At 47.1% G+C, this 71861-nt stretch overlaps 3 protein-coding genes and 1 pseudogene across 3 annotated transcripts; 2 read left to right on the top strand and 2 right to left on the bottom strand.

Moving 5' to 3' along the window:
- Positions 1–53457: 53457 nt before the first annotated feature.
- LOC123149180 (GDSL esterase/lipase At1g28600) lies at positions 53458–55101 on the bottom strand. The gene is made up of 4 exons (XM_044568738.1): positions 54811–55101; positions 54458–54670; positions 54208–54356; positions 53458–54123 (listed from the first exon to the last, which is right to left on the bottom strand). Exons 1-4 carry the CDS (start codon positions 55046–55048, stop codon positions 53611–53613), a joined length of 1113 nt encoding a protein of 370 aa, XP_044424673.1. The 5' UTR covers positions 55049–55101; the 3' UTR covers positions 53458–53610.
- A 1847-nt stretch (positions 55102–56948) lies between these two features.
- Positions 56949–59516, top strand: LOC123149182 (14 kDa zinc-binding protein). The gene is made up of 6 exons (XM_044568739.1): positions 56949–57177; positions 57270–57329; positions 58557–58643; positions 58730–58877; positions 59074–59191; positions 59299–59516. Exons 1-6 carry the CDS (start codon positions 57107–57109, stop codon positions 59364–59366), a joined length of 552 nt encoding a protein of 183 aa, XP_044424674.1. The 5' UTR covers positions 56949–57106; the 3' UTR covers positions 59367–59516.
- Positions 59517–59778: 262 nt separating this feature from the next.
- LOC123149181 (BTB/POZ and MATH domain-containing protein 1-like) lies at positions 59779–61337 on the top strand (annotated as a pseudogene).
- Positions 61338–64828: 3491 nt separating this feature from the next.
- LOC123154562 (peroxidase 2) lies at positions 64829–66273 on the bottom strand. Its single transcript, XM_044573260.1, has 2 exons — positions 65862–66273; positions 64829–65699 (listed from the first exon to the last, which is right to left on the bottom strand). The coding sequence occupies exons 1-2, from the start codon at positions 66213–66215 to the stop codon at positions 64959–64961; spliced, it is 1095 nt and encodes a 364-aa protein (XP_044429195.1). The 5' UTR covers positions 66216–66273; the 3' UTR covers positions 64829–64958.
- Between the last annotated feature and the right edge of the window lie 5588 nt (positions 66274–71861).

The raw sequence follows: 71861 nt of genomic DNA, 5'->3' as shown, positions 1-71861 counted from the left end.
GGGTTCCACCTTTAAGGGGTCCAACCATGTCAAGCCCCCAGACTGCAAAGGGCCATGTAATGGGGATTGTTCGGAGGGCGGTGGGTGGCATATGGCTTTGATTTGCAAAGAGCTAGCAACCGGCGCAACGCTGGACTAAGTCCTGTGCATCTGCCCGGGCCGTTGACCAATAGAATCCTGTATGGAAGGCCTTACTCACAAGAGCCCGGGCTGCAGCGTGATGACCGCCGAGTCCGGCATGAATTTCTGCCAAAAGGTTCCATCCTTCCTCTTCAGAGATGCACCATTGAAGGACTCCGGTAGCGTTTTTTTTGTACAATTCTCCCTCGTGGACCCTGTAGGCCTTTGATCGCCGCACTATGCACCGTGCCTCATTTTGGTCCTCCGGGAGTTCCTGTCTAGTTAAGTAGGCTAGGAATGGTTCTGTCCACGGGGCAATAATGGCCATTATTTCGTGGGCTGATTGTGTTATTTAGGTGGCGGAGCCTCCGATTGTGTCAGGGAGTTCAGTATCGGGTATTTTGGCCGGGTCCGGACTGTTGTTACCGGTGTCCCCTTCCCATGCTACGGATGGCTTGAAAATCCTTTCCAGAAAAATGTTGGGAGGGACTGCATCGCGTTTGGCGCCAATGCGGGCGAGGATATCCGCCGCCTGATTGTTTTCCCGAGCTACATGGTGAAATTCGAGCCCTTCGAACCGAGCTGACATTTTTAGGACGGCATTGCGATAAGCGGCCATTTTTGGATCCTTGGCATCAAAGTCTCCATATATTTGGGATATCGCGGGGTTTGAATCCCCGCGCACCTCTACGCATTGAATGCCCATGGATACTGCCATCCGGAGACCATGGAGGAGGGCCTCATATTCGGTTGCGTTGTTGGAGTCTGTATACATTATCTGCAGTACGTATTGAATGGTGTCTCCTGTTGGGGACGTCAAAACGACGCCAGCCCCCAGACCAGCCAACATTTTGGAGCCGTCGAAGTGCATGATCCAGTTTGAATATGTGCCGTACTCTTTAGGGAGTTCGACTTCCGTCCATTCAGCGACGAAGTCAGCCAAAACTTGCGATTTAATAGCTCGCCGTGGTTTGTAAGTTATGTCGAATGGGAGGAGCTGAATGGCCCATTTGGCAATCCGGCCCGTGGTGTCGTGGTTGTTTATAATATCATTAAGTGGCACTTCCGAGGCTACTGTAATCGAACACTCTTGAAAGTAGTGTCGCAGCTTCCAGGATGCCATGAATACCGCATAGGCTATCTTTTGATAATGTGGGTACTGTGACTTGCATGGAGTGAGGATAGTGGATACATAATATTGTTGGGTTTCGTAGTAATTTCAAAAAATTTCCTACGCACACGCAAGATCATGTGATGCATAGCAACGAGAGGGGAGAGTGTTGTCTACGTACCCAACACAGACCGACTGCGGAAGCGCTGACACGACGTAGAGGAAGTAGTCGTACGTCTTCACGATCCAACCGATCAAGCACCGAAACTATGGCACCTCCGAGTTCGAGCACACGTTCAGCTCGATGACGATCCCCGGACTCCGATCCAGCAAAGTGTCGGGGAAGAGTTCCGTCAGCACGACGGCGTGGTGACGATCTTGATGTACTACAGCAGCAGGGCTTCGCCTAAACTCCGCTACAGTATTATCGAGGAATATGGTGGCTGGGGGCACCGCACACGGCTAAGGAATAGATCACGTGGATCAACTTGTGTGTGTCTGGGGTGCCTCTGCCTCAGTATATAAAGGAGCCAAGGGGGAGGGGGGCGCCGGCCAGGAGGAGGGCGCAGGAGGAGTCCTACTCCTTCCGGGAGTAGGACTCCCCCCCCCAATCCTAGTTGGACTAGGATTCCCCGAGGGGGAAAGAGGGAGAGGGGGGCCGGCCACCTCTCCTAGTCCTAATAGGACTAGGGCAGGGGGGAGGCGCGCAGCCACCTTGGGCTGCCCCTTTCTCCTTTCCACTAAAGCCCATTAAGGCCCATATGGCTCCCGGGGGGTTCCGGTAACCTCCCGGTACTCCGGTAAAATCCCGATTTCACCCGGAACACTTCCGATATCCAAACATAGGCTTCCAATATATCAATCTTTACATCTCGACCATTTCGAGACTCCTCGTCATGTCCGTGATCACATCCGGGACTCCGAACAACCTTCGGTACATCAAAATGCATAAACTCATAATATAACTGTCATCGTAACCTTAAGCGTGCGGACCCTACGGGTTCGAGAACAATGTAGACATGACCGAGACACATCTCCGGTCAATAACCAATAGCGGGACCTGGATGCCCATATTGGCTCCTACATATTCTACGAAGATCTTTATCGGTCAGACCGCATAACAACATACGTTGTTCCCTTTGTCATCGGTATGTTACTTGCCCGAGATTCGATCGTCGGTATCCAATACCTAGTTCAATCTCGTTACCGGCAAGTCTCTTTACTCGTTCCGTAATACATCATCTCACAACTAACATATTAGTTGTAATGCTTGCAAGGCTTATGTGATGTGCATTACCGAGAGGGCCCAGAGATACCTCTCCGACAATCGGAGTGACAAATCCTAATCTCGAAATACGCCAACCCAACATGTACCTTTGGAGACACGTGTAGTACTCCTTTATAATCACCCAGTTACGTTGTGACGTTTGGTAGCACCCAAAGTGTTCCTCCGGCAAACGGGAGTTGCATAATCTCATAGTTATAGGAACATGTATATTTCATGAAGAAAGCAATAGCAACATACTAAACGATCGGGTGCTAAGCTAATGGAATGGGTCATGTCAATCAGATCATTCAACTAATGATGTGACCTTGTTAATCAAATAACAAATCATTGTTCATGGTCAGGAAACATAACCATCTTTGATTAACGAGCTAGTCAAGTAGAGGCATACTAGTGACACTTTGTTTGTCTATGTATTCACACATGTATTATGTTTCCGGTTAATACAATTCTAGCATGAATAATAAACATTTATCATGATTATAAGGAAATAAATAATAACTTTATTATTGCCTCTAGGGCATATTTCCTTCAGTCTCCCACTTGCACTAGAGTCAATAATCTAGATTACACTGTAATGATTCTAACACCCATGGAGCCTTGGTGCTGATCATGTTTTGCTCGTGGAAGAGGCTTAGTCAACGGGTCTGCAACATTCAGATCCGTATGTATCTTGCAAATCTCTATGTCTCCCACCTGGACTAGATCCCGGATGGAGTTGAAGCGTCTCTTGATGTGTTTGGTCCTTTTGTGAAATCTGGATTCCTTTGCCAAGGCAATTGCACCAGTATTGTCACAAAAGATTTTCATTGGACCCGATGCACTAGGTATGACACCTAGATCGGATATGAACTCCTTCATCCAGAATCCTTCGTTCGCTGCTTCCGAAGCAGCTATGTACTCCGCTTCACATGTAGATCCCGCTACGACGCTTTGTTTAGAACTGCACCAACTGACAGCTCCACCGTTTAATGTAAACACATATCCGGTTTGCGATTTAGAATCGTCCGGATCAGTGTCAAAGCTTGCATCAACGTAACCTTTTACGGTGAGCTCTTTGTCACCTCCATATACGAGAAACATATCCTTAGTCCTTTTCAGGTATTTCAGGATGTTCTTGACCGCTGTCCAGTGATCCACTCCTGGATTACTTTGGTACCTCCCTGCTAAACTTATAGCAAGGCACACATCAGGTCTGGTACACAGCATTGCATACATGATAGAGCCTATGGCTGAAGCATAGGGAACATCTTTCATTTTCTCTCTATCTTCTGCAGTGGTCGGGCATTGAGTCTTACTCAACTTCACACCTTGTAACACAGGCAAGAACCCTTTCTTTGCTTGATCCATTTTGAACTTCTTCAAAACTTTGTCAAGGTATGTGCTTTGTGAAAGTCCAATTAAGCGTCTTGATCTATCTCTACAGATCTTAATGCCTAATATGTAAGCAGCTTCACCGAGGTCTTTCATTGAAAAACTCTTATTCAAGTATCCCTTTATGCTATCCAGAAATTCCATATCATTTCCAATTAGTAATATGTCATCCACATATAATATCAGAAATGCTACAGAGCTCCCACTCACTTTCTTGTAAATACAGGCTTCTCCGAAAGTCTGTATAAAACCAAATGCTTTGATCACACTATCAAAGCGTTTATTCCAACTCCGAGAGGCTTGCACCAGTCCATAAATGGATCGCTGGAGCTTGCACACTTTGTTAGCTCCCTTTGGATCGACAAAACCTTCCGGTTGCATCATATACAACTCTTCTTCCAGAAACCCATTCAGGAATGCAGTTTTGACATCCATCTGCCAAATTTCATAATCATAAAATGCGGCAATCGCTAACATGATTTGGACAGACTTAAGCATCGCTACAAGTGAGAAAGTCTCATCGTAGTCAATCCCTTGAACTTGTCGAAAACCTTTCGCGATAAGTCGAGCTTTGTAGACAGTAACATTACCATCAGCGTCAGTCTTCTTCTTGAAGATCCATTTATTCTCAATTGCTTGCCGATCATCGGGCAAGTCAACCAAAGTCCATACTTTGTTCTCATACATGGATCCCATCTTAGATTTCATGGCTTCAAGCCACTTTGCGGAATCTGGGCTCACCATCGCTTCTTCATAGTTTGTAGGTTCATCATGATCTAGTAGCATGACTTCCAGAACAGGATTATCGTACCACTCTGGTGTGGATCTTACTCTGGTTGATCTACGAGGTTCAGTAGTATCTTGATCTGAAGTTTCATGATCATTATCATTAGCTTCCTCACTAACTGGTGTAGGTGTCACCGAAACAGTTTTCTGTGATGTACTACTTTCCAGTAAGGGAGCAGGTACAGTTACCTCGTCAAGTTCTACTTTCCTCCCACTCACTTCTTTCGAGAGAAACTCCTTCTCTAGAAAGGATCCATTCTTAGCAACGAATGTCTTGCCTTCGGATCTGTGATAGAAGGTGTACCCAACAGTCTCCTTTGGGTATCCTATGAAGACACATTTCTCCGATTTGGGTTCGAGCTTATCAGGTTGAAGCTTTTTCACATAAGCATCGCAGCCCCAAACTTTAAGAAACGACAACTTTGGTTTCTTGCCAAACCATAGTTCATAAGGTGTCGTCTCAATGGATTTTGATGGTGCCCTATTTAACGTGAATGCGACCGTCTAAAGCATAACCCCAAAATGATAGCGGTAAATCTGTAAGAGACATCATAGATCACACCATATCTAGTAAAGTACGATTACGACGTTCGGACACACCATTACGCTGTGGTGTTCCGGGTGGCGTGAGTTGCGAAACTATTCCATAGTTTTTCAAATGTACACCAAACTCGTAACTCAAATATTCTCCTCCATGATCAGATCGTAGAAACTTTATTTTCTTGTTATGATGATTTTCAACTTCACTCTGAAATTCTTTGAACTTTTCAAATGTTTCAGACTTATGTTTCATTAAGTAGATATACCCATATCTGCTTAAATCATCTGTGAAGGTGAGAAAATAACGATATCCGCCACGAGCCTCAATATTCATCGAACCACATACATCGGTATGTATGATTTCCAACAAATCTGTTGCTCTCTCCATAGTACCGGAGAACGGTGTTTTAGTCATCTTGCCCATGAGGCACGGTTCGCAAGTACCAAGTGATTCATAATCAAGTGGTTCCAAAAGTCCATCAGTATGGAGTTTCTTCATGCGCTTTACACCGATATGACCAAAACGACAGTGCCACAAATAGGTTGCACTTTCATTATCAACTCTGCATCTTTTGGCTTCAACGTTATGAATATGTGTATTACTACTATCGAGATTCAATAAGAATAGACCACTCTTCAAGGGTGCATGACCATAAAAGATATTACTCATATAAATAGAACAACCATTATTCTCTGATTTAAATGAATAACCGTCTCGCATCAAACAAGATCCAGATATAATGTTCATGCTCAAAGCTGGCACCAAATAACAATTATTTAGGTCTAATATTAATCCTGAAGGTAGATGTAGAGGTAGCATGCCGACCGCGATCACATCGACTTTGGAACCGTTTCCCACGTGCATCGTCACCTCGTCCTTTGCCAGTGCCCGCTTATTCCGTAGTCCCTGTTTCGAGTTGCAAATATTAGCAACAGAACCAGTATCAAATACCCAGGTGCTACTGCGAGCTCTAGTAAGGTACACATAAATAACATGTATATCACATATACCTTTGTTCACCTTGCCATCCTTCTTATCCGCCAAATACTTGGGGCAGTTCCGCTTCCAGTGACCAGTCTGCTTGTAGTAGAAGCACTCAGTTTCAGGCTTAGGTCCAGACTTGGGTTTCTTCTCTTGAGTAGCAACTTGCTTGCCGTTCTTCTTGAAGTTCCCATTCTTCTTCCCTTTGCCCTTTTTCTTGAAACTAGTGGTCTTATTAACCATCAACACTTGATGCTCCTTCTTGATTTCTACCTCCGCAGCTTTCAGCATTGCGAAGAGCTCGGGAATAGTCTTGTTCATCCCTTGCATATTATAGTTCATCACGAAGCTCTTGTAGCTTGGTGGCAGTGATTGGAGAATTCTGTCAATGACGCAATCATCCAGAAGATTAACTCCCAATTGAATCAAGTGATTATTATACCCAGACATTTTGAGTATATGCTCACTGACAGAACTGTTCTCCTCCATCTTGCAGCTATAGAAATTATTGGAGACTTCATATCTCTCAATCCGGGCATTTGCTTGAAATATTAACTTCAACTCCTGGAAAATCTCATATGCTCCATGACGTTCAAAACGTCGTTGAAGTCCCGATTCTAAGCCGTAAAGCATGGCACACTGAACTATCGAGTATTCATCAGCTTTTCTCTACCAGACGTTCATAACATCTGGTGTTGCTCCAGCAGCAGGCCTGGCACCCAGCGGTGCTTCCAGGACGTAATTCTTCTGTGCAGCAATGAGGATAATCCTCAAGTTACGGACCCAGTCCGTATAATTGCTACCATCATTTTTCAACTTTGCTTTCTCAAGGAACGCATTAAAATTCAACGGAACAACAGCACGAGCCATCTATCTACAATCAACATAAACAAGCAAGATACTATCAGGTACTAAGTTCATGATAAGTTTAAGTTCAATTAATCATATTACTTAAGAACTCCCACTTAGATAGACATCCCTCTAATTCTCTAAGTGATCACGTGATCCAAATCAACTAAACCATAACCGATCATCACGTGAGATGGAGTAGTTTTCAATGGTGAACATCGTTATGTTGATCATATATACTATATGATTCACGCTCGACCTTTCGGTCTCCGTGTTCCGAGGCCATATCTGCATATGCTAGGCTCGTCAAGTTTAACCTGAGTATTCTGCGTGTGCAAAACTGGCTTGCACCCGTTGTAGATGGACGTAGAGCTTATCACACCCGATCATCATGTGGTGTCTGGGCACGACGAACTTTGGCAACGGTGCATACTCAGGGAGAACACTTCTTGATAATTTAGTGAGAGATCATCTTATAATGCTACCGTCAATCAAAGCAAGATAAGATGCATAAAAAGATAAACATCACATGCAATCAATATAAGTGATATGATATGGCCATCATCATCTTGTGCTTGTGATCTCCATCTCCGAAGCACCATCATGATCACCATCGTCACCGGCGCGACACCTTGATCTCCATCGTAGCATCGTTGTCGTCTCGCCAATCTTATGCTTCCACGACTATCACTACCGTTTAGTAATAAAGTAAAGCATTACATCGCGATTGCATTGCATACAATAAAGCGACAACCATATGGATCCTGCCAGTTGCCGATAACTCGGTTACAAAACATGATCATCTCATACAATAAAATTGAGCATCATGCCTTGACCATATCACATCACAACATGCCCTGCAAAAACAAGTTAGACGTCCTCTACTTTGTTGTTGCAAGTTTTACGTGGCTGCTACGGGCTTAAGCAAGAACCAATCTCACCTACAAATCAAAACCACAACGATAGTTTATCAAATAGACTATGTTTTAACCTTCGCAAGGACCGGGCGTAGCCACACTTGGTTCAACTAAAGTTGGAGAGACAGTCGCCCGCAAGCCACCTATGTGCAAAGCACATCGGGGGAACCGGTCTCGCGTAAGCGTATGCGTAATGTTGGTCCGGGTCGTCTTGTCCAACAATGCCGCCGAACCAAAGTATGACATACTGGTAGGCAGTATGACTTATATCGCCCATAACTCACTTGTGTTCTACTCGTGCATATAACATCAACATAAATAACCTAGGCTCGGATGCCACTGTTGGGTTTCGTAGTAATTTCAAAAAAATTCCTACGCACACGCAAGATCATGTGATGCATAGCAACGAGAGGGGAGAGTGTTGTCTACGTACCCAACGCAGACCGACTGCGGAAGCGCTGACACGACGTAGAGGAAGTAGTCGTACGTCTTCACGATCCAACCGATCAAGCACCGAAACTACGGCACCTCCGAGTTCGAGCACACGTTCAGCTCGATGACGATCCTCGGACTCCGATCCAGCAAAGTGTCGGGGAAGAGTTCCGCCAGCACGACGGTGTGGTGACGATCTTGATGTACTACAGCAGCAGGGCTTCGCCTAAACTCCGCTACAGTATTATCGAGGAATATGGTGGCTGGGGGCACCACACACGGCTAAGGAATAGATCACGTGGATCAACTTGTGTGTTTCTGGGGTGCCTCTGCCTCAGTATATAAAGGAGCCAAGAGGGAGGGGGGCGCCGGCCAGGAGGAGGGCACAGGAGGAGTCCTACTCCTTCCGGGAGTAGGACTCCCCCCCCAATCCTAGTTGGACTAGGATTACCCGAGGGGGAAAGAGGGAGAGAGGGGCCGGCCACCTCTCCTAGTCCTAATAGGACTAGGGGAGGGGGGAGGCGTGCAGCCACCTTGGGCTGCCCCTTTCTCCTTTCCACTAAAGCCCATTAAGGCCCATATGGCTCCCGGGGGGTTCCGGTAACCTCCCGGTACTCTGGTAAAATCCCGATTTCACCCGGAACATTTCCGATATCCAAACATAGGCTTCCAATATATCAATCTTTACGTCTCGACCATTTCGAGACTCCTCGTCATGTCCGTGATCACATCCGGGACTCCGAACAACCTTCGGTACATCAAAATGCATAAACTCATAATATAACTGTCATCGTAACCTTAAGCGTGCGGACCCTACGGGTTCGAGAACAATGTAGACATGACCGAGACACGTCTCCGGTCAATAACCAATAGCGGGACCTGGATGCCCATATTGGCTCCTACATATTCTACGAAGATCTTTATCGGTCAGACCTCATAACAACATACGTTGTTCCCTTTGTCATCGGTATGTTACTTGCCCGAGATTCGATCGTCGGTATCCAATACCTAGTTCAATCACGTTACCGGCAAGTGTCTTTACTCGTTCCGTAATACATCATCTCACAACTAACATATTAGTTGTAATGCTTGCAAGGCTTATGTGATGTGCATTACCGAGAGGGCCCAGAGATACCTCTCCGACAATCGGAGTGACAAATCCTAATCTCGAAATACGCCAACCCAACATGTACCTTTGGAGACACCTGTAGTACTCCTTTATAATCACCCAGTTACATTGTGACGTTTGGTAGCACCCAAAGTGTTCCTCCGGCAAACGGGAGTTGCATAATCTCATAGTTATAGGAACATGTATAAGTCATGAAGAAAGCAATAGCAACATACTAAACGACCGGGTGCTAAGCTAATGGAATGGGTCATGTCAATCAGATCATTCAACTAATGATGTGACCTCGTTAATCAAATAACAACTCATTGTTCATGGTCAGGAAATATAACCATCTTTGATTAACGAGCTAGTCAAGTAGAGGCATACTAGTGACACTTTGTTTGTCTATGTATTCACACATGTATTATGTTTCCGGTTAATACAATTCTAGCATGAATAATAAACATTTATCATGATTATAAGGAAATAAATAATAACTTTATTATTGCCTCTAGGGCATATTTCCTTCAAATATACCGGCTTTTGAAGAAGGAATTTATGTCCGTCCGCTTCTCGTTCGACGACGAGCACTGCGCTTACAACCTGATGAGTTGCCGCAATGTATAACCTGATGAGTTACAATCTTCACCTCCGGACCATTCCGGAACTCCCCGTGACGTCCGGGATCTCATCCGGGACTCCGAACAACCACATACAATTTCCCATAACAGCTCTAGCATCACCGAACCTTAACTGTGTAGAACCTACGGGTTCGGGAACCATGCAGACATGACCGAGACGTTCTCCGGCCAATAACCAACAGCGGGATCTGGATACCCATGTTGGCTCCCACATGCTCCACGATGATCTCATCGGATGAACCACGATGTCGGGGATTCAATCAATCCCGTATACAATTCCCTTTGTTCACCGGTATGTTACTTGCCCGAGATTCGATCATCGGTATCCCAATACCTCGTTCAATCTCGTTACCGGCAAGTCTCTTTACTCGTTCCGTAATGCATGATCCCGTGGCTAACTCATTAGTCACATTGAGCTCATTACGATGATGCATTACCGAGTGGGCCCAGAGATACCTCTTCGTCATACGGAGTGACAAATCCCAGTCTCGATTCGTGCCAACCCAACAGACACTTTCAGAGATACCTGTAGTGCACCTTTATAGCCACCCAGTTATGTTGTGACGTTTGGTACACCCAAAGCATTCCTACGGTATCCGGGAGTTGCACAATCAAATGGTCTAAGGAAACGATACTTGACTTTAGAAAAGCTCTAGCAAAACGAACTACATGATCTTGTGCTATGCTTAGGATTGGGTCTTGTCCATCACATCATTTTCCTAATGATGTGATCCCGTTATCAATGCCATCCAATGTCCATGGTCAGGAAACCATAACCATCTATTGATCAATGAGCTAGTCAACTAGAGGCTTACTAGGGACATGTTGTGGTCTATGTATTCACACATGTATTACGGTTGCCAGTTAATACAATTATAGCATGAACAATAGACAATTATCATGAACAATGAATACAATAATAACCATTTTATTATTGCCTCTAGGGCATATTTCCAACAGTCTCCCACTTGCACTAGAGTCAATAATCTAGTTCACATCACTATGTGATTGTAATGAATCCAACATGCAGGGGGTTTGTTCATATCTCGCTTGTGAGAGAGGTTATTAGTCAATGGGTCTGAACCTTTCAGATCCGTGTGTGCTTTACAAATCTCTATGTCATCTTGTAGATGCAGCTACCACGCGCTACTTGGAGCTATTCCAAATAACTGATCTACTATATGAATCCAGTTTACTACTCAGAGTCATCTGGATTAGTGTCAAAGGTTGGATTGACGTAACCCTTTACGACGAACTCTTTTACCACCTCCATAATCGAGAAAATCCCTTAGTCCACTAGTTACTAAGGATAAGTTCGACCGTTATCATGTGATCCATTCCTGGATCACTTTTGTACCCCTTGACTAACTCATGGCAAGGCACACTTCAGGTGCGGTACACAGCATAGCATACTGTAGAGCCTACATATAAAGCATAGGGGACGACCTTCGTCCTTTCTCCCTCTTCTGCCGTGGTCAGGTCTTGAGTCTTACTCAATACTCACACCTTGTAACACAGCCAAGAACTCCTTCTTTGCTGATCTATTTTGAACTCCTTCAAAATCTTGTCACGGTATGTATTCATTTGAAAGTACTATTAAGCGGTTTTTGATCTGTCCTTATAGATCTTGATGCTCAATGTTCAAGTAGCTTAATCCAGGTTTTCCATTGAAAAACACTTTCCAAATTACCCTGTATGATTTCCAACAATTCTACATCATTTCTGATCAATAATATGTTAACAACATATACTCATCAAAAATTCTATAGTGCTCCCACTCACTTCTTTGGAAATACAAGTTTCTCATAAACTTTGTATAAACCCAAAATCTTTGATCATCTCATCAAAGCGTACATTCCAACTCTGAGATGCTTACTCCAGTCCTTAGAAGGATTGCTGGAGCTTTGCATACCTGTTAGCATCTTTTAGGATTGACAAAACCTTCTGGTTGTATCACATACAACCTTTCCTCAAGAAAATCATCGAGAAAACAATGTTTTGACATCCTGTCTGCAAGATTTCATAAATAATGCAGTAACTGCTAACATAATTCCAACAGACTCTTAGCATCACTACGAGTGAGAAAGTCTCATCATAGTCAACTCCTTGAACTTGTCGGAAAACATCTTAACGATAAGTCGAGCTTTCTTAATGGTGAAACTTAACATCATTGTCCGTCTTCCTTTTAAAATCCATCTGCACCCAACAGCCTTACGACCATCAAGTAGTTCTTCCAAAGTCTATACTTTGTTTTAGACATGGATCCTCTCTTGGATTTTATGGCCTCGAGCCATTCGTCGGAATCCGGGCCCACCATCGCTTCTCCAGAGCTCGTAGGTTCATTGTTGTCTAGCAACACGACTTCCCAGATAGGATTACCGTACCACTCTGAAGTAGTACGCATCCTTGTCGACCTACGAGGTTTGGCAGTGACTTGATCCGAAGTTTCATGATCACTATCATCAGCTTCCACTTCAATTGGTGTAGGCGCCACAGGAACAACTTCCCGTGCCCTGCTACACACTAGTTGAAGTGACGGTTCAACAACCTCATCAAGTCTCCACCACCCTCCCACTCAATTCTTTCGAGAGAAACTTTTCCTCGAGAAAGGATTCATTTCTAGAAACAATCACTTTTGCTTCCGGATCTAAAATAAGAGGTATACCCAACTGTTTTGGGTATTCTATGAAGATGCATTTATCCGCTTTGGGTTCGAGCTTATCAGCCTAAAACTTTTTCACATAAGCGTCGCAGCCCCAAACTTTTAAGAAACGACAGCTTAGGTTTTTCTAAACCATAGTTCACACAGTGTCGTCTAAACTGAATTGCGTGGTGCCCTATTTAAAGTGAATGCGGTTGTCTCTAATGCCTAACCCATAAAAGATAGTGGTAATTCGATAAGAGACATCATGGTATGCACCATATCCAATAGGGTGAAGTTATGATGTTCGGACACACCATTACACTATGGTGTTCTAGGCGGTATTAGTTGTGAAACAATTTCCACAATGTCTTAATTGTGTGCCAAACTCATAACTCAGATATTCATCTCTATGATCATATCATAGACATTTTATCCTCTTGTCATGACGATCTTCAACTTCACTCTGAAATTACTTAAACCTCTCAATAATTCAGACTTGTGTTTCATCAAGTAAATATACCTAGCATCTACTCAAATCATCTGTGAAGTAAGAACATAACGATATCCACTGCGTGCCTCAGCACTCATTGGACTGCACACATCAAAATTTATTACTTCCAACAAGTTGCTTTCTTGTTCCATCTTACTGAAAACGAGGCCTTTCAATCATCTTGCCCATGTGGTATGATTTTCATGTCTCAAGTGATTCAAAAATCAAGTGAGTCCAAACGATCCATCTGTATGGAGTTTCTTCATGCATATCTACCAATAGACATGGTTCACATGTCTCAATCTTTTCAAAAACGAGTGAGTCCAAAGATCCATCAACATGGAGCTTCTTCATGCGTTTTATACCAATATGACTCAAATGGCAGTGCCACAAGTATGTGGTACTATCATTACTATCTTATATCTTTTGGCATGAACATGTGTATCACTACGATTGAGATTCAATAAACCATTCATTTTAGGTGCAAGACCATTGAAGGTATTATTCAAATAAACAGAGTAACCATTATTCTCCTTAAATGAATAACCATATTGTGATAAACATAATCCAATCATGTCTATGCTCAACGCAAACACCAAATAACAATTATTTAGGTTCAACACCAATCTCGATGGTAGAGGGAGCATGCGATGCTTGATCACATCAACCTTGGAAACACTTCCAACACATATCGTCATCTCACCTTCAGCTAGTCTCTGTTAATTTCGTAGCCTTTTATTTCAAGTTACTAACACTTAGAAACCGAACCGGTATTTTAATACCCTGGTGCTGCTAGGAGTACTAGTAAAGTACACATTATAATGTATATCCAATATACTTCTGTCGACCTTGCCAGCCTTCTCATCTACCGAGTATCTAGGGTAGTTCTGATTCAGTGACTGTTCCCCTTATTTCAGAAGCACTTAGTCTCAGGTTTGGGTTCAACCTTGGGTTTCTTCACTAGAGCAGCAACTGATTTGCCGTTTCATGAAGTATCCCTTCTTTCCCTTGCCCTTCTTGAAACTAGTGGTTTAACCATCAACAATTGATGCTCCTACTTGATTTCTACTTTCACGGTGTCAAACATCACGAGTTGCTCAAGGATCATCCTGTCTATCCCTGATATGTTATAGTTCATCACGAAGCTCTAATAGATTGGTGGCAGTGACTATGGAGAACCATCACTATCTCATCTGGAAGATTAACTCCCACTCAATTCAAGCGATTGTAGTACTCAGACAATCTGAGCACATGCTCAACGATTGAGCTTTTCTCCCTTAGTTTGCAGGCTTAAGAAACTTGTCAGAGGTCTCATACCTCTTGACGTGGGCACTAGTCTGAAATCCCAATTTCAGTCTTTGGAACATCTCATATGTTCTGCGACGTTTCAAAAAATGTCTTTGGTGCCACAATTCTAAACCATTAGCATTACGCACTGAACTATCACGTAGTCATCAAAATGTGTATGTCAGATGTTTCCCAACATCTACAGATGACACTCGAGGTTCAGCACACCGAGCGGTGCATTAAGGACATAAGCCTTCTGCGCAGCAATGAGGATAATCCTCAGTTGACGGACCCAATCCGCATAATTTCTACTATCAACTTTCAACTAAATTTTCTCTAGGAACATATCTTAAACTGTAGAACTAAAGTGTAAGCTACGACATAATTTGCAAAGAACTTTTGACCATGTTCATGATAATTAAGTTCATCTGATTATTTAATGAACTCCCACTTAGATAGACATCCCTCTAGTCATCTAAGTTATACATGATCCGAGTCAACTAGGCCGTGTCCGATCATCACGTGAGATGGACTAGTCATCATCGGTGAACATCATCATGTTGGGGAACGTAGCAATAATTCAAAAATTTCCTATGTGTTACCAAGTTCAATCTAGGAGATACTAGTGATGAGAGAGAGGGAGTGCATCTTCATACCCTTGAAGATTGCTAAGCGGAAGCGTTACAAGAACACGGTTGATGTAGTCGCACTCGCGGCGATTCAAATCGCGGAAGATCCGATCTAGCGCCGAACGGACGGCGCCTCCGGGTTCAACACACGTACAGCCCGGGGACGTCTCCTCCTTCTTGATCCAACAAGAGGAGAGGAGAAGTTGAGGGAGAACTCCAGCAGCACGACGGCGTGGTGGTGGAGTTTGTGGTATTCCTGCAGGGCTTCGCCAAGCTCTACGGAGGAGAAGGAAGAGTTGGAGGAGGGAGGGGCTGCGCCAGGGAAGGGGTGCGGCTGCCCTCTCTCTCCCTCACTATATATAGGGTGAAGGGGGTGGAGGAGGCACCCTAGGGTTCCCTAGGGGAGGGGCGGCGGCCGAAGGGAAAACCCTAGATGGGTTTGGACGCCCCCACCCCTAGGAAACTTGCCCCCCAAGCCCGGAGGGGTGGCTTCCCTAGGGGAGGCGCCCCACCTCTCCAAGTTATGTGAGATGGGGTGGGAGGGGCGCACAGCCCCTTAGTGGGCTGGTGTGCCCCTTCCCCTTGGCCCATAAGGCCCCCCAACGCTTGTCGGGGCCTCCGAAACCACTTTCGGACACGCTGGTCGTCACCCGGTACCCCCGGAACAATTCCGGACTCCAATACCCTTCATCCAATATATCGATCTTCACCTCCGGACCATTCCGGAACTCCTCGTCACATTAGGGATCTCATCCGGGACTCCGAACAACCTTCAGTAACCACATACTATTTCCCATAACAACTCTAGCGTCACCGAACCTTAAGTGTGTAAACCCTACGGGTTCGGGAACCATGCAGACATGACCGAGACATCTCTTAGGCCAACAACCAATAGCGGGATCTGGATACCCATATTGGCTCCCACATGTTCGACGATGATCTCATCGGATGAACCACGATGTCGGGGATTCAATCAATCCCGTATACAATTCCCTTTGTCTATCGGTATGTTACTTGCCCGAGATTCGATTGTCGGTATCCCCATACCTCGTTCAATCTTGTTACCGGCAAGTCTCTTTATTCGTTCCGTAACGCATGATCCTGTGGCTAACTCATTAGTCACATTGAGCTCATTATGATGATGCATTACCGAGTGGGCCCAGAGATACCTCTCCGTCACACGGAGTGAAAAATCCCAGTCTCGATTCGTGCCAACTCAACAGACACTTCCGGAGATACCTGTAGTGTGCCTTTATAGCCACCCAGTTACGTTGTGACGTTTGGCACACCCAAAGCATTCCTACGGTATCCGGGAGTTCCACAATCTTATGGTCTAAGGAAATGATACTTGACATTAGAAAAGCTTTAGCAGACGAACTATACGATCTTGTGTTATGCTTAGATTGGGTCTTGTCCATCACATCATTCTCCTAATGATGTGATCCCGTTATCAACGACATTGAATGTCCATGGTCAGGAAACCATAACCATCTATTGATCAATGAGCTAGTCAAGTAGAGGCTTACTAGGGACATGTTGTGGTCTATGTATTCACACATGTATTACGGTTTCCAGTTAATACAATTATAGCATGAACAATAGACAATTATCGTGAACAAGGAAATACAACAATAACCATTTTATTATAGCCTCTAGGGCATATTTCCAACACTTCATGTTGATCGTATCTACTATACGACTCATGTTTGGCCTTTCGGTCTCTTATGTTCCGAGGCCATGTCTGTACATGCTAGGCTCGTCAAGTCAACCTAAGTGTTTCGCATGTGTACATCTGGCTTACACCCGTTGTATGCGAACGTTAGAATCTATCACACCCGATCATCACATGGTGCTTAAAAACAACGAACCTTCGCAATGGTGCACAGTTAGGGGGGACACTTTCTTGAAATTTTAGCGAGGGATCATCTTATTTATGCTACCGTCATTCTAAGCAAATAAGATGTAAACATGACAAACATCACATGAAAATCATAAAGTGACATGATATGTCCAATATCATCTTGCGCCTTTTGATCTCCATCTTCGAGGCACGGCATGATCACCTTCGTCACCGGCATAACACCATGATCTCCATCATCGTGTCTTCATGAAGTTGTCTCGCCAACTATTACTTCTGCTACTATGGCTAACGGTTAGCAATAAAGTAAAGTAATTACATGGCGTTTTCATTGACACGCAGGTCATAAATAAATTAAGACAACTCCTATGGCTCCTGCCGGTTGTCATGCTCATCAACATGCAAGTCGTTATTCCTATTACAAGAACATGATCAATCTCATACATCACATATATCATTCATCACATCCTTTTGGCCATATGACATCACATAGCATACCTTGCAAAAACAAGTTAGATGTCCTCTAATTGTTGTTGCATGTTTTACGTGGCTGCTATGGGTTTCTAGCAAGAACGTTTCTTACCTATGCAAAACCACAACGGTGATATGCCAATTTCTATTTACCCTTCGTAAGGACCCTTTTCATCGAATCCGATCCGATTAAAGTGGGAGAGACAGACACCCGCCAGCCACCTTATGCATCAAGTGCATGTCAGTCAGTGGAACCAGTCTCACGTAAGCGTACGTGTAAGGTCGGTCTGGGCCGCTTCATCCTACAATGCCTCCAGATCAAGATAAGACTAGTAACGGTAAGCAAATTGAACAAATCATTGCCCACAACTGCTTTGTGTTCTACTCGTGCATAGAATCTACGCATAGACCTAGCTCATTATGCCACTGTTGGGGAACGTAGCAATAATTCAAAATTTTCCTACGTGTCACCAAGATCAAGCTAGGAGATACTAGCAACGAGAGAGAGGAAGTGCATCTTCATACCCTTGAAGATCGCTAAGTGGAAGCGTTACAAGAACGCGGTTGGTGGAGTCGTACACGCAGCGATTCAGATCGCGGTCGATTCCGATCTAAGCGCCGAACAACGGCGCCTCCGTGTTCAACACATGTACAGTCCGGGGATGTCTCCTCCTTCTTGATCCAGCAAGAGGATAGGAGAAGTTGAGGGAGAACTCCGGCAGCACGACGGCGTGGTGGTGGAGCTTGTGGTATTCCTGCAGGGCTTCGCCAAGCTCTACGAAGGAGAAGGAAGAGTTGGAGGAGGGAGGGGATGCGCCAGGGAAGGGGTGCTGCAGCCCTCCCACCCTCTCTCTATTTATAGGGTGAAGGGGAGAGGGGGCCGGCCCCTCTGGATCCCATCTAGAGGGGGGCGGCGGCCAGGAGGGGAGACATGCCCCCCAAGCAAGGTGGAGGCGCCCCCTCCCCTAGGGTTTCCAAACCCTAGGCACCTTGGGCCCTTGGGGGAGCACCATCCCACTAGGGGCTGGTTCCCTCCCATATTCAGCCCATTAAGTCCATCGGGGCAGGTGGCCCCACCTGGTGGACCTCCGGACACCTTTCGGTGGTCCCGGTACAATACCGATAACCCCCGAAACCATTCCGGCGACTGAAACTGGACTTTCCATATATAAATCTTCACCTCCAGACCATTCCAAACTCCTCGTGACATCTGGAATCTCATCCGGGACTCCTAAAAACCACATACAATTTCCCATAACAACTCTAGCGTCACCGAACCTTAAGTGTGTAGACCCTACGGGTTCGAGAACCATGCAGACATGACCGAGACGTTCTCCGGCCAATAACCAACAGCGGGATCTGGATACCATGTTGGCTCCCACATGTTCCATGATGATCTCATCGGATGAACCACGATGTTGGGGATTCAATCAATCCCGTATACAATTCCCTTTGTTCACCGGTATGTTACTTGCCCGAGATTCGATCATTGGTATCCCAATACCTCGTTCAATCTCGTTACCGGCAAGTCTCTTTACTCGTTCCGTAATGCATGATCCCGTGGCTAACTCATTAGTCACATTGAGCTCATTATGATGATGCATTACCGAGTGGGCCCGGAGATACCTCTCCGTCATACGGAGTGACAAATCCCAGTCTTGATTCGTGCCAACCCAACAGACACTTTTGGAGATACCTGTAGTGCACCTTTATAGCCACCCAGTTACGTTGTCACGTTTGGTACACCCAAAGCATTCCTACGGTATCCGGGAGTTGCACAATCTCATGGTCTAAGGAAACGATACTTGACATTAGAAAAGCTATAGCAAAACGAACTACACAATCTTGTGCTATGCTTAGGATTGGGTCTTGTCCATCACATCATTCTCCTAATGTTGTGATCCCGTTATCAATGACATCCAATGTCCATGGTCAGGAAACCATAACCATCTATTGATCAACGAGCTAGTCAACTAGAGGCTTACTAGGGACATGTTGTGGTATATGTATTCACACATGTATTACGGTTTCCAGTTAATACAAATATAGCATGAACAATAGACAATTATCATGAACAATGAAATACAACAATAACCATTTTATTATTGCCTCTAGGGCATATTTCCAACAGCCGAGTGGTCCTTCACCCATGGTTTTTTATGCACCGCCTCCCGCCCCTCCCGCCGAAAGGCGCCGCGGGGGTCGGCGCGGTGGCAGGCACAGTGGCCAGCAGCCACAGCAGCAGGATGTCAGTGCACCTCGTCAGCAGCAGCAACCTCAGCTTTAGGTGCCTTCCCCATGGGCCTCCGGCTACAACCCATGGACCGGTGTCGTTCCTGCTTACACCATGGCGTCTTCGTCCCCCTCGTCGGTCTTGCCGCCAGCGCCCTAGGACCCGGTGCTTGATACGTCTCCAACGTATCTATAATTTTTGATTGCTCCATGCTATATTATCTACTGTTTTGGACATTACTGGGCTTTATTATCCACTTTTATATTATTTTTGGGACTAACCTATTAATGGAGGCCAAGCCCAGAATTGTAGTTTTTGCCTGTTTTAGGGTTTCGAAGAAAAGGAATATCAAACGGAGTCCAAACTGAATGAAACCTCCGGGAATGTGATTTTCTCAACGAACAGGACCCGGGAGACTTGGACCCTACGTCAAGACACGAAAGAGGAGGCCATGAGGTAGGGGGCGCGCCTACCCCCCCCCCCCCAGGCGCTCCCTCCACCCTCGTGGGCCCCATGTTGCTCCACCGACGTACTCCTTCCTCCTATATATACCTACGTACCCCCAAATGATCAGATACGGAGCCAAACCTAATTCCATCGCCGCAACTTTCTGTATCCACAAGATCCCATCTTGGGGCCTGTTCCGGAGCTCCGCCGGAGGGGGCATCGATAACGGAGGGCTTCTACATCAACACCATAGCCTCTCCGATGAAGTGTGAGTAGTTTACCTCAGACCTACGGGTCCATAGTTAGTAGTTAGATGGCTTCTTCTCTCTTTTTGGATCTCAACACAATGTTCTCCCCCTCTCTTGTGGAGATCTATTCAATGTAATCTTCTTTTTGCGGTGTGTTTGCTGAGACCGATGAATTGTGGGTTTATGATCAAGTCTATCTATGAACAATATTTGAATCTTCTCTGAATTCTTTTATGTATGATTGGTTATCTTTGCAAGTCTCTTCGAATTACCACTTTGGTTTGGCCTACTAGATTGATCTTTCTTGCAATGGGAGAAGTGCTTAGCTTTGGGTTCAATCTTGCGGTGTCCTTTCCCAGTGACAGTAGGGGAAGCAAGGCACGTATTGTATTGTTGCCATCGAGGATAACAAGATGGGGTTTTCATCATATTGCATGAGTTTATCCCTCTACATCATGTCATCTTGCTTAAGGTGTTACTCTGTTTTTAACTTAATACTCTAGATGCATGCTGGATAGCGGTCGATGAGTGGAGTAATAGTTGTAGATGCAGACAGGAGTCGGTCTACTTGTCTCAGACATGATGCCTATATACATGATCATGCCTAGATATTCTCATAACTATGCTCAACTCTGTCAATTGCTCAACAGTAATTTGTTCACCCACTGTAGAATACTTATGCTCTCGAGAGAAGCCACTAGTGAAACTTATGGCCCCCGGGTCTATCTTCATCATATTAATCTCCTACTACTTAGTTATTTCCTTTGCCTTTTACTTTGCCTTTATTTTACTCTGCATCTTTATCACAAAAATACCAAAAATATTATCTTATCATATTTATCAGATCTCACTCTCGTAAGTGGCCATATAGGGATTGACAACCCCTATTCGCGTTGGTTGTGAGGATTTATTTGTGTTGTGCAGGTACGAGGGACTCACGCGTAGCCTCCTACTGGATTGATACCTTGGTTCTCAAAAACGGAGGGAAATACTTACGCTACTTTGCTGCATCATCCCTTCCTCTTCGGGGAAAACCAACACAGTGCTCAAGAGGTAGCAAGAAGGATTTCTGGCGCCGTTGCCAGGGAGGTCTATGCAAAAGTCAACATACCAAGTACCCATCACATACCCTTATCTCCAGCATTACATTATTTGCCATTTGCCTCTCGTTTTCCTCTCCCCCACTTCACCCTTGCCATTTTATTCGCCCTCTCTCTCTCTATCCTCCCTCTCTTTCTCAATTTGCCTCTTTTTGCCCGCTAGTTTTTTGTGTGCTTGTGTGTTAGTTTGCTTGCTTGTCACGATTGCTCAAGATAATACTAAATTATGTGACTTCACCAATACCAACAACAATGATTTTATTAGCACTCCGATTGCTCCTCTTACCGATGCTGAATCTTGTGAAATTAATACTGCTTTGCTGAATCTTGTCATGAAAGATCCGTTTTCCGGCCTTCCTAGTAAAGATGCCACTACCCATCTGAATAGCTTCGTTTATTTGTGTGATATGCAAAAGAAGAAAGATGTGGATAATGATATTGTTAAATTGAATCTATTTCCTTTTTCGCTTAGAGATCGTGCTAAAGCTTGGTTTTCGTCTTTGCCTAAAAATAGTATTGATTCATGGAACAAGTGCAAAGATGCTTTTATCTCTAAGTATTTTCCTCCTGCTAAGATCATCTCTCTTAGAAGCGATATTATGAATTTTAAGCAACTTGATCATGAACATGTTGCACAAGCTTGGGAGAGAATGAAACTAATTATACGTAATTGCCCTACTCATGGTTTGAATTTGTGGATGATTATTCAAATTTTTTATGCCGGATTGAATTTTGCTTCTAGAAATCTTTTAGATTCGTCCGCGGGGGGCACTTTTATGGAAATCACTTTAGGAGAAGCTAATGAACTCCTATATAATATTATGGTTAATTATTCTCAATGGCATACTGAAAGATCTACTAATAAAAAGGTGCATGCGATAGAAGAAATTAATATTTTGAGTGGAAAGATGGATGAACTTATGAAATTATTTGCTAATAAGAGTGTTTATTCTGATCCTAATGATATGCCCTTGTCTACTTTGATTGAGAATAATAATGAATCTTTGGATGTGAATTTTGTTGGTAGGAACAATTTTGGTAACAATGCGTATAGAGGAAATTTTAACCCTAGGCCTTATCCTAGTAATCCCTCTAATAATTATGGTAATTCCTACAACAATTATTATGGAAACTATAATAAGATACCCTCTGATTTTGAATCTAATATTAAAGAATTTATTACTTCGCAGAAGAATTTTAATGCTTTGATTGAAGAAAAATTGCTTAAGATTGATTAGTTGGCTAGGAACGTTGATAGAATTTCTCTTGATGTTGATTCTTTGAAACTTAGATCTATTCCACCTAAGCATGATATCAATGAGTCTCTCAAAGCCATAAGAATTTCCATTGATGAGTGCAAAGAAAGAACCGCTAGGATGCGTGCTAAGAAAGATGCCTTTATAAGAGCGTGTTCTTCTAGTTCCTATGAAAATAAAGATGAAGATCTAAAAGTTATTGATGTGTCCCCTATTAAATCTTTGTTTTGCAATATGAATCTTGATAATTATGGGACTGAATATGATCCACCTTTACCTAGAAGGCGTTCCAAGAATTCTGAATTTTTTGATCTTGATGCTAAAATTGATAAAAGTGGGAATGAAGAAATTAAAACCCTAGATGTTGCTAAACCCACTATTATGGATTTCAAGGAATTTAACTATGGATGTTGCTAAATTCTCCTCATGCTTATAGTCAAAATAAAGCGTTTACTAAAAATATCGTTGATGCCTTGATGCAATCTTATGAAGAAAAATTTGAATTGGAAGTTTCTATCCCTAGAAAACTTTATGATGAGTGGGAACCAACTATTAAAATTAAAATTCAATATCATGGATGCTATGCTTTATGTGATTTGGGCGCTAGTGTTTCCACGATTCCAAAGACCTTGTCTGATTTGTTAGGTTTCCGTGATTTTGATGATTGCTCTTTAAACTTGCACCTTGCGGATTCCACTATTAAGAAACCTATGGGAAGAGTTAATGATGTTCTTATTTTTGCAAATAGGAATTATGTGCCCATAGATTTTATTGTTCTTTACATAGAATGCAATCCTTCATGTCCTATTATTCTTGGTAGACCTTTCCTTAGAACGATTGGTGCAATTATTGATATGAAGGAAGGAAATATTAGATTCCAATTTCCATTAAGGAAAGGCATGGAACACTTTCCTAGAAAGAAAATTAAATTACCTTATGAATCTATTATGAGAGCCACTTACGGATTGCCTACCAAAGATGGCAATACCTAGATCTATCTTTGCTTGTTATGCCTAGCTAGGGGTGTTAAACTATAGCGCTTGTTGGGAGGCAACCCAATTTTATTTTTATTCCTTGCTTCTTGCTCCTGTTTAGTAATAAATAAATTATCTAGACTCTGTTTTAGTTGTGTTTTTTTGTGTTTAATTCGTGTTTGTGCCAAGTAGAACCGTTGGGAAGACTTGGGGAAAGTCTTGTTACACTTGCTGTAAAAAACATAAACTTTAGCGCTCACGAGAACTACTGACATTTTTATTTAGAAAGTGCTATTTAGTTAATTATTTTTGAAGATGATTAATAGAGAAATTCCTCACCTCCAGCAATTTATTTTAGAATTTTTGGAGTTCTAGATCTTGTGCTAGCTACAGATTACTACAGACTGTTCTGTTTTTGACAGATTCTGTTTTTCGTGTGTTGTTTGCTTATTTTGATGAATCTATGGCTAGTAAAATAGTTTATAAACCATACAGAAGTTGGAATACAGTAGGTATAACACCAGTATAAATAAATAATGAGTTCATTACAGTACCTTGAAGTGGTCTTTTGTTTTCTTTCGCTAACGGAGCTCACGAGATTTTCTACTTTGAGTTTTGTGTTGTGAAGATTTCAAGTTTTGGGTAAAGATTTGATGGATTATGGAACAAGGAGTGGCAAGAGCCTAAGCTTGGGGATGCCCATGGCACCCCCAATATAATCTAAGGACACCTGAAAGCCAAAGCTTGGGATGCCCCGGAAGGCATCCCCTCTTTCGTCTACTTCTATCGGTAACTTTACTTGGAGCTATATTTTTATTCGCCACGTGATATGTGTTTTGCTTGGAGCATCTTGTATGATTTGAGTCTTTACTTTTTAGTTTACCGCAATCATCCTTGCTGTACACACCTTTTGAGAGAGCCATACGTGATTTGGAATTTGTTAGAATACTCTATGTGCTTCGCTTATATCTTTTGAGTTATATAGTTTTACTCTAGTACTTCACTTATATCTTTTAGAGCACGATGGTGGATTTGTTTTATAGAAACTATTGATCTCTCATGCTTCACTTAGATTATTTTGAGAGTCTTAAATAGCATGGTAATTTGCTTAAAATCCTAATATGCTAGGTATTCAAGATTAGTAAAATTTTCTTATGAGTGTTTTGAATACGAAGAAAAGTTTGATGCTTGATGATTGTTTTGAGATATGGAGGTAATAATATCAAAGTCATGCTAGTTGAGTAGTTGTGAAATTGAGAAATGCTTGTGTTGAAGTTTGCATGTCCCGTAGCATGCACGTATGGTAAACGTTATGTAACAAATTTGAAACATGAGGTGTTATTTGATTATCCTCCTTATGAGTGGCGGTCGGGGACGAGCGATGGTCTTTTCCTACCAATCTACCCCCTAGGAGCATGCACATAGTGCCGAGGTTTTTGATGACTTGTAGATTTTTGCAATAAGTATGTGAGTTCTTTGTGACTAATGTTGAGTCCATGGATTATAAGCACTCTCACCCTTCCATCCTTGCTAGCCTCTTCGGTACCGTGCATTTCCCTTTCTCACATTGAGAGTTGGCGCAAACTTCGCCGGTGCATCCAAACCCCGTGATATGATACGCTCTTTCACACATAAACCTCCTTATATCTTCCTCAAAACAGCCATCATACCTACCTATTATGGCATTTTCATAGCCATTCTGAGATATATTGCCATGCAACTTTCCACCATTCCGTTTATCATGACACATTCATTATTGTCATATTGCTTAGCATGGTCATGTAGTTGACATAGTATTTATGGCAAAGCCACCGTTCATAATTCTTTCATACATGTCACTCTTGGTCGATTGCATATCCCGGTACACCGCCGGAGGCATTCATATAGAGTCATCTTTTGTTCTAGTATCGAGTTGTAATCATTGAGTTGTAAATAAATAGAAGTGTGATGATCATTATTTTCTAGAGCATTGTCCCAAGTGAGGAATTATAAAAAAAAAGAGAAAGGCCGTAAAAAAGAGAAAGGCCGTAAAAAAAGAGAAGGCCCAAAAAAATGAGAGAAAAAGAGAGAAGGGACAATGTTACTATCCTTTGCCACACTTGTGCTTCAGAGTAGCACCATAATCTTCATAATAGAGAGTTTCTTGTTTTGACACTTTCATATACTAGTGGGAAATTTCATTATAGAATTTGGCGTGTATATTCCAATAATGGGCCTCCTCAAATGTCCTAGGTCTTCGTGAGCAAGCAAGTTGGATGCACATGCACTTAGTTTTTTTTTGTTGAGCTTTCATACATTTATAGCTCTAGTGCATCCGTTCATGGCAATCCCTACTCCTTGCATTAGCATCAACCGGTGGGCATCTCCATAGCCCATTGATTAGCCTTGTTGATGTGAGACTTTCTCCTTTTTTTGTCTTCTCCACATAACCCCCTTATTATATTCTATTCCACCCATAGTGCTATGTCCATGGCTCGCACTCATATATTGCGTGAAAGTTTATAGGTTTGAGATTACTAAAGTATGAAACAATTGCTTGGCTTGTCATCGGGGTTGTGCATGATGAGAGCATTCTTGTGTGACAAAAATGAAGCATGACTAAACTATATGATTTTGTAGGGATGAACTTTCTTTGGCCATGTTATTTTGAGAAGACATAATTGCTTAGTTAGTATGCTTGAAGTATTATTATTTTTATGTCAATATGAACTTTTGTCTTGAATCTTTCGGATCTGAATATTCATACCACAATTAATAAGAATTACATTAAAATTATGCCAAGTAGCACTCCGCATCAAAAATTCTATTTTTATCATTTATCTACTCGAGGACGAGCAGGAATTAAGCTTGGAGATGCTTGATACGTCTCCAATGTATCTATAATTTTTGATTGCTCCATGCTATATTATCTACTGTTTTGGACATTATTGGACTTTATTATCCACTTTTATATTATTTTTGGGACTAACCTATTAACCAGAGGGCCAACCCAGAATTGCTGTTTTTTGCCTGTTTTAGGGTTTCGAAGAAAAGGAATATCAAACGGAGTCCAAATGGAATGAAACCTTCGGGAACGTGATTTTCTCAACGAACAAGACCCGGGAGACTTGGACCCTACGTAAGACACGAAAGAGGAGGCCACGAGGTAGGAGGTGCGCCTACCCCCCCAGGCACGCCCTCCACCATCGTCGGCCTCCTGTTGCTCCACCGACGTACTCCTTCCTCCTATATATACCTACTTACCCCCAAACAATCAGATACGCCGCCGCAATTTTCTGTATCCACGAGATCCCATCTTGGGGCCTGTTCCGGAGCTCCGCCGGAGGGGCATCGATCACGGAGGGCTTCTACATCAACACCATAGCCCCTCCGATGAGGTGTGAGTAGTTTACCTCAGACCTACGGGTCCATAGTTATTAGCTAGATGGCGTCTTCTCTCTTTTTGGGTCTCAATACAATGTTCTCCCCCTCTCTTGTGGAGAACTATTCGATGTAATCTTCTTTTTGCGGTGTGTTTGTTGAGACCGATGAATTGTGGGTTTATGATCAAGTCTATCTATGAACAATATTTGAATCTTCTCTGAATTCTTTTATGTATAATTGGTTATCTTTGCAAGTCTCTTTGAATTATCAGTTTGGTTTGGCCTAGTAGATTGATCTTTCTTGCAATGGGAGAAGTGCTTAGCTTTGGGTTCAATCTTGCGGTGTCCTTTCCGAGCGACAGTAGGGGCAGCAAGGCACGTATTGTATTGTTGCCATCGAGGATAACAAGATGGGGTTTTCATCATATTGCATGAGTTTATTCCTCTACATCATGTCATCTTGCTTAAAGCGTTACTCTGTTTTTAACTTAATACTCTAGATGCATGTTGGATAGCGGTCGATGAGTGAAGTAATAGTAGTAGATGCAGGCAAGAGTCGGTCTACTTGTCTCGGACGTGATGCCTATATACATGATCATGCCTAGATATTCTCATAACTATGCTCAATTCTGTCAATTGCTCAACAGTAATTTGTTCACCCACCGTAGAATACTTATGCTCTCGAGAGAAGCCACTAGTGAAACCTATGGCCCCCGGGTCTATCTTCATCATATTAGTCTCCTACTACTTAGTTATTTCCTTTGCTTTTTACTTTGCCTTTATTTTACTCTGCATCTTTATCACAAAAATACCAAAAATATTATCTTATCATATCTATCAGATCTCACTCTCGTAAGTGGCCGTATAGGGATTGATAACCCCTATTCGTGTTGGTTGCGAGGATTTATTTGTTTTGTGCAGGTATGAGGGGCTCGCGCGTAGCCTCCTACTGGATTGATACCTTGCTTCTCAAAAACTGATAGAAATACTATGCTACTTTGCTGCATCATCCCTTCCTCTTCGGGGAAAACCAACGCAGTACTCAAGAGGTAGCAGTGCTCTTCGCCATGCTGCCCGCCACTCCTACGCCCAACAACTCCCCTGGAGGTGATGATTGGTACATGGACACCGGGGCTACGGCTCACATGTTTGCTCATCCTGGTAACCTTGCCTTCTTCACTCCCGTCACCACCGACCGCCGCATCATTGTCGGCGACGGTTCCACTCTCCCTATTACACATGTCGGGCACACTTCTTTTCCTTCTAATTCCATGCCTATTACTCTGTCTAACATACTTGTGTCACCTCATCTTATTAAGAACCTTGTTTCCGTTTGTCGTTTAACACGTGAAAATCCTGTTACTGTTGAATCTGACGAGCTTGGGTTTTGTGTCAAGGCCGGTCGAATCAGGATGGTACTTCACCGCTGTGATAGCCTCGATGAGCTTTATCTGGTGCATTCACCGTCAACCTCCACCACCGCACCGGTTGCTCTCTCCGCCGGCGTGGATCTCTGGCACGCTCGTTTGGGTCATCCCAACCCCATCACACTTCATCATATTCTTAAGAGTTTCAGCTTCAGTTGTCATAAGATAGAGGATCACACCTGTCATGCCTGACGTGTCAGCAAACATGTTCGCCTCCCGTTTAATAACTCCACCACTATAGCTTCTTTTCCTTTTCAGTTGATTCATAGCAATGTGTGGACCTCTCCGGTTCCTAATAATTCGGGCTATTTATATTATCTGGTTATCCTTGATGATTATTCTCATTATGTGTGGCCTTTTCCTTTGCGCAGAAAGTCGGATGCACTCTCCACTTTGACGGATTTTTACTCCTATGTCAGCACGCAGTTTGGGCGTCCCATCCTTGCTCTTCAGACTGACAATGAAAAAGAGTTCGACAACCTTGCTTTCCACACTTTTCTGTCGCACCACAGCACAGTTTTTGGTCTCACATGCCCGTATACTTCCCAGCAAAACGGTCGAGCCGAACGCATCCTTCGTGTTGGAAATATGCCCTAGAGGCAATAATAAAAGCATTATTATTATATTTCCTTATTCATGATAATTGTCTTTATTCATGCTATAATTGTGTTATCCGGAAATCGTAATACATGTGTGAATAATAGACACCAACATGTCCCTAGTAAGCCTCTAGGTGACTAGCTCATTGATCAACAGATAGTCATGGTTTCTTGACTATGGACATTGGATGTCATTGACAATGAGATCACATCATTAGGAGAATGATGTGATGGACAATACCCAATCCTAAACATAGCACAAGATCGTACAGTTCGTTTGCTAGAGTTTTCCAATGTCAAGTATCTTTTCCTTAGACCATGAGATCGTGTAACTCCCGGATACCGTAGGAGTGCTTTGGGTGTACCAAACGTCACAACGTAACTGGGTGACTATAAAGGTATACTATGGGTATCTCCGAAAGTGTCTGTTGGGTTGACACGGATCAAGACTGGGATTTGTCACTCCGTATGACGGAGAGGTATCACTGGGCCCACTCGGTAATGCATCATCATAATGAGCTCAAAGTGACCAAGTGTCTGGTCACGGGATCATGCATTACGGTACGAGTAAAGTGACTTGCCGGTAATGAGATTGAACGAGGTATTGGGATACCGACGATTGAATCTCGGGCAAGTAACATACCGATTGACGAAGGGAATTGTATACGGGGTTGCTTGAATCCTCCACATCGTGGTTCATCCGATGAGATCATCGAGGAGCATGTGGGAGCCAACATGGGTATCTAGATCCCTCTGTTGGTTATTAACCGGAGAGCAATCTCGGTCATGTCTACATGTCTCCCGAACCCGTAGGGTCTACACACTTAAGGTTCGGTGACGCTAGGGTTGTAGGGATATGTATATACAGTAACCCGAATGTTGTTCGGAGTCCCGGATGAGATCCCGGATGTCACGAGGAGTTCTGGAATGGTCCGGAGGTAAAGTATTATATATGGGAAGTCTTGTTTTGGTCGCCGGAAAGGTTTCGCGCATTATCGGTATTGTACCGGGAGTGCCGAAAGGGGTCCGGGGGTCCACCAAGGGGGTCCAGCTGCCCCGGGGGGCCACATGGGCTGTAGGGGTGTGCTCCTTGGCCTATATGGGCCAAGGGCACCAGCCCCAAGAGGCCCATGCGCCAAGAGATAAGGGAAAGGAAGAGTCCTAAAAGGGGAAGGCACCTCCTAGGTGCCTTGGGGAGGATGGACTCCTCCCTGGCCGCACCCTTCCTTGGAGGAAGGGCCAAGGCTGTGCCCCACTCTCCCTTGGCCCTATATATAGTGGGGGGAAGGGAGGGAAGCCACACCTAAGCCCTGGCGCCTCCCTCTCCCTCTCCAACACCTCCTCCTCCTCCGTAGAGCTTGGCGAAGCCCTGACGGAGTACTGCAGCTCCACCACCACCACGCCGTCATGCTGCTGCTGGAGCTATCTTCCTCAACCTCTCCTTCCCCTTTCTGGATCAATAAGGAGGAGACGTTACGCTGACCGTACGTGTGTTGAACATGGAGGTGCCGTCCGTTCGGTGCTAGGATCTCCGGTGATTTGGATCACGTCGAGTACGACTTCCTCATCCCCGTTCTTTGAACGCTTCCGCGCGTGATCTACAAAGGTATGTAGATGTAATCCAATCACTCATTGCTAGATGAACTCCTAGATGGATCTTGGTGAAACCGTAGGAAAATTTTTGTTTTCTGCAACGTTCCCCAACAGTGGCATCATGAGCTAGGTCTATGCGTAGTTCCTTTTGCATGAGTAGAACACAATTTGTTGTGGGCGTAGATGTTGTCAACTTTCTTGCCGCTACTAGTCTTATTTTGCTTCAACGGTATTGTGGGATGAAGCGGCCCGGACCAACCTTACACGTACGCTTACGTGAGACCGGTTCCACCGACTGACATGCACTAGTTGCATAAGGTGGATGGCGGGTGTCTGTCTCTCCCACTTTAGTTGGAGCAGATTTGATGAAAAGGGTCCTTATGAAGGGTAAATAGAAGTTGACAAATCACGTTGTGGCTTTCACATAGGTAAGAAAACATTCTTGCTAGAACCCTATAGCAGCCACGTAAAACTTGCAACAACAATTAGAGGACGTCTAACTTGTTTTTGCAGCAAGTGTTCTGTGATGTGATATGGCCAAAGTTGTGATGAATGATGAATGATATATATGTGATGTATGAGATGTTCATGCTATTGTAATAAGAATCACGACTTGCATGTCGATGAGTATGACAACCGGCAGGAGCCATAGGAGTTGTCTTTATTTTTTGGATGACCTGTGTGTCATTGAGAAACGCCATGTAAATTACTTTACTTTATTGCTAAACGCGTTAGCCGTAGTAGTAGAAGTAATAGTTGGCGAGCAACTTCATGGAGACACGATGATGGAGATCATGATGATGGAGATCATGGTGTCATGCCGGTGACAAGATGATCATGGAGACCCAAGATGGAGATCAAAGGAGCTATGTGATATTGGCCATATCATGTCACTATTATTATTTGATTGCATGTGATGTTTATCATGTTTCTGCATCTTGTTTACTTAGAACGACGGTAGTAAATAAGATGATCCCTCAGAATAATTTCAAGAAAGTGTTCCCCCTAACTGTGCACCGTTGCGACAGTTCGTTGTTTCGAAGCACCATGTGATGATCGGGTGTTAGATTCCAACGTTCACATACAACGGGTGTAAGACAGATTTACACATGCAAACACTTAGGTTGACTTGACGAGCCTAGCATGTACAGACATGGCCTCGGAACACAGAAGACCGAAAGGTCGAGCATGAGTCGTATAGAAGATACGATCAACATGAAGATGTTCACCGATGTTGACTAGTCCGTCTCACGTGATGATCGGACACGGCCTAGTTAACTCGGATCATGTTATACTTAGATTACTGGAGGGATGTCTATCTAAGTGGGAGTTCATTGAATAATTGATTAGATGAACTTAATTATCATGAACTTAGTCTAAAAAATTTACAATATGTCTTGTAGATCAAATGGCCAACGTAGTCCTCAACTTCAACGCGTTCCTAGAGAAAACCAAGCTGAAAGACGATGGCAGCAACTACACGGACTGGGTCCGGAACCTAAGGATCATCCTCATAGCTGCCAAGAAAGATTATGTCCTACAAGCACCGCTAGGTGACGCACCTGTTCTCCCTGCAGAACAAGACGTTATGAATGCTTGGCAGGCACGTACCGATGACTACTCCCTCGTTCAGTGCGGCATGCTTTACAGTTTAGAGCCGGGGCTCCAAAAGCGTTTTGAGAGACACGGAGCATATGAGATGTTCGAAGAGCTGAAAATGGTTTTCCAAGCTCATGCTCGGGTCGAGAGATATCAAGTCTCCGACAAGTTCTTCAGTTGTAAGATGGAGGAAAACAGTTCTGTCAGTGAGCACATACTCACTATGTCTGGGTTGCATAACCGCTTGACTCAGCTGGGAGTTAATCTCCCGGATGACGCGGTCATTGACAGAATCCTTCAGTCGCTTCCATCGAGCTACAAGAGCTTTGTGATGAACTTCAATATGCAGGGGATGGAAAAGACCATTCTTGAAGTATTTGCAATGTTGAAATCAGCAGAGGTAGAAGTCAAAAAGGAACATCAAGTGTTGATGGTGAATAAAACCACTAAGTTCAAGAAGGACAAGGGAAAGAAAGCCTTCAAGAAGGACGGCAAGGGAGTTGCCGCGCCCGGCAAGCAAGCTGCCGGGAAGAAGCCAAAGAATGGACCCAAGCCCGAGACCGAGTGCTTTTATTGCAAGGGAAGTGGTCACTGGAAGCGGAACTGCCCCAAATACTTAGCGGACAAGAAGGCCGGCATCACGAAAGGTATATGTGATTGATGTGTACCTTACCAGTACTCGTAGTAGCTCCTGGGTATTTGATACCGGTGCCGTTGCTCACATTTGTAACTCAAAACAGGAGCTGCGGAATAAGCGGAGACTGGCGAAGGACGAGGTGACGATGCGCGTCAGGAATGGTTCCAAGGTCAATGTGATCGCCGTCAGCACGCTACCTCTACATTTACCTTCGGGATTAGTTTTAAACCTTAATAATTGTTATTTAGTGCCAACTTTGAGCATGAACATTGTACCAGGATCTCGTTTAATTCGAGATGGCTACTCATTTAAATCCGAGAATAATGGTTTTTCTATTTATATGAGAGATATGTTTTATGGTCATGCTCCGATGGTGAATGGTTTATTCTTAATGAATCTCGAGCGTAATGCTACACGTATTCATAGTGTGAGTACCAAAAGATGTAAGATTGATAATGATAGTCCCACATACTTGTGGCACTGCCGCCTTGGTCACATAGGTGTCAAACGCATGAAGAAGCTCCATGCTGATGGACTTTTAGAGTCTCTTGATTACGAATCATTTGACACGTGCGAACCATGCCTCATGGGTAAAATGACCAAGACTCCGTTCTCAGGAACAATGGAGCGAGCAACCAACTCATTGGAAATCATACATACTGATGTGTGCGGTCCAATGAGTGTTGAGGCTCGCGGTGGCTATCGTTATGTTCTCACCCTCACTGATGACTTGAGTAGATATGGGTATGTCTACTTAATGAAACACAAGTCCGAGACCTTTGAAAAGTTCAAGGGATTTCAGAGTGAGGTTGAGAATCAACGTGACAGGAAAATCAAGTTCCTGCGATATCGTGGAGGAGAATACTTGAGTCACGAGTTTGGCACACACTTAAGAAAATGTGGAATAGTTTCACAACTCACGCCGCCTGGAACACCTCAGCGTAATGGTGTGTCCGAACGTCGTAATCGCACTCTATTAGATATGGTGCGATCTATGATGTCTCTTACCGATTTACCGCTATCTTTTTGGGGCTATGCTTTAGAGACTGCCGCATTCACTTTAAATAGGGTTCCGTCGAAATCCGTTGAGACGACACCGTATGAATTATGGTTTGGGAAGAAACCTAAGCTGTCGTTTCTAAAAGTTTGGGGATGCGATGCTTATGTCAAGAAACTTCAACCTGAAAAGCTCGAACCCAAGTTGGAAAAATGCGTCTTCATAGGATACCCTAAAGAAACTATTGGGTATACCTTCTACCTCAGATCCGAAGGCAAGATCTTTGTTGCCAAGAATGGATCCTTTCTAGAGAAGGAGTTTCTCTCGAAAGAAGTAAGTGGGAGGAAAGTAGAACTTGATGGAGTATTACCTCTTGAACCGGAAAATGGAGCAACTCAAGAAAATGTTCCTGAGGTGCCTGCACCGACTAGAGAGGAAGTTAATGATGATGATCAGGATACTTCTGATCAAGCTCCTACTGAAATTTGAAGGTCCACAAGGACACGTTCCGCACCAGATTGGTACGGCAACCCTGTCTTGGAAATCATGTTATTAGACAACGGTGAACCTTCGAACTATGAAGAAGCGATGGCGGGCCCGGATTCCGACAAATGGCTGGAAGCCATGAAATCCGAGATAGGATCCATGTATGAAAACGAAGTATGGACTTTGACTGACTAGCCCGTAGAGCGGCGAGCCATAGAAAATAAATGGATCTTTAAGAAGAAGACAGACGCGGATGGTAATGTAACCATCTATAAAGCTCGGTTTGTCGCTAAGGGTTATCGACAAGTTCAAGGGGTTGACTACGATGAGACTTTCTCACCAGTAGCAAAGCTAAAGTCCGTCCGAATCATGTTAGCAATTGCCGCATTCTACGATTATGAGATATGGCAAATGGACGTCAAAACGACATTCCTTAATGGTTTCCTTAAGGAAGAACTGTATATGATGCAGCCGGAAGGTTTTGTCGATCCTAAATATGTTGACAAGGTGTGCAAGCTCCAACGCTCGATTTATGGGCTGGTGCAAGCATCTCGAAGTTGGAACATTCGCTTTGATGAGATGATCAAAGCGTTTGGGTTTATGCAGACATATGGAGAAGCCTGCGTTTACAAGAAAGTGAGTGGGAGCTCTGTAGCATTTCTCATATTATATGTAGATGACATACTTTTGATGGGAAATGATATAGAGCTTTTGGACAGCATTAAGGCCTACTTGAATAAGAGTTTTTCAATGAAGGACCTTGGAGAAGCTGCTTATATATTAGGCATCAAGATCTACAGAGATAGATCAAGACGCCTCATAGGTCTTTCACAAAGCACATACCTTGATAAGATATTGAAGAAGTTCAATATGGATCAGTCTAAGAAGGGGTTCTTCCCTGTATTGCAAAGTGTGAAATTGAGCTCAGCTCAATGTCTGACCACGGCAGAAGATATAGAAGAGATGAGTGTCATCCCCTATGCCTTAGCCATAGGGTCTATTATGTATGCCATGCTGTGTACCAGACCTGATGTAAACCTTGCCGTAAGTTTGGTAGGAAGGTACCAAAGTAATCCCGGCAAGGAACACTGGACAGCGGTCAAGAATATCCTGAAGTACCTGAAAAGGACTAAGGAAATGTTTCTCGTTTATGGAGGTGACGAAGAGCTCGTCGTAAAAGGTTACGTCGATGCTAGCTTCGACACAGATCTGGATGACTCTAAGTCACAAACCAGATACGTGTATATTTTGAAAGGTGGGGCAGTAAGCTGGTGCAGTTGCAAGCAGAGCGTCGTGGCGGGATCTACATGTGAAACGGAGTACATGGCAGCCTCGGAGGCAGCGCATGAAGAAATTTGGGTAAAGGAGTTCATCACCGACCTAGGAGTCATACCCAATGCGTCGGGGCCAATCAAACTCTTCTGTGACAACACTGGAGCTATTGCACTTTCCAAGGAGCCCAGGTTTCACAAGAAGACTAGGCACATCAAGAATCGCTTCAACTCCATTCGTGAAGATGTTCAAGATGGAGACATAGATATTTGTAAAGCACATACGGACCTGAATGTAGCAGATCCGTTGACTAAACCTCTCTCTAGAGCAAAACATGATCAACACCAGAATTCCATGGGTGTTCGATTCATCACAGTGTAACTAGATTATTGACTCTAGTGCAAGTGGGAGACTGATGGAAATATGCCCTAGAGGCAATAATAAAAGCATTATTATTATATTTCCTTATTCATGATAATTGTCTTTATTCATGCTATAATTGTGTTATCCGGAAATCGTAATACATGTGTGAATAATAGACACCAACATGTCCCTAGTAAGCCTCTAGGTGACTAGCTCGTTGATCAACAGATAGTCATGGTTTCCTGACTATGGACATTGGATGTCATTGACAACGAGATCACATCATTAGGAGAATGATGTGATGGACAAGACCCAATCCTAAACATAGCACAAGATCGTACAGTTCATTTGCTAGAGTTTTCCAATGTCAAGTATCATTTCCTTAGACCATGAGATCGTGTAACTCCCGGATACCGTAGGAGTGCTTTGGGTGTACCAAACGTCACAACGTAACTGGGTGACTATAAAGGGATACTACGGGTATCTCCGAAAGTGTCTGTTGGGTTGACACGGATCAAGACTGGGATTTGTCAATACGTATGACGGAGAGGTATCACTGGGCCCACTCGGTAATGCATCATCATAATGAGCTCAAAGTGACCAAGTGTCTGGTCACGGGATCATGCATTACGGTACGAGTAAAGTGACTTGCCGGTAACGAGATTGAACGAGGTATTGGGATACCGACGATCGAATCTCGGGGAAGTAACATACCGACTGACGAAGGGAATTGTATACGGGGTTGCTTGAATCCTCGACATCGTGGTTCATCCGATGAGATCATCAAGGAGCATGTGGGAGCCAACATGGGTATCCAGATCTCGCTGTTGCTTATTGACCGAAGAGCGATCTCGGTCATGTCTACATGTCTCCCGAACCCGTAGGGTCTACACACTTAAGGTTCGGTGACGCTAGGGTTGTAGGGATATGTATATGCAGTAACCCGAATATTGTTCGGAGTCCCGGATGAGATCCCGGACGTCACGAGGAGTTCCGGAATGGTCCGGAGGTAAAGAATTATATATGGGAAGTCTTATTTTGGTCGCCGGAAAGGTTTCGCGCATTATCGGTATTGTATCGGGAGTGCCGAAAGGGGTCCGGGGGTCCACCTGCCCCGGAGGGCCACATGGGCTGTAGGGGTGTGTGCCTTGGCCTATATGGGCCAAGGGCACCAGCCCCAAGAGGCCCATGCGCCAAGAGATAAGGGAAAGGAAGAGTCCTAAAAGGGGAAGGCACCTCCTAGGTGCCTTGGGGAGGATGGACTCCTCCCTGGCCGCACCCTTCCTTGGAGGAAGGGCCAAGGCTGCGCCCCCCACCCTCTCCCTTGGCCCTATATATAGTGGGGGGAAGGGAGGGCAGCCACACCTAAGCCCTGGCACCTCCCTCTCCCTCTCCAACACCTCCTCCTCCTCCGTAGAGCTTGGCGAAGCCCTGACGAAGTACTGCAGCTCCACCACCACCACGCCGTCGTGCTGCTGCTGGAGCCATCTTCCTCAACCTCTCCTTCCCCTTGCTGGATCAAGAAGGAGGAGATGTTACGCTGACCGTACGTGTGTTGAACGCGGAGGTGCCGTCCGTTCGGTGCTAGGATCTCCGGTGATTTGGATCACGTCGAGTACGACTTCCTCATCCCCGTTCTTTGAACGCTTCCGCGCGTGATCTACAAAGGTATGTAGATGTAATCCAATCACTCGTTGCTAGATGAACTCCTAGATGGATCTTGGTTGTAACGCCCGGATAATCTTGCTACAGTAATCCCACGCTAATCATGCCATGTCATCCCGATTACTGTTGCTAAACGTCCGTTAGTTCAAACTGCGTCAAATTCAAATTTAAAATTAATGTCGGCAATAAAAGTTTTCAAAAATTGAAACAAAAATGTTCGGTGGTTGCCAAATATTACAAAGGTAATTATGGTGCAGCAAACACATTTTTATAAAATGTCTAAATAATTTAAAATGTTTAAAAACAGAAATGCAAATAGATAAAAACAAAACAGAAAAAAAGAGAACCCCCCCCCCCCCGGGCCGTGGCTCAACTGGGCCAACCCAACCGGCCCAGCCGACCACCCCACCAGGCCGGCCCAACCACTCCCTCTCCCCATAACTCCCCACTCCCCCTGTAACCCTAACCGCCCACTCCCCACTCGCCCCCACTCGCTTCCCCCCTCCTCCCCGATCCAGATCGGATCGAGGGAATGCCCCCCCCCCCCCCCGACGCCGTGCCCTTCGCCGCCGAACACCGTCTCCTTCCCACGCCGGACCGCCTCCCTCGCCGGCCTGCTTCCCTCTACGCCGTCGTCCCCATCACCCCCTCGACCCCCGCTGCCCGGACCCCTACGCACCCCGGTGAGGCCCTCGGCCTCCTTTCCTCTCGCAACCGCGCGCACCCCGCGCCTCACGCGCCCGGTCGCGCTCCGTCGCCCCCGTGCAAGTCCTGGACGCCCCCGTCCCCTAACCGTCTCCCTCACCGCTTACGCTCACCGTGCCTGGACCGGCGCCCCGTTCGCCCCTGTCGTCCCGGCCAACCACCGCGCTCACCGCGGCCCCTGCACTGGCCATTGCCCCGCGCGCCTCTGCCCTCGCGCCGCCCTGCGCCCGGCGCCCAGCACCCGCAGCCGCCCGCGGCCTCGCCCCCCTACCGGCGCCCGCGTACCTGGCCGCCTGCGTGCGCGCCAGGCCGAGCCCCCTCCACCCCGCGACGACCTCTGGCCGCTCGCGCCGTGGCCGTCGCCCCCGCGGCTGTGTTCGGTGCCCGCGCCCTGGATTCCCGCAGTCGCCGCGGCCCGACCTCGCCCCACGCCCCTCCCTGCCTCGCCGCCGGCGCCCGGGCTGGCCCCGTCGCGCCGCTGGTCTCGCCCGAGGCCAGCACCCGGATTTGGCCCCTGTCGGGCGCCCCTGCGCCCGTTACCAGTAGCGCCCGTTCCGATTTGGCCCCCTAGGGCCTATGACAGATGGGCCCCATGCCCATAATGTTTTAATAAAAAAAGAAAGAATTAAAAATAATAATAATAAGAATAATTAAATAAATAATAATTATTAAATTAATTAATTAATTAATTAAAGAATTAATTAAATTAAATTAATTAATCTTGATTAGATTAACCTAATTACTAGTTAACTTAATTGACCCCTGATTAGCCTAATCAGTCAATGACATGCGGGACCCACACATAGTTGACCCAGTCAACTGCACAGTTGACTGCTGACATCACTCTGATGTCATGCCTACGTCATCACACACTGTTTTGGATAATGTTGGAATTAAATATATAATTAAAATCAGAAAATGATTTAAATCTTTAGAAAATCATATCTTTTAATCCGTAATTCGGATGAAAATACTTTGTACATGAAAGTTGCTCAGAACAACGAGACGAATTCGAATACGAAGCCCGTTCATCCGCCACGCATCCCTAGCATAGCAAACACGCAACTTTCCCCCACTCCGGCTCCTTTGCCCAAAAATGCGAAACATCGGGAATAATTTCCCGGATGTTCCCCCCTTCACCGGTACCACCTCGTACCGTGTTAGGGCGCACCTAGCATCACGCTTTGTCATGTAATGCATCGTCATGCATTTGTTTGCATTATATTTATTGTTTCTTCCCCCTCTTCTCTCACTAGACATCGAGACCGACGCCGCTGCTACCCAGTACGACTATGGTGTTGACGACCCCTCTCTCTTGCCAGAGCAACCAGGCAAGCCCCCCCTTTGATCACCAGATATCGCCTACTCTTTTCTCTATACTGCTTGCATTAGAGTAGTGTAGCATGTTACAGCTTTCCGTTATTCCTATCCTGATGCATAGCCTGTCCTTGCTACTACTGTTGTTACCATTACCTGCTATCCTACTGCTTAGTATAGGATGCTAGTGTTCCATCAGTGGCCCTACACTCTTGTCCGTCTGTCATGCTATACTACTGGGCCGTGATCACTTCGGGAGGTGATCACGGGCAAATACGATATACTTTACACAGTTACATTTCCTGTGATACTATTCGGGGATGGGGGCTGAAGGGGCAGGTGGCTCCATCCCGGTAGAGGTGGGCCTGGGTTCCCGACGGCCCCCGACGGTTACTTTGAGGCGGAGCGACAGGGCAGGTTGAGACCACCTAGGAGAGAGGTGGGCCTGGCCCTGGTCGATGTTCGCGGATACTTAACATGTTTAACGAGATCTTGGTATTTGATCTGAGTCTGTCTACTGGCCTATACGCACTAACCATCTACGCGGGGACAGTTATGGGCACTCAACGTCGTGGTATCAGCCGAAGCATTTCGTGACGCCAGCGACTGAGCGGCGCGCGCCGGGTTGGACCGCGTAACGTGACTTCCTTTGTAATGGAGGTTGCTAGGTCTGCTCTCCGGCCGCGTACGCAACGTGCAGGTGTGCTATGGGCGATGGGCCCAGACCCCTGTGCACTTAGGTTTAGACCGGCGTGCTGGCCTCTCTGTTGTGCCTAGGTGGGGCTGCGACGTGTTGATCTTCCGCGGCCGGGCATGACCCAGAAAAGTGTGTCCGGCCAAATGGGATCGAGCGTGTTGGGTTATGTGGTGCACCCCTGCAGGGAAGTTAATCTATTCGAATAGCCGTGATCTTCGGTAACAGGACGACTTGGAGTTGTACCTTGACCTTATGACAACTAGAACCGGATACTAATAAAACACACCCTTCCAAGTGCCAGATACAACCGGTGATCGCTCTCTCACAGGGCGACGAGGGGAGGATCATCGGTTAGTATTATGCTATGCGATGCTACTTGGAGGACTTCAGTCTACTCTCTTCTACATGCTGCAAGACGGAGGCTGCCAGAAGCGTAGTCTTCGAAAGGACTAGCTATCCCCCCTTATCCCGGCTTTCTGCAGTTCAGTCCACATATAATAGCCTTATTCCAGTTGATACCAATGCATACATATGTAGTATAGCTCCTTGCTTGCGAGTACTTTGGATGAGTACTCACGGTTGCTTTCTCCCTCTTTTCCCCCTATCCCTTCTACCTGGTTGTCGCAACCAAATGTTGGAGCCCAGGAGCCAGACGCCACCTTTGACGACGACTCCTACTACACCGGAGGTGCCTACTACTACGTGCTGCCCGCTGATGACGACCAGGAGTAGTTTAGGAGGATCCCAGGCAGGAGGCCTGCGCCTCTTCGATCTGTATCCCAGTTTGTGCTAGCCTTCTTAAGGCAAACTTGTTTAACTTATGTCTGTACTCAGATATTGTTGCTTCCGCTGACTCGTCTATGATCGAGCTCTTGTATTCGAGCCCTCGAGGCCCCTGGCTTGTAATATGATGCTTGTATGACTTATTTTATTTGTAGAGTTGTGTTTTGATATCTTCTCGTGGGTCCCTGATCTTGATCGTACACGTTTGCGTGTATGATTAGTGTACGGTCAAATCGGGGGCGTCACAAGTTGGTATCAGAGCCGACTGCCTGTAGGAATCCCCCTTCCACACTCCTTGGCCGAAGTTGAGTCTAGACATTACAAAATCTTTTACTAACATGGTTGTGTGCCTTACGGGCCCACATCGCCATCTGGATGGTATTAGGCTCTTTTACTCCTCGATCCTTACTCTGGGACACTGAACTCTCTCCTACTCGGGTTAAACGATTTTACTAACTCTAACACTAGGATCCCGTGACCATGTTCACCCCAAAGTTGGATAAGCCCTAGTTATTCTTTAGAGTAGGATTTGAACATTGTCCACATTGTCATTTGACTCCTGTGAAAACATCTTTGTTTTCATATGGAACCCACGAGGCAGGTCGTGCGCCACACGACGGCCATTGGTGCCTCAGGATCACCTGCTGTGTTGGTTGAGATGATGACCTATCTGGGTTATCGCTGGCACCCTGAGTACACCGTCTATGAGGAGTATCAGGACTTCAACCAGGAGCAGTACCGTGCCATCGTCCACCTCTACTCTCGAGAGTATGACTCCACTACCGTGTTGCACACTGCTCATGGTGTTGGAGTGACCATCGACATGGCGGTCCACGATGCTGCTTATGCTGCTCTGACACGTCTTCGCGGAGAGTATCAGGAGTTGGACACCTCCCCCTTCAGGCACATTGCTATCGCATCTGATGTTGGTGCGGAGGGATACTACACTGCTGCCTACTCCACCGTCACCCGAGAGCCCTTCTACCATCAGAACCTGGTTCTGCATGCTGATGGGCTGGATAGAGCTAACCGAGCTCTTCGCCACGAGTTGTACACCACCCGTCAGCACCTGTACCGTGCTTTGACGCTGTTGCACCCCTCTATCCGATCTGGTGATCTGTCGCGTTCTGCGGTCTACCCTGCCAAGACCGTGATGCCCCAGGGCGTCGGCTGGCCAGATGTGGGAGGCTACTCTCCTGCACTTGGTCCTCTCCTGCCACCTGCGCATCGGGTTCCGCACCAGAGTATCCGCGGACCCCAGGCTGCTCGCGTGGAGGTCTTCCCTTCGCGTCACTACCAGCTGTCAGGCTACACCTACCTCCACAGTTCCACCTGGGACTGATGAGGGCTTGCTTATTAGTGTTAGATGCATTCGTCGCGAGCCTGCGTGCAGCCTATGATGTCTTAGCCTGTGTACCGAACTCTGTGTAACGAACTCTATGCATGATCTCTTTTGTAAGATATGCCGACTACTATGTAGTATCTATCGTGCTGCTTTCGTTGTGCATGTTTCATCATGAATGATTCTCGTCTTTGCAAATTTCTCAATGCTGAACTACCCCTGTTATATATTAGCAGGATGGTTAGACCAGGTGGTCGTGGTCGTGGTGGTGGTGGCAACGCCCCACCACCGCCTGAGTACATGACTGGTATGATCCAACAGCTTGAGATGAATCGCCAGTTCATGGAGAATATGATGGCTCAGTTTCCTCGCCCCAATATGAACCAGCAGCCAACCCCAGTAACTCTGCAGGATTTCATGCGCCTGAACCCAACTGTGTACCGCAGCTCAACTCAGCCTCTGGATGCTGATGACTGGCTCCGTGACATCACCTATGAGATGGAGTCTGCTGATGTAGCCCCTGCCAGCTATGTCACCTTTGCTTCCTTCTTCCTGAAGGGACCCGCGGCTCAATGGTGGGACAGCCACAGGCGTACTCTGCCAGCTGGAACAATCATCACCTGGCCAGACTTCCAAGCTGCCTTTCGAGCTCGCTTCATTCCTCAGGGAGTCATGGACCGGAAGAAGCGTGAGTTCCGCAACCTCACCCAAGGCAACAAGACTGTTGAAGCTTATCAGCGGGAGTTTCTGGACTTGTCCCGCTATGCTGAAGAGGACATTGCAACTGATGCACGCAGACAGGAGAAGTTCCGTGATGGCCTTCAAGCTGACATCAAGCTCGCACTTCTAGTGCATGACTTTGCTGATTTCGCCACTCTGGTGAACAAAGCCATCAATGTCGAAACTGGTCTGCAGGAATACCAGAGCTCTCACAGGCGCAACCGTGACACGGGCTCATCTTCGGGCCCGTCTTCGCAGAAGCGCAAGATATGGATTCCCAACAGCATGTACCAGCCGAATGCACCTGCCCCAAGGCAGACCTATGCTGCACCTCGTCTGCCTGCTCCTCCAACTAGGCAGCCAAGACTTCCAGCTCCACCACTACAAGCTCCTGTTCCCACTCCTAATAATGGTCTGTGCTACAAGTGTGGTCAACCAGGTCACCTTGCCAGGAACTGCTATCAGAATCAGAATCAGAATCAACTGTCCCTTCCCGCAACTGGCCGTGGAAGCAACCAGCCCCGCAACAACAGTGCCAAGTCTTATGGTCGTGTTCATGCCAACCACGTTGATCTCAACGAAGCTCAAGACCATCCTGCTACTGTGATGGGTACACTCCTCGTAAATTCAGTACCAGCATCCGTTTTATTCGATTCAGGAGAATCGCATTCATTCATGTCAGAAGATTTTGCATACAAGCATGACGTTAAATGTGAGGAGATGAACACTTCGGTATTGGTAAAAACCCCCGTGGGACAATGTCAAACCTCACTGGTTGGCATCGATGTCCCCGTGGAAATTGAAGGGCTGGAATTCTATGCCTCTCCCATTATCCTGAAGTCGTCTAACATCGACCTCATTCTGGGAATGGATTGGTTGAAAGCGCATACTGCTTCTATAGTTTGCGCCACTAAGGTCGTCCATCTGCTACACCCTTCTGACGAAATAATAGCTTACCAAGCTCATCTAGTTCAGAACGCCGAGGCACGACTTTATGTCTTGAATGCGTTGAACGCTGCGCCACTCGAGGGCATTGAAAACATTCCCGTCGTTCGTGAATTCCAAGACGTCTTCCCAGAAGAACTTCCAGGGATTCCCCCTGCTAGAGCTGTCGAGTTCATCATCGACTTGAAACCCGGCACCACCCCTATAGCTAAACGACCCTATAAGATGCCGCCGCATGAACTCATTGAGCTTAAGGAGGAAATCGACAAATCTCTTGTCAAAGGTTTCATTCGCCCAAGTTGCTCTCCTTGGGGAGCACCTTCTCTTTTTGTTAGGAAGAAGGATGGGACAAACCGATTGGTCCAAGACTACCGTCCTATAAACCAAGCTACCATTCAGAATAAATACCCTCTTCCTCGGATCAATGATCTTTATGATCAACTGGCTGGCTCATCAGTGTTCTCCAAACTCGACTTGAGGTTGGGTTACCACCAGATCCGTGTTCGTGAGGAGGACATCCCAAAAACCGCCTTCGTGACTCGGTATGGATCATACGAGTACACCGTCATGTCATTCGGCTTAACGAATGCTCCCGCCACCTTCTCTCGTCTGATGAACTATATATTCATGGATTACCTCGACAAGTTCGTCGTGGTTTATCTGGACGATATCCTTGTATTTTCCAAGAACGAGGAAGAACATGCTGGACATCTTCGTCTTGTGCTGGAAAAGCTTCGAGAGCATCAACTGTATGCTAAGTATTCCAAGTGTGAATTCTGGCTCCCCGAAGTAACCTATCTTGGGCATGTCATCTCCAAGGATGGTATTGCCGTCAACCCTGAACGAGTTCAGGCTATTCTCGATTGGACTCCTCCGAAGAATGTGAAGCAAGTCCGAAGTTTTCTCGGTCTCGCCAGCTATTGCCGTCGATTCGTCGAGAACTTCTCCAAGATTGCCAGGCCTCTGACTAATCTGTTGCATAAGGGTGTCAAGTTCGAATGGACAGACAAGTGTCAGGAAAGTTTCCAGGCGCTCAAAGACAAGTTGACTTCTGCCCCCGTGCTTGCACCACCTGATACTAAGAAGGACTTCGTCATTTACTGCGATGCTTCCCGTCAAGGATTAGGTTGTGTCCTAATGCAAGAGCGCAGAGTGATTGCTTATGCCTCTCGTCAACTGCGCCCTCACGAAGAAAACTACCCAGTTCACGACCTCGAGCTTGCTGCTGTCATTCATTCACTGAAGCAGTGGCGACACTACCTTCTCGGTAATCGTTGCGAGATCTTCACCGATCACCAAAGTCTGAAGTATCTGTTTACTCAGCCAGATATGAACCTCCGTCAGCAGAGATGGATGGAGACTGTTGCAGACTTTGACGTGGGTATATCTTATACCCCCGGCAAGGCTAATGTAATGGCTGATGCCTTGAGCCGCAAGTCTTACTGCAACCACCTCCAGGTTCACAAAGTTCAGCCCTCGCTTGTCGAAGAATTTAGAAAGCTGAACCTCCATATTGTTCCTCCTGGAGCACTCGCTCCCCCTCCCCCGGAGTTCCGCAAGATGAATCTTCTTGTTGTTACTAAGGGTTCTCTAAATACCCTGGCTGTCGTACCAGATCTCGTAGCTGGTATAAAGACTATTCAAGGTTATGACTCTGAAGTCCATAAGATTAAACGCCATCTAGCAGAAGGAAAGCCCTCATTCTTCACTATCGCCGACGATGGCGCCTTGTATTTCAAAGGCCGCGTAGTGGTACCATGTTCGAAGAAAAACCTGGATAAGACTAAAAGGGTTATGAAAGAAGCCCATGATACACCTCTGTCCATCCATCCTGGTAGTACAAAGATGTACCAGGATATTCGTCAAAGATTCTGGTGGTCTAATATGAAGCAGGACATTGCTCGTTATGTTGCTGAGTGTGACGTTTGTCGCCGAATCAAAGCAGAGCATCAAAGGCCTGCTGGAACTCTGCAACCTATCTCTATTCCTGAATGGAAATGGGACCATGTTGAAATGGACTTCGTCACTGGATTTCCCAAATCGCAGAAAGGTAATGATGCTATTCTTGTCGTCATTGACCGGCTTTCCAAAGTTGCCCATTTTCTGGCGGTCAAAGAGACAATCACTGCTAGTCAGCTTGCTACTCTCTACATGGCCAGAATTGTTTCACTTCACGGTATTCCACTGGTTATCAGTTCAGACCGTGGCAGCTTATTCACTTCAAGGTTTTGGGCGAGTTTCCAAGAAGCTATGGGAACTCATCTGTCGTTCAGTACTGCGTTTCATCCTCAGTCGCAAGGACAGGTTGAACGTGTCAACCAAGTTCTCGAAGACATGCTTCGAGCTTGTGTAATCTCATTCGGCAAGAAATGGGAGGAATCTCTTCCATATGCCGAGTTCTCTTATAATAATAGCTATCAAGCTAGTCTGAAGATGTCCCCCTTCGAAGTGCTATATGGACGAAAGTGTCGAACCCCTCTGAACTGGTCAGAAACTGGGGAACGTCCACTCTTCGGTCCGGATATTATCCAACAGGCCGAAGAACAAGTTCGCATTATTCGCGAGAATCTCAAGACTGCTCAGTCACGTCAGAAAAGTCAGTATGACCGTCATCACCAAGACATGGTCTATCAACCTGGCGAAAAGGCTTATCTTCGAGTTACACCAATGAAGGGTGCACACCGCTTCGGGATCAAAGGAAAGCTAGCTCCCCGCTATATTGGCCCTTCACTATTCTCGAAAGGCGTGGAAAGGTGGCATATCAACTGGAGCTTCCGCCGAACCTTTCTCAGGTTCACGATGTGTTCCACGTGTCACAACTCCGATGCTGCTTCAAGGACCCAATCCGAGCAGTGGATCATGAAGTGCTTGAATTGCAACAAGACCTCTCCTATAAAGAGCATCCGGTCCGCATTCTCGACCAAGCTGAACGCCGCACACGTCAGAAGGCGATCAAGTTCCTCAAGGTCCAGTGGTCGAATCACTCTGAAGACGAAGCCACCTGGGAATGCGAGGATCGTCTTCGTGATGAATACCCCGCATTGTTTCCTTCTATCTCCTAAATCTCGGGACGAGATTTCTTGTAGTGGAGGAGATTTGTAACGCCCGGATAATCTTGCTACAGTAATCCCACGCTAATCATGCCATGTCATCCCGATTACTGTTGCTAAACGTCCGTTGCTTCAAACCGCGTCAAATTCAAATTTAAAATTAATGTCGGCAATAAAAGTTTTCAAAAATTGAAACAAAAATGTTCGGTGGTTGCCAAATATTACCAAGGTAACTATGGTGCAGCAAACACATTTTTATAAAATGTCTAAATAATTTAAAATGTTTAAAAACAGAAATGCAAATAGATAAAAACAAAACAGAAAAAAAGAGAAACCCCCCCTGGGCCGTGGCCCAACTGGGCCAACCCAACCGGCCCAGCCGGCCACCCCACCAGGCCAGCCCAACCACTCCCTCTCCCCATAACTCCCCACTCCCCCTGTAACCCTAACCGCCCACTCCCCACTCGCCCCCCCCCACTCGCTTCCCCCCTCCTCCCCGATCCAGATCGGATCGAGGGAACGCCCCCCCCCCCCCGACGTCGTGCCCTTCACCGTCGAACACCGTCGCCTCCCTGTCTTCTTCCCACACCGGACCGCCTCCCTCGCCGGCCTGCTTCCCTCTACGCCGTCGTCCCCATCACCCCCTCGACCCCCGCTGCCCGGACCCCTACGCACCCCGGTGAGGCCCTCAGCCTCCTTTCCTCTCGCAACCGCGCGCACCCCGCGCCTCACGCGCCCGGTCGTGCTCCGTCGCCCCCGCGCAAGTCCTGGACGCCCCCGTCCCCTAACCGTCTCCCTCACCGCCTACGCTCGTCGTGCCTGGACCGGCGCCCCGTTCGCCCCTGCCGTCCCGGCCAACCATCGCGCTCACCGCGGCCCCCGCACTGGCCATTGCCCCGTGCGCCTCTGCCCTCGCGCCGCCCTGCACCCGGCGCCCAGCACCCGCAGCCGCCCGCGACCTCGCCCCCCTTGCCGGCGCCTACGTACCTGGCCGCCTGCGTGCGCGCCAGGCCGAGCCCCCTCCACCCCGCGACCACCCCTGGCCGCTCGCGCCGTGGCCGTCGCCCCGCGGCTGTGTCCGATGCCCGCGCCCCTGGATTCCCGCACTCGCCACGGCCCGACCTCGCCCCATGCCCCTCCCTGCCTCGCCGCCGGCGGCCGGGCTGGCCCCGTCGCGCCGCTGGTCTCGCCCGAGGCCAGCGCTCGGGTTGGCCCCTGTCGGGCGCCCCTGCGCCCGTTACCAGTAGCGCCCGTTCCGGTTTGGCCCCCTGGGGCCTATGACAGATGGGCCCCATGCCCAGAATGTTTTAATAAAAAAAGAAAGAATTAATAATAATAATAATAATAATAATAATAATTAAATAAATAATAATTATTAAATTAATTAAAGAATTAATTAAATTAAATTAATTAATCTTGATTAGATTAACCTAATTACTAGTTAACTTAATTAACCCCTGATTAGCCTAATTAGTCAATGACATGCGGGACCCACACATAGTTGACCCAGTCAACTGCACAGTTGACTGCTGACATCACTCTGATGTGTCATGCCTACGTCATCACACACTGTTTTGGATAATGTTGGAATTAAATATATAATTAAAATCAGAAAATGATTTAAATCTTTAGAAAATCATATCTTTTAATCCGTAATTCGGATGAAAATACTTTGTACATGAAAGTTGCTCAGAACGACGAGACGAATTTGAATACGCAGCCCGTTCATCCGCCACGCATCCCTACCATAGCAAACACACAACTTTCCCCCACTCCGGCTCCTTTGCCCAAAAATGCGAAACACCGGGAATAATTTCCCGGATGTTCCCCCCTTCACCGGTACCACCTCGTACCGCGTTAGGGCGCACCTAGCATCACGCTTTGTCATGTCATGCATCATCATGCATTTGTTTGCATTATATTTATTGTTTCTTCCCCCTCTTCTCTCGCTAGACATCGAGACCGACGCCGCTGCTACCCAGTACGACTACGGTGTTGACGACCCCTCTCTCTTGCCAGAGCAACCAGGCAAGCCCCCCCTTTGATCACCAGATATCGCCTACTCTTTTCTCTATACTGCTTGCATTAGAGTAGTATAGCATGTTACTGCTTTCCGTTATTCCTATCCTGATGCATGGCATGTCCTTGCTACTACTGTTGTTACCATTACCTGCTATCCTACTGCTTAGTATAGGATGCTAGTGTTCCATCAATGGCCCTACACTCTTGTCCTTCTGCCATGCTATACTACTGGGCCGTGATCACTTCGGGAGGTGATCACGGGCAAATACGATATACTTTACACAGTTACATTACCTGTGATACTGTTCGGAGATGGGGGCTGAAGGGGCAGGTGGCTCCATCCCGGTAGAGGTGGGCCTGGGTTCCCGACGGCCCCGACGGTTACTTTGAGGCGGAGCGACAGGGCAGGTTGAGACCACCTAGGAGAGAGGTGGGCCTGGCCCTGGTCGATGTTCGCGGATACTTAACACGTTAACGAGATCTTGGTATTTGATCTGAGTCTGGCTACTGGCCTATACGCACTAACCATCTACGCGGGGACAGTTATGGGCACTCGACGTCGTGGTATCAGCCGAAGCACTTCGTGACGCCAGCGACTGAGCGGCGCGCGCCGGGTTGGACCGCGTAACGTGACTTCCTTTGTAATGGAGGTTGCTAGGTCTGCTCTCCGGCCGCGTACGCAACGTGCAGGTGTGCTATGGGCGATGGGCCCAGACCCCTGTGCGCTTAGGTTTAGACCGGCGTGCTGGCCTCTCTGTTGTGCCTAGGTGGGGCTGCGACGTGTTGATCTTCCGCGGCCGGGCATGACCCAGAAAGTGTGTCCGGCCAAATGGGATCGAGCGTGTTGGGTTATGTGGTGCACCCCTGCAGGGAAGTTAATCTATTCGAATAGCCGTGATCTTCGGTAACAGGACGACTTGGAGTTGTACCTTGACCTTATGACAACTAGAACCGGATACTTAATAAAACACACCCTTCCAAGTGCCAGATACAACCGGTGATCGCTCTCTCACAGGGCGACGAGGGGAGGATCATCGGTTAGGATTATGCTATGGATGCTACTTGGAGGACTTCAGTCTACTCTCTTCTACATGCTGCAAGACGGAGGCTGCCAGAAGCGTAGTCTTCGAAAGGACTAGCTATCCCCCCTTATCCCGGCTTTCTGCAGTTCAGTCCACATATAATAGCCTTATTCCAGTTGATACTAATGCATACATATGTAGTATAGCTCCTTGCTTGCGAGTACTTTGGATGAGTACTCACGGTTACTTTCTCCCTCTTTTCCCCCTATCCCTTCTACCTGGTTGTCGCAACCAGATGTTGGAGCCCAGGAGCCAGACGCCACCTTCGACGATGACTCCTACTACACCGGAGGTGCCTACTACTACGTGCTGCCCGCTGACGACGACCAGGAGTAGTTTAGGAGGATCACAGGCAGGAGGCCTGCGCCTCTTCCGATCTGTATCCCAGTTTGTGCTAGCCTTCTTAAGGAAAACTTGTTTAACTTATGTCTGTACTCAGATATTGTTGCTTCCGCTGACTCGTCTATGATCGAGCTCTTGTATTCGAGCCCTCGAGGCCCCTGGCTTGTAATATGATGCTTGTATGACTTATTTTATTTGTAGAGTTGTGTTGTGATATCTTCCCGTGGGTCCCTGATCTTGATCGTACACGTTTGCGTGTATGATTAGTGTACGGTCAAATCGGGGGCGTCACATTGGTGAAACCGTAGGAAAATTTTTGTTTTCTGCAACGTTCCCCAACACTTCGCACTCTGAACGACTGCTCTCGCACGCTCCTGTTCCATGCTAACGTGCCACCTCGTTTCTGGCCTGTCGCACTCTCTACTTCTTCTCTTCTCCTTAACCTTCGCCCTTGCCGCCCATGGTAGAACTATGCACCTCACCATCTTCTCTTCGGTACGCCTCCATCTTATGATGGCTTGCGTATTTTCGGGTGTCGTTGCTATCCTAACACTGCCGACTCCGCTCCTCACAAACTCGCACCTCGCTCTATCGCTTGCATCTTCATCGGCTACCCCTCCAACTCCAAGGGCTATCGTTGCTACGATACCGTCTCCTACTGTGTGTTCACTTCCCGGCACGTTTACTTTGATGAGCATGTGTTTTCGTTTCACCAGGTACCCCCGATTGTTCCTCCCGCCACCGGTGACGCGGGCTCCTCGACGCCTCTCCCAGGGCGCTCACGCGCCTCTCTTGGCCCGTCCCTGGCTTTGAGGTGCGCCTCCCGCATGTGGCGCCTCCTCCAGCCGTGGCGCTGGCGCCCCCGGCGCCCCCGACATTGGCTTCCGCGGCCCCCGTGCCCCCCTCGGCGCCCGCGGCACCCTCGGAGCCCTCGTCGCCCGCGGCCCCCTCGGCGCCCCCGGCACCCGTGGCCCCCTGGGCGCCCCCGGCGCCTGTGGCTGGTCCGGTCACCCGTGCCCGTACGGGTGTTTTTCGCCCGAGCTCGCGCAACGCCTCGGATGACTACGTCCATGCGGCGTCCACCTCTGAGCCCTCGCCGTTGCCATCCTCCGTTCGAGCCGCTCTTCATGACCCGCTCTGGATGGCTGCGATGCAAGAGGAGATTGACGCCCTGTTGCGCAACCGGACGTGGCAGCTTGTTCCCCGTCCCTGGCACGCCAACGTGATTACTGGGAAGTGGGTCTTTAAACACAAGCTCCGTCCTGATGGTACCCTTGATCGCTACAAAGCGCGTTGGGTCGTTCGTGGCTTTCGGCAGCATGCTGGCATCGACTTCACCGACACCTTCGCTCCGGTCCTCAAGCCCGGCACGATACGCACGGTTCTCCACCTTGCGGTCTCCCGTGCTTGGTCGGTGCACCAGATGGACGTCTCCAATGCCTTCCTCTGTGGTCACCTCGAGGAGCAGGTCTTCTGTCAGCAGCCCACCGGGTTTGTTGACCCGGCGCTTCCCGACCACGTGTGCCTGCTTTCGCGGTCCTTGTACGGGCTCAAGCAGGCTCCGCGCGCTTGGTACCAGCGCATCGCGGCGTTTCTCCACCAGCTTGGGTTCCGCTCTACCCACTCGGACGCCTCGCTTTTCGTCTATCATCAGGGCTCTGACACGGCCTACTTGCTGCTCTATGTCGACGACATCATCCTGACGGCATGTACGGCTGGTCTTCTCAGTCAGCTCACGACTCGTCTTCGCGCTGAGTTCGCCATTAAGGACTTGGGTCCTTTGCACTACTTCCTCGGTGTCGAGGTGGTGCGCCGTCCGGATGTCTTCTTCCTTCATTAGCGGAAGTACGCTCACGAGCTCCTGGAGCGCGCCGGCATGCTTAACTACAAGCCCGCCGCTACGCCTATTGATACGAAGGCCAAGCTTTCTGCCATGGATGATTCTCCTGCTTCGGATGTTGCTTTCTATCGGTCTATCGTTGGTGCTCTCCAGTACCTCACTCTGACTCGACCGGAGATCCAATATGCCGTGCAGCAGGTGTGTCTTCATATGCATGCTCCTCGAGGCGTTCACTAGGCTGCCGTCAAGCGGATTCTCCGCTATATCTGTGGCACTATGGATCTTGGCGTCACGCTTCACGCCTTCGCTGACACCGCCCTCACCGCCTACTCCGATGCAGACTGGGCAGGCTGCCCTGACACTCGTCGCTCCACTTCGGGCTATTGTGTCTACCTTGGACCCTCCCTTATCTCATGATCGTCCAAGCGGCAGCCTACGGTCTCTCGTTCCATTGCTGAGGCTGAATATCGTGTTGTGGCCAATGCAGTCGCTGAGTGTTGGTGGCTTTGCCAGCTGCTTCAGGAGCTCTCTTGTCCTGTTGACCGTGCCACAGTGGTTTACTGCGACAACGTCTCGGCGGTCTACCTCTCCGCTAACCCGGTGCATCATCGACGGACCAAGCATATTGAGTTGGATATTCATTTTGTTCGGGAACAGGTGGCCCTTGGCCATATTCGTGTTTTACACGTCCCTACTTCCCAATAATTTGCCGATATCATGACCAAGGGCTTGTCTACGGCGTCATTTGAGGAGTTTCGGTCCAGTCTTTGCGTCAGCCGCGGTGCCGCTTCGACTGCAGGGGGGTGTTGAGTACATGTGTTATGTGCATATTGTGTATTGGGTCTGCCTCCTAGTTCCTTATATAATTGAGGTCCGTGACCCATCTTTGTACATCATATATATACGTGCCTATGCACGAAGAGCAATACATCGTGCAATTCCCATAACATACACCGAGCAAGGGCATTGCCAACATAATATAGCTAGCTGGAGGCGAGGTCTGCCGTAGGTGGCGTTTGGCGCAACATGGTGGACCTGAGCACGGCGCCGGCGACATGCCAGTTAGCGGCGTCGGTCATGTGTATCCCGTCCCACGAGACGTATTTGGAGGGGTTGGTGCACGTCGTCGCCCCGGCCACGCCGCAGAAGGTGGCGTAGTTGGAGTCGAAGTTGTAGGTGCCGCTCCTCCCGCAGCACGCCGCCAGCGGCCTGTCCCCGAACCCGTACTTGCGGGGCGAGAGGACGATGGCGGCGACGGGGTCGTACTGGTCCGCGTAGAGGATGGCCGTGCCGCGGTGGGCACGCCGGAGGTCAAGGACCATGCGCATCAGCGCGCGGTTGTGCAGCCTGGCGAGGTCGTTGAGCCGCGTCAGGCAGCCGGTCGCACGGCTGTAGGCGGCGCCGGTGCCCTCGAAGAGGGCTAGCATCTGCGGTTGGCAACCCAGCGGTATCATCCCCCGGACCACCACCGTTTTTGCTCCCGCACCGATCACATCCTGCATAGTACGTAGTTGTGAGTCACTACTCTACTCTACATATATAGTATGTTGGAAAAGCAAGAAGAAATATTCACTACTTACGGTCACGACATCACGGATGGCGCGGACGATGTGCGGCACGAAGGTCCGGATCTCACCGTCGCTGAGCTTTCCGGTGATGGCGACGAGGTAGTCGTTGATTCCCATTTCTCCCATCATGACCAGCATCGTCGCCGTCAGCTTCCTCTGCTCTGTGAATTGGTTTGGACGTGAGTCAGACCGGCCAGCAGGTTATTTGACTGCCATCATGCGGGAGTAATGCTTTGGAGAGACCACTCATGCATACGTGTACCTTGTTCTGAGCCGGCTAGCTGTACAACATTCTTGAACCAGGCGGTCTGGTTTGCGAGCGAGACGGGCACGAACGACCTAAGCCCTCTGCTCAGGAAGAACTCCGGGCCAAGCGCCGTCGACCCACCGTACGCGAAGTTGACGCCCCGCCGGAAGTCCGCCGCGGTCTTGCCGGCGAAATACGGCTTCGGCGATGGCATCCCCAGCGCCTCAACTGCACGTACGTACAACAAAACCAATGAGAATTAACATTGATTAGTACTCAGAACAAGGTACACGTATGCATGAGTGGTCTCTCCAAAGCATTACTCCCGCATGATGAATTAGAACGTAGATCATCGGGCATCTCATCACCTATGAAGTCGAGGACGACCCGGCCGTCGGACGCACGGCCGGTGGGGTGGCCGAAGAAGGTCTCGCCGTACGGCGGCACGCTGGCAAGCCCGCCGCCGGTGCGCGCGAGCTCGTTCCCGGTGTCGGCAAGCGAGTCGCCGAAGCTTAAAACGCCGGTGTAGTGCGGCTTCGCGGTAGCGGAGAAGGCCCGAACAAGCGCCAGCACCACTAGGAAGAGACGTGAAGCTAGGGGCGCCATCGTCCCTCTCGACCAAGTGTGCTCTGAGTTCTGACTTCGTAATACTAGTATTAGTTGTGAGAGCTGCGTGGTTTGTGAGCAAGGTCCATCTACTATTTGTACCACTAGTAGTACCTCCAACCATCACCAAGGAAGAAAAAAGAGAGGCTGGAAGACAGCGCTCGATAATGATCTACTCATGTTTGGAGTAATATAGAAATAACACGCCGCACACGAGCCGGGGGACAATTTCCATTATCAAGATCGAGATCCAATCATCTGTGCATAAATAAGTGGGCTGCGGCGATTAATATACTTCTTGGATAATTGAAAGAAACCAACTCTATAGAAAAATCACATATTGTCTAGTATCTTAATGTAAGCCGAGTGTCAAAATATAGGTACTCGGTCTATATCAAAGGAAGCCGAGTAACATCCGCCAAACGCATGGTAAAAATTGCATCCTCGGCGTAATAAAATGTAAGTTAAGAGGCTGTTGAAAAGGTTCTCGGCATACATAAAAGATCCGGCATACTATTAGAAAACACTCGGCTTACAGGGGTCTCAGCTAAATCTGCTCGCCGCGGGGCTGCCGTCGGCCGGCTTAACCGCATTTGGGAATAACCCGAGTATGCTCCCAAGGTACTGGGCTTACATTTACGATTTACGAATTCTTTTTTTTAATCACGGAAACCCATCGTCTCCCATATAAGTACCCGTGATTTGGCACTCGACTTAGATTCGGCTTTATAAGCGACGGGCGCCCCAACCCTTTGGTCTTCAAATCCCGGCCGCCGCAAATCGAGCTCGCCGCCGCCGTCGTAGCCCTCTTCGCCTCTCCCGTTGCCATCCTGTCGCCGCCATCCCGCCGTCGGTCGTCGTTGTCATATCGATCGAGGTGAGCAAGACATAACTCTAATTCGATCTCAATATTTTCACATCTCATTAGTGCAGAAAACCTTACTAGCGTTGTACGTGGAAAATCACAAAGATGCTCTCTATGGATTATGAGAAGATACATGTTTGTCCAAAGAGTTGCCTTTTGTTTAAAAACGAGTATGTGAATGATAAGTACTATAGGGAGTGCAGTTTCTCTAGGTATCTTGAGGTGGACATTACTGATGGTCAGAAGAAGCAGATAGCCATCCCCGTAAAGGTTCTTCGGTATATCCATTTCATAGGAAGACTACATCGTCTTTTCATCATCGAGGAGTCTGACAAAATGATAAAGTCACTAGTGCAGGCGGATCTTATACAAACGGTTTTTACTCCCTTTCCGTGACGTAGTTTAAAAACATCGCCTTATCTGTGTGTGCGATAGAGGGAGGAAGAAGGTCTCGCCGTACGGCGGCACGCTCGCAACCCCGTTGTCGGTGCGCGCGAGCTCGTTCCCGGTGTCGGCCAGCGAATCGCCGAAGCTTAAAACTTGACGAGATAGCCACCCCCATGTATGACATTCCTATTACAACTGAATTTTGTGCGGCTGTAGAAGATGCTAGCCTTTAGAGGATATCATCTTATTTCTTTTTGGCTCCACCCATTTGTTTTGCATCTTTTCATGAATGTGGTGTATAGAAAATGTAAAAAGGAAATTATTCATATGAGTGCATTTGTTCTGAATTAAATATGTACCACAACCTGCATCGATCCATTGTAATTCAAATTGTCCAAATCTTACGGGAGATTTTAACTGTGCAAGTTTTATACTCAAGATGGACGGCGCGGCAACACATGCCTTTGTGATCTATAGCTATCAAAGGTGGTCGGACAAGATCTTAACCATGATGATGTTTTTTTTTTAGCATCAGTACAAACACAATGTTTGATTGTGTGTCTAAGTATCCTCTGATCTTTTGCTACACGCACGGCTCATTTATCTTGGACCAAATGAATGAACTATTTAAGTTCAGAAGAGGAAAAACAGAAATCCCATTTTTAGTGCACGACGGACATCACGCTCCATCTGGACCGTCAACGTTCCATCGGGCGGCCGATAGCACCGATACACCCCAGCCCCCAGCGCAACAGCATCCCCGCACGCGCACGGCCGCAGCCTTTTCACTCCCAACCCTGTCTCCAATGGCGGCCACGGCCGCGGCGGCGACGGCCGCGGCGGCGACGCTGGCGGCGGCCACTTCCTCCCTCCTCCGGTAAGCTCTAGCTGCGCCCCCTTCAGTCCAGTCGAGCAGATATCGCATCCTGTCCAGTCCAATCGAACGCCCTCTCTTCCCTGTTGTCGCAGGCGCTCCCCCCTGCTGCGGCCGCACGCGCTCCGGGTCTCCCGCGACTTCGCTCCCCGAAGGTGAGGTGTCTTCTTGTATCTCAGATCTTACTGGCCCCGCGATTCCCGTGTAATTCAATCGGGGATTTGGGTCAGGGTCAGGTCTCATAGGTGGTAGTGCTAGGGGTAGTTTTGTGCGACGTTGCTGTTTCTTCTGATTTTTAGTGATTACTGGCGTCTGAAGCATGTACCTGCTTGAAATAATTCAGACATAGTTGAAAATGTTGGAGAATCTCAATGCCACATTCAACGGATTTAGAACTTGATCGTGTCTAGAGCAACTCCCAGATGCATAGAAATAGAACATTTCTGCAGTTATCGACTTAGTGAGCCGCGAAGACCCATCCAAGATGAATTTCATCCCCTGAAAATTTCCGGTATAGGCTTTTTTGTTAGGAACTTAGAATTGGTTAACACCTTGGTCAGAATAGAAAGTCAACAGAGTATCCCTGAAGATGCATTTGAAGTTGTTCACTCTTGTGTAAGCAACAAGGAACAACGGGCCATCGCTGATCCTTTCTCACAGAAGGCCATTACTGAATCCCAATTAATCATGATATACTAGTAATTAACATTTCAGTTCAGAATTCACCACTGCCCATACACATATGGGAATTAATCCAATATCATTCATAACAGTCCCTTTGCACCTTATCCTGTGAAATTTTATTCCACACACAAGCAATCTGTAATTACCTGAAATTTGTCTGAACTTGCTTTAACTTGCCCATATTGAAATCTCTAAAAAGACTTATATTTAGGAACGGAGGGAGTATATTTTAAGTCTATATCTTTTTTTTTTGAACGGTCACCGGGGGGGAGAGCTTCCCCACCTGAATATATTACCACTCAAAAGAGGAGTCGAGAATTACAGCAGCAGTTCGGTTACAACAAGAGCATTAGGGTACAGCTGAAGAGAGAAAGTGAAGCCATTGCCTAACGGAGGTATTGTCTGCTTCCTTTTTGAACCGAAAAACCCATAGAGAGAAATCAGCAACAATGTTTCGTATCGTGGTTCTGTGGGAGTGATCCTCGTTTCTGAAGACGAGAGCGTTTCTCGAGTCCCATAGTTTCCAAGAGATGGTCAGCGCCACCGAAGGCCAGATATTGGGGTTGAGGCCCTGAATCGTAGGGTGTTGTAGCAGAGCATCAAGGGAGGTCGGAGCCGGCAGTCCCAAGGAGGACCAGACCTGTGTAGTGTATGGTCCTTAACTAATATTGTCTTTTATAAATTCCCGGCTACACTAGATTTGCGCGCCATATTGCTTCATCAACAAATGAAGAGGCTGCTGCCAAAACAGCGGCAGCGACTGCTGATACTGGAGGACCGACCATGTAAATCTCCGATAAGCTTGCCCATTTTACTCCTTTCTAATATTTTTCGGTGGCTCTGAATATTCTCCTTTGTTCATTTCTGTTAGTTTTGACAAGATCATTGCAAAGGAAATCCCTTCAAGCATTGTCTATGAGGATGAGAAAGTCTTGGCATTTAGAGATATCAATCCACAAGCTCCTGTCCATGTTTTAGTCATCCCAAAACTAAGAGATGGGCTAACTGGACTTGACAAGGTAGGTTCTGCTGCTTACTTATGAGCTATGTGCAGACAAGAAGATTAACATGTAAAATGCTATGTTATGGCAAGATTTATCTTAGTACATGTTAATGCCCTTCCAGCTGACTCTTTGACCAAGCTTAGTAATTTTAACCTGAGTAGTCCTCCATCTCCAGTATGCCACCTTATTTATACAAAGTACATGCATGTAGGCTGAACCAAGGCATGCTGAAATTTTGGGGCAGCTGCTTTACGCTGCGAAGGTAGTGGCTGAGAAGGAAGGCGTAGCAGATGGATTCCGCGTCGTCATAAACAACGGAGCAGAAGGATGTAAGCAAGCTCATGCTGCAGATCTTACCCCCAATAATTCTTTCTGCTCCTCTCATCACGGTATTTTTCAGCATCTATGCTAATGCTGCCCACTGTTTTGCTCACAGGTCAATCAGTGTATCATCTGCACGTGCATGTACTCGGTGGAAGGCAGATGAAATGGCCTCCTGGTTAAGTTTAGGAACAGTGTACGCCTTTTCTTCTTCTGTATGATCCATTGCAGACTACTCTTGAATTACTTTGTCTGACTGTTTCTCAAAAGTGGATGTACTTTTCACCTGCTTCTTTCTAAACGGTTTTATGATATTACCATCTTTGGACTTGAGTCTGCCAGACGATTACTAACAGAGATGCATATTCCCGGGCGCTTTGCTTTTTAGAGGGTAAAGTAAAACCATGCGATTATGCGCCTGCTAAGAATTCGGAAAAGCGGCAGCAATTTTTCAGTTATAGAAAGACAGTGCACGGAGTCTTCCTTTTTCTGTTGAATCCGAGCTTGTGCATTACATGTTCGTTCGTCCTGATGCGCTCTCACAAGCCATTATAGTCTACAGGATCATTTTTCCTGCCTCTGTTTGTTGGACTGTACTCCTGGTTTTGCCCCGTCAGTGAAAGTACACAGAGGGAGTCAGCTATACTAGTGAAACCCATCAATATTAACGTCAACGTCTAGGTAGAACCAGGAACATCCTAGTACTTGTGCAGTTGTGCTTTTCCCCAGCAAACCCTTCTGGTTCATATCCTGCATTGATTGATCACTTGCGTTTTCAACTTCCAACGCCCATGCATGCCGGCGCCTCCACCCGAGGAGTCACCACCTTGCTGCTTTTAATTGCAACCCCTGCTGTATAAATTGCCCTGCCCTTCTGTATCAAATCCATCATCTTCTCACCCCCAACCTCCACTTCTGTCTCTCCAACCTCCACTTCCCCAACAGCCTTGGCCATGCCAAAGGACCTCACGTCGGGTAGGAGTTCAGGATCAATGATTTCAGCTTGGTGTCCTCGACCATAGGCGACACGGAGTGCATCAAATCCAGGTGGGACTTCGATGGATACGAGTGGGAGATCCACTGCTATCCACGTTGGTATGGCAATAGTTTTGTCGAGTCCAGGCTTATGTTCCTCAGTGAAGCCCCCACACGCGCTGTGAAGGCCGACCTAAGCTGTCTCCTGGTGCACCCGGAGATACCGTACCAAAGACCAGGCGAAATGAGTGTGTCGCATGTTTTAAGTGCCACAAAGACTGCTCCGGTGGAGTCCTGCTCGTCAAAAGATCACTTCTACGGCCGCCGACCTGTCCCATGGACGATTACTTGGCTGTGCAGTGCAGCATCACAGTTATGAAGGAACAGATGGATATTGAAACCACGGTGCCCGTGCCGGCCTCCAACCTGCACAAGCACCTTGGTGATCTCCGCAAGAGCGAGAAGGGAGCGGACGTCACATTCCTTGTCTCCGTGAGTCCTTCCTTGCTCACAAGAACATACTTGCTGCAAGGTCCCCTGTTCTCATGGCCGAGTTCTTTGGGCACGCATTGTGATTGAGGACATGGAGGCTTCAGCCTTCAAAGCCATGCTGCACTTCATATACACCGACATGATGCCTGAACTTGATCAGGAACTGGAGGCCGCGGCAACAATGGCTCGGCATCTTCTTGTGGCTGCTGACAGGTATGAGCTGGATAGGCTCAAAGTGATCTGCGAGGGCAAGCTCTCCGGTGGCATCACGGTCGACACAGCGGCGACGACTTTGGCTTTGGCTGAGCAGCACAACTGCACGCACCTCAAGGCCAAGTGTGTCGAGTTCATCATCAGCACTCCTGCGATCCTCAATGCCGTGGCGGCGACGGAGGGGTATAAGTATCTGGAGGCAAGCTGCCCTTCAGTGCTTACTAGCATTGTCCTCTCTGTGCGTGGGAGAAGCCACTGAAAACGAAGCTGTAGGTGCTTAAGTTCCAATATTCAGTCGATGCATTTTGTCACTTCCTTTGGATGCACGATTTACTAGAACTTTAATTATGTGTACCTTTTGCCTCTATCCTACTTCTATTTATTTTCCGAGCACCTACCATGCGCCTGCATTTGCTCCTTATATTTGGTGGATTTGAGTTCATGCTAAATGCTTGATGTGTGCAAAATCATCTAATGCCAGGCTTGTTTTGTTATCCCCGTGAATGTGCCCCTTCGTTTTTGCATATAAGACTGCAGCTGCTTGTTTGGTTCCTTTGGAATTGGATAAGGCTTGGTGAGAACGGTTTCATAGTCTGATAGTAACAGGTTTTTGATTGTTCAAACTCGGGTAATGTATAATTTGACTCGAAGACTATCGACCGAGCAAAGTTAGAAAAATGATTGATGACCAATCTATTCCAAATGCAGTTGGCAGTTGTACATGGTTCCATTCATATTCGAATCCCGCCATGTATTAGGTCGAAGACAAACATATTCTGTGAAAATCTTGCTAGATTCATGTTGGCAGTCCCCCCCTCAAACATCAGTGATTTCTGCTGGTATATTCAGACTGTAAACTATTTTTCAAGAATAAGGAAGAATAACTCTGAAGGATTTTGCACACTGAACAATTGTTTTGAGGCCAAACAGCAAGAATTAAAAATGTTCAGTTATTCACAAAAACAAATTCATTTGTAACAATAAAAAATGTTCATGCATTTCAAAATAAAAATTGTCACAAATTAGAAAAAATATTATACAGTGTGAAAATATGTTCACGTAATTTAATAACATATTTCTTACATTTAAAAAATGGAAACATTTTAATAATGTTCATGTGTTTAAAGAGTATGTTCATGATATTTTATAAAAATAAATCATGTAATACAGCAATGTTCTCGCAGTTCAAAGATAATGACTTGTCCCATTCAGAAAAATGTTCAATGTGTTTATGAAAAAACTATTTTACAAATATTCAGAAAAACGTCCCAAACATGTATTATTAAACTTGTTAATCATGTATTGATAAAATATCCAACGTGTGCCAAAAATCTATATCTATACCTAATATTAGAGGGAGGAAGGTTTCTTAAGTTCTCCATATGTCATTCCTTTATATCCATTATTAATTTTCATTAACCATAAAAATTGCCAGCTGAGATTTAAAAGAGGAAGTTTTTGTCTTCTAGCCCGTGCGGCTCTTCTTTGTTCGTGGCAACTATTTCTCGCTTTACGCGAGATGGAAGGAATCTCTCGCGTAAAGCAGGTACAGAATGGGCCGGCCCAGCGGTAGTAATAAGATGAGAGAAAAAGGAAGGAAACGAGGGCTCGCAGTGATAAAATGCCACACTTGCGTTAATGGTAGTACAGGAGGCGCGTCTTACTTGAAGGGAAAAGCGCTAGCTTTTTTAATTCTTATTTTTTTCATCTTTTTTTTTGTTTCTTTTGTTCTCCTTTTTTATGTAAGTTTCTTATTCTTTTCTTCATTATTTTTTGCATTTTTTCTTTTTTCTTTTAATTTTTTTGGGTTTTATTTTTTTCCTTTTGTTTTTCATTCTATTTCTTATATACATGATCAACATTTTTTCAAGTACTTGTTCAACATTTTTTATATACATGATCTTTTTTCAAATACTTGTTCAACATTTATATACTGTTATGGACATGTGGATAAATCTAAATGTCATCCTTTGAATGTATGTATAAGTTTGATCAGAATTATTGCCAAACATGTTGCTATGTCTTTGAAAGATGCAATGAAACCAAAATGTTTCTGGTGGATGATCTGAAGCGAGGATTTGTTGATCACATACATAATATATTTGTCTTTGTTTGAGGATCCATGCCAATGGATGGATATGTTACCAGATCCATTTGCTTGTAAATGCTAACTAGAATATACTTGCCTGTTATTCTTGTGAAATAAGATGAGAAAGACTGCCCATGCCCATCAGCGTCAAAGAAGGCTTGATCGTTAGAAACATAAACAACAAACTCTGGAACAAGTGAGCTTGGCTTTTTTTTTTTGCACTCCACAAAAAAGCCGGAGTAACTGGACTGACTTGGAAAGTGTCCAAGTGTTTCTAGAAAACCGAGAAACTTGAATTTGACAAAAGCCATGCTGCATTTCATCTACACGGACACAGTTCCTGAACTTTGACGGCGAGCAGGAGGCCGTGAGGCTGCAGCATTTGCTGGCGGCTGCTGACAGGTACGGGCTAGACAGGCTCAAAGTCATGTGCGAGGGCAGGCTCTCCCATGGCATCACCGTCAGCACTGCGGCGACGACTCTGGCATTGGCTGAGCGGCACAACTGCTTGCGCCTCAAGGCCAGGTGTGTCGAGTTCATCATCAGCACTCCTGTGATCCTTGACGCTTTGTGGTGGCAACGGAGGGGTATAAGCATCTGGAGGCAAGCTGTCCTTCCGCGCTTACCAGCATTGTCCTTTGTATGCGTGGTAGAGGGAACTGATGCATCGCTGAAGTGCCTGTTCACTCTTCCAGTTTTAGTACTTCATACTCCCTCCGTCCGGAAATACTTGTCATCAAAATGGATAAGAAGGGGTGTATCTAGAACTAAAATACATCTAGATACATCCTCTTTTATTCATCTTGATGACAAGTATTTCCGGACGGAGGGAGTATTTGGTAGTACTCCCTCCGTCCGGAAATACTTGTCATTAAAATGAACAAAAGTGGATGTATCCAGACGTATTTTAGTTTTAGATACATCCCTTTTTATCCATTTTGATGACAAGTATTTTCGGACGGAGGGAGTACAAACTTAATTATGACTGTTTTCCGCCTAATGGTGGCATTTGTCCGACGTATTACTTCTAATCTGTTCTGATCAACTAGTGTGTGCAAGTAGTTTCCCTTAAAAGTTAATGCAATTAATTCCACGCTGAATGGTTTCAGATGTGGCAAATCATGTACTCCATCCGTCCTCGTATAATATTAGACCATTTTGCAAGCTATGTTAGCTTGTAAAAATGGTCTTGTATTATGGAATGGAGGGAGTATTTTATTGTAAACACATGGCTTGCTTGTGAACGCTGTGATATATAGTACTCTCTTATCTGGTGTTGTATTTCCTGTTATTTCGTTCTAGGACTACCTCAGTTATTGTAAACGTATAACTCACTATTGGAAGAACTGTCGTTGCTGATGTAAATTCAGGGGTACTCGGCATACAAAGTGTAAACGAGTTCTGATAGAAAACAATCTATCAACCATTCAGTACTCAGTAAACTAATCAAAATGTTTGTGCACATGATTCGAACTCTTGACCTACTGATCAAGAAAAGTTTCGTACATCTGTTCTACTGTAACTCGTATTTATTCTATCTGATCCATGTTTGTCTTTACATAGAAATTAAAACCAACCGAAATTTCTTGAACTAAAGGCAAAATTTTTGCCCACCATCGAAATTTTGACGAAACTTTAAACCTTGGTGTGCACAAATCGCGAGCAAATGCGAGGTCACGATTACATCTTTGCTGGCCACCATGACCAATTTGGTATCTTAATTAGTGAAGATACACCGTTACTTGTATACTTAGTGTACCTTTATTACACACAAATGTAGAGTAGTAGTAGCAGTAGTAGTATTAGTTTGACAAAACCAATAATGACACTTATTGAACCATGTGATACATGTGGTATGCAATCTAAATCTAAATAATTTAAATAAAGAAAACAATGACACTTGTTAAAAAGTGATTGACAGAAAAGTGTTACATCTTCTCCATCGGGCAATCCCGCCATGGAGCCAGCTAACCACCATGCATTCTACTAGGTACTCCTACCCAACGTTAGTTGTTGACTCTCCAGCATACCTTTCTGATCTCTGCGCCTTGGTCGGCTTTGGTCTTGACCCCAATTTTCCCCAAATTCTCCATGGCTCTCTCGAACTTCCTCTCCCACGCCCCTGCCTTTTTCGCGTTTTCTGTCACCTGCTTTATTGTTTCGGCCGAGTTGAGCACGGCGTCCGAGGTGAACAACGCTTTTCCGTCAATCACATCCTGGTAGTAGCGCTTATCCAGGACTTCAGGGGTCACATGTTCTTGGTCCACGTTGGTGTTGTCGTCGTTGCACTGGGCCCTGAGTTTGGCGGCAAATGTCGGGTCCATTTCAGAGAAGCGGCTGGAGAAGAACGCGCAGCGTGCGCGGCCGATGGTGTGCGCGCCGGAGAGCGTGACCATTTCGTCGGAGGTGAGCCCCTTGGCCTTGAAATTGTTGAGGAGCACTGTAGCGCCGGAGAAGGGCCCGGGCAGCTGGTCGGTCTCATCGGCGAAGGACTCGCGGCCGTCGTAGCGGCCGCCAGGCATCCGGATGTTGATCCTGCGGTTGCTGAGGATGGAGGAGGCGTCGCGGGCGGCGAAGGCGACGATGTCGGCGCACGAGACTCTCCCGGGGCAGGCGGCCTCGATCTTCGCCTTGGCCGCATCGATCACCTCTAACCCTCGCAGGCTGTTCTTGTTCGGGTTGCCTTCCATTTCCGTGTCGCTGTTGTTGGAGTTGGTCGTCTTGAGGAGGACGGAAGCGTCGCAACCCTGAATATAATAAACATGAAAGACATCACCTCCGTAATGAACATATTGATCTTCGTAAACAACAATGCAGTCAGTATATACTCCCTCTCCGTCTCAATTAGAAAGTTGAGACACTTATTTTGGGCCGAAGGAAGTAAGCTAGAATCGAGGAGGTGTGTGTACCCGAACGAAGCAGTCGTGGAAGAAGAGACGGATGAGGCCCGCACCAATGCCAGGTTGCGCGGCCACGGCCTTGCTCACGGCATCCCTCACGATCCCTTCCGCTCTCGGGCAGTAGGACTTGGAGCTCCTGTTGTTGTAGTAGCCGAGGCCGAGCCCTAACCCCGAGGGACGAGGCACCGGCACCAGCGCTCGCGTACGGCCGTTCATCCTGGACCTGGAGCCCTGAGGACAGAGCCGCGGGTCCTGGATGGGTAGCTTCAGCCAGCCGTTGAAGCAGATGATGTCGCCCTCGCACGCCGGGGGCCCGCCGAGGAACGCCGCCAAGACGATGAGCGCTGCGAGCTTAGTCACCATTTCTTTTCGCGACCAAGACGGTGAACACGACCAAGATAGATGGCCGTGTGTACGTCGAGTGTTGTTTGCTCCGGCTGGGTGCGGCCGGGTGGCATATTTATAGGTCGTCGGGACGACGACGACGACGACGAAGGCAATAGGCAACGACTTGTATGGGCGGCCGCGTTTTGTCGGCGGCGCACGTTGCGAATTTGCGATGGACGCAATTTCCACCGGAGCGGGCGCGCGTACAGGTACAGCTCAAGCGGCTGACCGGCGACGTTGAGGCCATGTCTCGATCTTGTCGTCGTGCCGTGGGATCAAGCGTTTTGTCTCACTGATTGCGGGTCCGCCTCGAGAGGTGCTGACTTCGGCGTGCATTAACTCCGGCATTGGATCACGGGCGAACCTGCGCATTAACTCCGGCATGCAGGTGAACCTGCGTTTGCAGCTTCAGTTGCAACGCGAAAACAGCATATTAAAACTCGGATACCGCGTCATTAGGCTGGTCATAGTGGGGAGTAACTTATACTAGTGTCATGCATATGACAATAGTCTAAGTTACTATCTTCATAGTGCAAAGTAATATAGTAGTAATATCATAGAGGACTTCATTAATTAGCTTGTAGACTCATCTTGTCTTGAAAATGCTATGTTACAGTAACATATTATGTTACCACTTCTCATTAACTACATGTCACATAAGCAAAAATTTCTCGAAGTGCGCTATATTACTTACTAAGTTACTCTCACTATGACTAGCCTTAGCGATAACCTAGTGACATAAGGAGACAAGTTGCCTCGGCGCGCTGCTGTTCATGCAGGTCCATGTTCCGATTGTGCATTATTCGGATGCGTTTGGCTTTGAGCCAAAGTCAACCTTACCAAAAAAATCGAAACTACTATACCAACGACGCACTATATGCACGACAGCTGCACGATGTCAATCTTGCCGTCCGCTCCACTTTGATAATATGAATGGACGCACTGATATGTGCTATCGTCCATAAATTGTCTGCCGTGCATCGCGTGTATAGCACTGCTGCAAAAAAATTGGTGCGCTGACAGATTTCAGCCGTTGTTTGGATGGTGACCTAATATTTGGCTAGCCAAGCCCAGCCCGTGCATGCCTGTGCATTTTAGGTCAACGCGTGGGCGAAGCCGAGGGCGGAGAAATCCTTCGCCAAAAAATTGGCTTCCAATGCATGCATGATCCTCTGAGAGACTGAAAAAGATTCCCTTCCATGATCTAAGTACCGCACCATAAAATAAAATAAAGGAAAAAATGTGTACTGTGCTTCTTCTACCTCCGTTGCCTTCTCTCTTTTACCTCCAAAACTAACTTATTACTCCTCCAAATCCATGACAAACAATAGTGAATCTTGTCTTCTACCAATGAAAAAGGACCCCCTTATGCTAACCGGTGGCCATAGCTAGCCTCCGTTTTTTCAATCCATGAAGCTCCCTAATGATCTAATTTTTGTGCCCTATTTTGTTCTGTTTTTTTGACAGCTCCTTTATTGTCTGGTATCCAAACTACTTAGGGCATCTCCATCCGCGCCCCCAGGAAGGCATCCTCAGACAATTTTTTCGCGCCGGCGTAAAAAAAACGGCCCAGTCACGCCCCCAGGAGCCCGATTTTCGTCGGCCTGGGCCGAAAGCAGCGCCGGCGGACCCAGGCCGAACCCGCGCGCTGGGGGGCGCCCGGGAGCGCCGGGGCGAACTGTATTGGCGCGGAACAGCCACGGGCCCGCCGCGTCAGCGACACGGCGCCTCGTCTTCTCCCAACGGCCTCGGTTCCCGCGGGGAATCAATGGCAAGGTTGCCGCCGGTCAGCCTTGCCATTGATTCCTCACGGGCGGCGCGTCACGGGACGACGCGCCAACGCCTCCCCTCCCTCGCACGCATACACACGGGTGCGGAGCGGCTATATAGCCGGTGGCCTGCACTCGCCTGTGCCCACACCAGCTCCACCCCTCGCCGCCGCCCAGCTCCTCCCTCTCCCTACCTCTCCCGAGCGCCGCCGCCCAGCCCCTCCCTCTATCTCTCTACCTCTCCCGAGCCCGTCGCCTTGGCGGAACGGTACCCCGGGGACGAGGCGGCGGCCAACGGCTTCGGCCGCCGTTCGCTCCACGAACAGGAGTCCTGGCTCCTGTTCCAGGCGAACATCCCGGCGCCGCCGGACATGCGCGCTGGGCCGACGGGGTGGAGGCTCAGCGCCGGGGGAGTGCCCATTCCCCCGTTGCCCGACGCCATGGCGAAGCCGAAGTACTTCGCCGAGGCAGTCGAGGTCGTGCGCGCCTCCCTCACCGACGCCCAACTCTCCCTCCCCCAGTACGCTGCCGACAACCACGCGGCTTGGGCGGCATATTTCGAGCGCCGCCAGCAGCAGCGCTTGGCGTCCACCAACGGCGCGCCGGTGGTCGGCGGCCGGCAGAACATCGAGGGGCCCCACCTGTGGTGGGGCGTCCCCGGCCGCACACTCGAGGGCGTGCTGACGTACCTCGAGGGCGGCAACGACCCGCCGTTGGCGTACCCGGCGAGGGCGGCTGCCCCGGCGCAGCACCGACGCGTCGGGCCATGGGCGCCAAGGAGGTTCGGGTCCTCCTCCTCTTCTTCCTCCTCCCGATCTTCATCGCACTCCTCCGGCACTCCGGCCCTGCTCGGCGTCAAGGCCGAGCCCGCGGCGGAGACGCCGCTCGGCCGGCGTACTCGCAGCGCCGGCATCGTCATCAACGAGGGCGGCCGGCGCGCCTACTCGTCGGCTCCTCCTCCGCGCTTCGTCAAGCCAAAGACGGAGCCGGGGCTCGCGCCGGTGAAGAAGGAGCTAGCCGCGCCGGTGACGACGGAGCTCGACGACGACGACGCGGCCCTGGAATGGGCGCACAGGGACTCCATAACGATTATACTCTTGAATCATCTCGACCCATCGAGTTTGCCTGAGGTTGAGATTAGGCTGAGTGAAGATGTACTTAAGACTCTTGTGATCAGTGAAAATGTCCACTTTTCTTCCCAATAGAAGATGTCTCCAAGTCAAAAGAGCATGCACAACTGCCGCCAACTCGAGATCATGAGTGGGGTAGTTCTTCTCATTAGGCTTCAACTGGCGAGATGTATAAGCAACAACTTTCTTCTCTTGCATCAATACTGCGCCAAGACCTTGGAGAGAGGCATCACAAAAGACCTCGTATGGCTTGGATTCATTAGGCGGAGTCAGAACTGGAGCAGTGATCAACTTCTCTTTCAAAGTGTTGAAAGCAATATCACACTCCGGAGACCAAACGTACTTGACGTGCTTCTGAAGAAGATTAGAGAGAGGCTTCGCGATCTTGGAAAAGTTTTCAACGGATCTTCGGCAATAGCTTGCGAGACCGAGAAAACTGCAGAGTTGCTTCACGTTCTGAGGAGGTTCCCAATTCACAATTGCAGACACCTTCTCAGGATTCACGGCAATGCCCTTGGCAGAGATGATATGACCAAGATAAAGAACCTCATCAAGCCAAAACTCACACTTGGAGAACTTGGCGTAGAACTGATGTTCCCTGAGCTTATCAAGCACCAAAAGCAAGTGTTTGGCATGATCTTCCTTGTTCTTCGAGAAAACCAGAATGTCGTCGAGATAGACCAAAACGAAGTCATTGGTGTAGGCATTGAAGATGAAGTTATTCATGCGAGAGAACGTCGGAGGAGCGTTGGCGAGGCCAAAAGACATGACAGTGTATTCATATGAACCAAAGCTTGTTCTGAATGCTGTCTTGGGAATATCTTCTTCACGAATGCGAATTTGGTGATAACCCATACGGAGATCAAGCTTGGAGAATACTTGGGCACCTTTGAGTTGTTCGAACAGCTCATTGATGTTGGGAAGTGGGTATTTGTTCTTGATGGTCTTCTTGTTCACTGGACGGTAATCAACACAAAGTCGGTCCGTTCCATCCTTTTTCTTCACAAAAAGAACACCACAACCCCACGGAGAAGAACTAGGCCGGATGAGACCCATTTTGTCTTGCATATCGAGTTGCTTCTTCAGCTCCTTCAACTCTTCAGGTCCGAGCTTGTAAGGACGCTTGCACACAGGTTCCGTACCAGGCTCAAGATCAATAACGAATTCAACTGGCCGGTGCGGAGGCATTCCTGGGAGCTCTTCTGGAAAGACGTCTTGATATTCGCAAACGACTGGAATTTGAGAGATGGCATCCAATTCACCCTTCTCATTGAGAGAAAATAGATGAATGGTATCATCACAAGCGGCAAAGACAATTACATCCTCAGACGAATTAGTCAATTGAATCTGCCTGGCTGCACAATCAAGCTGAGCCTTGTGCTTAGAAAGCCAATCCATTCCGAGAATAATATCAATATCCGAGTCACCAAGAACCGTTGGAGAAGCCAAGAACTTGTAGTCACCCAAAGTGATAGAAACATCCGGAACAATGGAGTTAGCCTGCATGCGCTTACCGGGAGAAATAACTGCTAAAGGACTAGGCAAAACTTGCGAAACCAATTCATGCCTATTTGTAAACGGTCTTGAGATGAAGCAATGCGATGCACCAGTGTCAAAAAGAACTTTTGCAGGAATATCATTAACAGGAAGGTTACCCGTGATCACATCTGACGAGTCCTCTGCCTGAGTTGCATTCATCAAATTGACCTTGGCATGCTTGGGGTTATGCTTGACCACAGCTGTACTTGCCGATCTGACAGGAGGAGGAGGAGGAAGACACCTCTGGTTGAAACACTTGTTGGCATAGTGACCCTTCTGTTGGCAATTGTTGCACGTGACCTCTGAAAGCGGACGGTGATACGGAGCACTCGATCTTGGAGCTTGAGACGAAGTCTTGTTCTGAAAGCCAGGGTTGGGTGGTTGGGAAGAACCACTGCCACCTTTGCTCTTCTGCTGATACGGCTGACGGAACGGAGGAGGAGGAAGCCAAAACTTTTGCTGCTTGGCCACTTGAGTAGAGGAAGAAGGAGTAGCATCTCTGACTCGCTTCCTGGAAGTATCACACCTCAACTGAGCAGCCTCTTGCTTCAGTGCCATGTTGTAGAACTCATCGTATCTCAAGGGCTCGAAGAGAACAAGAGCGAGCTGAATTTCTTCTCTGAGACCACCCCTGAACTGATATATCATGCTCTTCTCATCAGGGACGTCCTGCTTGGCAAAGCGGGCGAGCTTCTGGAACAACTTGTTGTAGTCATAAACAGACAAAGAGCCTTGCTTCAGATTGCGGAATTCCTGACGCTTGCTTTCAACCACGCTCTGCGGAATATGATGAGCTCGGAAATCTCGACGGAAATCATCCCAAGTGATAACACGTCCACCTCTGGAGTCCTTGTACTGCTGGAACCATTCTGCAGCTTGATCTTTGAGTTGGAAGGAAGCGAACTTGACAAAGTCCTTAGACCTAACATTACTCCACTCGAAATGCTTACACAGATCCACAAGCCAATCGTTGCCTCAACACAATTGCTGAAAGTCTTTGGCCCGTTAGCAAGGAACTGGTTGAGTGTAGCAAAGTGACTCTGATTGCTTCCTTGATTCCCTTGACTGCCTTGATTGCGCTCTTGAAGAATTTGCATGATCAACTGTGTGTTTGCATTGGTTGCGGCCATCACAGCTTGCCATGCCTCCGGAGGAGGTGGAGGTGGTGGCGGATCAGGATTCGG

Source organism: Triticum aestivum, chromosome 7A (assembly GCF_018294505.1).
Source record: "Triticum aestivum cultivar Chinese Spring chromosome 7A, IWGSC CS RefSeq v2.1, whole genome shotgun sequence".
Taxonomy (NCBI): Eukaryota; Viridiplantae; Streptophyta; class Magnoliopsida; order Poales; family Poaceae; genus Triticum; species Triticum aestivum.
The sequence above is the reverse complement of the archived record's forward strand: the minus strand, read 5'-3'. Positions and strand labels throughout refer to the sequence as shown.

What these genes read in the sequence shown, in the direction of transcription:
- LOC123149182 (XM_044568739.1), top strand. Translation starts at nt 57,107, where the DNA reads ATGGCGGCCACGGCCGCGGCGGCGACGGCCGCGGCGGCGACGCTGGCG. An exon ending in CGCGACTTCGCTCCCCGAAG is followed by an intron (nt 57,330 to 58,556) that starts GTGAGGTGTCTT and finishes CGGCTACACTAG; the next exon opens with ATTTGCGCGCCATATTGCTT. An exon ending in GATACTGGAGGACCGACCAT is followed by an intron (nt 58,644 to 58,729) that starts GTAAATCTCCGA and finishes CATTTCTGTTAG; the next exon opens with TTTTGACAAGATCATTGCAA.
- LOC123149180 (XM_044568738.1), bottom strand. Translation starts at nt 55,048, where the DNA reads ATGGCGCCCCTAGCTTCACGTCTCTTCCTAGTGGTGCTGGCGCTTGTT. An exon ending in GGTCGTCCTCGACTTCATAG is followed by an intron (nt 54,671 to 54,810) that starts GTGATGAGATGC and finishes ACGTACGTGCAG; the next exon opens with TTGAGGCGCTGGGGATGCCA. An exon ending in CCATCCGTGATGTCGTGACC is followed by an intron (nt 54,124 to 54,207) that starts GTAAGTAGTGAA and finishes CGTACTATGCAG; the next exon opens with GATGTGATCGGTGCGGGAGC.
- LOC123154562 (XM_044573260.1), bottom strand. Translation starts at nt 66,215, where the DNA reads ATGGTGACTAAGCTCGCAGCGCTCATCGTCTTGGCGGCGTTCCTCGGC. An exon ending in TCCACGACTGCTTCGTTCGG is followed by an intron (nt 65,700 to 65,861) that starts GTACACACACCT and finishes TATTATATTCAG; the next exon opens with GGTTGCGACGCTTCCGTCCT.